Here is a 72089-nt window from a genome sequence, read left to right as displayed (position 1 = left end):
GACCAGCAGCGGTTGATTTTTGCTGGAAAGCAGCTGGAAGATGGAAGGACCTTGGCGGACTATAACATTCAGAAGGAGTCCACCCTTCACCTTGTTCTTCGTCTCCGTGGTGGTGTGTTCTAGTCTTTTGAGCCCTGCTTTCATTTCTGAGTTCAGTTCGGATTAAGTTGAACATTTTTATGTGCTTGTGTGTGTCGGAAAACAATGAATTGTCTGTTCTGGTGACTACTTATATATTTCCTTAAGCTTTTTTATGTAGAATGACCTAAAGTTGTTGATTGCTAATGGCAAAGACAATAGTATCACATACTATCACTGCCTGTTTCTGGTGTACTGCTTAATACATTTAAGTGTTTATCTATAAATATAAATATGAATCAAAAATGTGATTTTGATACAAAATTTTGGAAAATGCTTGGTGTACACAATTTGATACAAAATTTTGTACAAAATAACACGTATTAAGTTTTAATTGGAATGACCCCTGTATTCACATCAAAACCCACAATTAAAACATCATAAATCAATTGTCATATCATTTTGTACAAATTTTTTGAACATAATTCTGTACAACCAGAACTACTCCTACAACATATTTCAAATGTTTTGTTTTTGGGACCATTCTTTGAAGGATGTGGTCGGTGGATTATTTTGCAATTTGAATTTTGTTTTGTATCATCGACAACGGGTATCGTAAAGTAAAATAATTTCGTGTTCAAGAAAAAAATGCATTTAAATTTCGGTAAGTTCTATGTGAATAACGCCATAGGGACTGAGGGAGTATATATTTTTATCCAGTAAGGAAACAAAAACCAAGGTTTTGATGAATAACAGGCTTTTTAGTGAATTGACCAGGATTCAAGTTAGTATATTCAGCTGCGAAAAACCTATATTTGTATACGGTACAATTACACAAGGTAGCTGAACTCTTAAATTTATTAGTAATGGACTAATAGTCAACCAACAAGCATAAGCAAACATGTGAATGCGAAACACGTAAATATGACCTGAAGCCATCATCTTTAGCTAGAAACAACCATACACAAAAGGGTCACAAAGGAAGCCTATTTATTCTAACAATTCCTACAAAAGATGATCCTGCAGCTTATACATTATTCCACACAGCACAGTCCATCGCAGCTTCCGTAAACTGAAGATCAAGGTTAACACCGTAAAATGAATAATCATTCATTCCCTGATTGACGACCCTCATCAACTCATTGAAGTTATCATTCCACTCCCCCTCGAAATCTTTTTCTGGCTCTGTTTGTTCCTGTTTCTGGACATGCATTAGTTCTCCTTGTAGCGTACTTGGTTTGGAATTTTTAGTACTACTACTCGGGCAATTTTCTCCCAAAGCTCCAAAGCTGGACTGATTGAAGTAGAAAGATGAAACGGGGATGTTTTCGAATGTGGATTTGATTGTAAAGTCTGTTAAGGATTCAGCACTTTGATGAGTACTCCAAAGAGGGTGGTGGCTTTTGTATTCAATGTCTGTTTTTTCTACAAACTCACTCGTTTTTTTAGCATCTTCATTTTGTGAAGAAGTATCTAAAGAGAAATCAGTGATGGCCTTACATGCATTATTAATGTTTTTACCATTACAATGATCTTGATCACCACGAGATAGAAGCTTGTGAGTTTTGGGGTCTAGACCATGAGCAATGAGCTTCTTCTTGATGCATGAGTTCCAAAAGTTCTTTATTTCATTATCTGTTCTACCTGGCAAGTACTTAGCTATCTGAGCCCATTTGTTTCCTAGTATTCTATGAGCTTCGATGATCGTCCATTCCTCGTGTACAGCGAAACTCCCCCTTTTAAGATCAGGCCTCAAGTAATTTAGCCATCTTAATCTGCAACTCTTTCCACACCTCTGCAATCCTGCAGATTAATTAAATAATTCCCATATCACACGAGGAAACAAAATTAATAACATTCGACAAAAACAAAAAAATGCATGTCATACCTGCTAGTTTCGGGACAGAACTCCAGCAGTCATGGCCTTTGGCAGTGATGTGTTTGATAAGTTTTTCATCTTCTTCAGGAGACCAAAGTCCTCTCTTCACTTTCTGTTTGCTGCAACAGTGATGCACCATCTTCAATCTCTATATTTTCAGCTGTTCTGTTAATATTCATATGACATCTCTCAATCTCGATATCTAGCTATATATACACAGGGAGTGGCTTCTTCACCAGCTGCTCCATGCTAATCATTCATAATATGGACCAACTATAATATGTCTTGTACATAAACAGTTATAGTTTTCTCTGCCGTATATGCCATTTTTGGAGTGTACGTTTCTGTATCTTATATCTGGCATAATTGGCTAACACGTGTGTATATTTTATATGAGAGACAGGAAGAGTGATAAAGATAATAGTTCTTCACTACAACAAAGATAGGCTTTTGTGACCGAATACTTACTACTAACTAACGTAAATGGAGCATTCACGACAGGACTAGTGTAAGAATTCTGTCAGTAAAAGGTCATATGTGTTGTAGTATTCGCATGTTTTGTAAAATATTTGTTGGTTGTTTTTTCGCTAAGAACTTAGCAAAAAAACAATATTGCACTACGAGTTGAACCGAGTGAAACGAGTAACTTAGTTGCCTCCTAGATACGAATTTTAATTGATTTTATTCATGAAAGTTTGTACTAGTGGACTAAGTTTTTAACGCTTAATAGCCGTAATCAGTAGAATTCATAATTAGTAACATAGTAATATGTTCACCAGCTTTTACGGAAATATTTGTTTCATGGATTTCCCAGACCAAAGAGAATAAAAAGATAATTTCTTCTCAGAACAACAAGAGAAGATGATGATTAAAGGTGATGTCGGTGTTAATCATACTTAATCCTTTTCACCGTCCTCCATTTACCACTTGCTTATTTACTGTCAGCTGTCACATGGAAACTTCCTAAATTTTGCTCTGTTGTCTGAGAACCAATCAACTAACTCCATGGATAACACATATACAGAATAGTCTAACAACTATGCCCTGTATATGTAGGGTCCCGAGCCCTGACAAACGATGGTTGTAATCATATGTCCGCTCAAGGTTTAACACGAGAAACTGATCCAGGAGCTTAATTTTTTGGTGTTAAGTTTCACAGTTATTCGGTTCTGATTTGAGCGATCCATATTACAAATTTGTGATCGAAAAACAATGTTCCAACATTGTCCTGTTAATCGACACATATTAGTTTTACTGTCAAATTAAGTTATCATTTACCATCACTGCGTATGATTATAAAACTTAAACTTTAATGAAACTTTCAACAACCATCAATTGACTTGTTTACAAGCTTCATTGCTTTCTCCTACAGGAATTAAACTTGTTTTTTTCACCACCATTTAAGACATCTGAATCATGAACAATTTACTATCTTTGCTTAATTGCAGGACCCCCGCCACAGATTTTCTACATTCTATCATGAGACTGCAGCCATCGTTTGGTGCAGTCTATGAGCTTATCATAACAAATTAAAAATCATGCTTATCTGTTGTTCTTTTGATATCGTAAGTTTGTAGTTGAGACTTATTTTTCTTCTGCACTTGTAAGGTATTTAACATGTTTAGTATTAGTTTGTCACAGGTACAGAACTCAAACGTTGAATACATATCATAACTCTGTAGCGAAAATAATTGCTCATCATCTGCAGGAACTCGTTCATGCATCAGAAATATAAGGGGTGCTTAGAATCTTTTAGGATCTCTTGCATTGTGCAAATAATAGCATCACAAATCTCCATATCTTTTGTCGTGTGTAATCACTGAATGAATCAATCAGGATTTAGGATTTCAAAAAAGTCGGGGCTTTTAAGAATGTAATACTAAGGATACTAGGAGATTTTCATATAATTTGTTTGAATTCTTTTTTTTGTCAAGATATTTTTTCGAATTCTATTATGTTATGTTTGGTTGGGAAGAATAAAATAAAATGAATAAAATTAATGAGAAATACTAGAGGTTGGGGAGATAATTTGAGGAAAAAATGACCAGAATGCAAGTTTGCTATGATCTAAAAGGTCCGGGTACATGTCATTTGATAATTCGATAAATTTTCACTCTATCCACACTTTATTTTCTCTATTCTTGTTTAATATATCCGCTAAAATTGCCAACCATCGCATAATATGAATCAGCTTCCCGATAAAAACTGTAAAAAAAAGGTGATAAAGTATGGAGAACAACCATCATGTTGTGATAAATTGAATGTTTGAATCTAAATAGCGTCAAGAATGGAATGAACTTGGGAACGAAAAACGTGAACAACCATCATGTTGTAGTTCTACCGATCTTCCGAGATCAACTAGAACCAGAAAATACTCCCGGACCCTCCTAGTTCCTCCACTGCACATGTTGTGTAAAAGCTTGATTGTTCACAAAATACATGTTCTGCAACACTTAACACCGCGGAGCAAAAATTCGCGTCTGAGATTCTTTCTTTTACTTGCATGTGCAAAATGTGTAAAACTGGAGCAAACTCGTTCTTTCAAGGGAAGATCAGATTCGAAAATGACTTATTTATTACTTAACTTTAGAAACCGGAAAGATTTAGTAAGGGGCATCGGGTACACTTTCCACTTAACACAAAATTTAATAATTTCTTTAATGTTAAAATTTCTGACTTTTTAAAAATATATAAAAATATAGCTGACAATTCAAAAATATAAGAATTTATTGCTAAAATATAGACGATGTTCCCATAAATTTTAATTCTTGGATCCGTCCCCGTCTAGAAATAATCCATAACATATATTTGGTTGGCGACAAAAACAGTATATGCCATCATAAATAGATTGCTGTTAGTTGACCATTTTTCTTTTCATAATTGCATTATTACATCATTTTTATGCTAGAATATCGATTATATGTACCGAATTCAAATCATAAAGCTGAGAACCTGGTGATTCCCCTACAATATAAAATCAATAATAATACAGTGCTTGAAAGTTGTTCAACTAAATTAAAATTTTTGCTTAATTTTTTCTGTCATCATTCCCAAACTTGAAATATTCTCCTCTCTTCCATTTATGCACTGCATTGAAGCATTCTTAATTTTTTGACTGCAATTTTATAATGAAGAACTTTAGACTGCGAGTCAAAGTATTAGATACTCCCTCCGTCCCACCAGGATGTTTACATCTCTGCTGGGCACGGAGACCAATATATATATAAAAATAGGTAAAGTAATGAAAAATGATGAAAAGTGGTTAAAGTAGTGGGATATATTAATATTTAATAATAGATTTGAGAAAGTGGAGGAAGTTAGTGGATATAATAGTATTTTATATTATTAAAAGTTTACTATTTTTGGAATGTAAAGAAATGGATGGGACGGCCCAAAATAGTAACTGTAAAGAAATGGATGGAACAGACGGAGTATGTAAGTAAAGATAACTTTGAGTCTTTGACAATATAGTACCAACTTTGCCGACGAAATTTCATAATTATATTGGTTAATATCATTTCAGGTTAACGCTAATTATAGTCGGACACATTAACACGGAAGCCCCGTGGCCACTGCACTAGTTGCATCATTTACATATTGTGTCCCGTTTTATAAAAAAACTAAACTAGCATAATAACCTGTGCGAGACATGTGTCATTTTCTAGAATTTTTTTATATATCATGTAATTATAATATTTGTACAGCGATTCCAACAATATTCTTATATAGGCTCTTGAGTCAAAAATAGAGATAAAATTTATCTCCAACAAGCTCCATATCCTCCTCTATAATATTAGGAGTTTCGAATGTTTCCTCACTTTTAGGAGTGAATATCCCGTTAACTATTACTCCCTCTGTTTTTTTCATTTTTTACGCTTTCCTTTTTTGATGTCCCATCCATTTCTTTACATTTCAAAACTTACCAAAAATAGTCAATGGTTCCCTATTTCCCCCACTTTTCCTCCTTTTTCACACAACTTTTTTCTCACTATCTATCTTTTATATATTAAAAATCAATGGGTCTCACCACTTCACCCACTTTTCTTTCTCCTTTTCACTACTTTATACATATTTCTTAAATTCAGTGTCCAATCCTTTTGATAACAATTCAAAAGGACGCAGGGAGTATTATATTATATTTTTCTTACCCGTTATTTTATATTTAAAGAATGAAGTTATTTTATATTTAAAGAATGAATATAAACAAGGTAGTAAGTGTACGTTTAAAACGAAACGATTAAACTTAATATGTAGAATGCCGTTAGTATGTTTACAAATAAAAAGTTACAAATTAACATATATGTTGAATACAGAGTTGACCAAAATCTTAAATTTTATTTAAATAAACTATATGTACTGCTCTATATTATTACTGAGTTAACTACTAACTTACAATTAACTTACTCAATTTAAAAAGATAAAAAATGCATAACTGAAGTCAGAATGACTTGCAATCGTAATATACAATAATGTAAAATTTACATTATTGTTAATATTAAAGTTAATTTTAATGAAACATGTTAGTTTTTGAAATTCAACGTATGTATGTATGGGAAAATGTTAGTTTTTTATTTACACTACTATTAACAAAGTAAGATTAAGTTATATGTATGTGTGTGTGTTAGCATGTAAATTATTGTATGTTACATCTCTTAATAAATTATGATGGTTTCAATTATTTATATGCTAAATATCTGATTTATGTACATGTATAATCATTATTAATATCTAGTGAGATAATTGATTACTTAAATAACACACATTTATAATTATTCAAAAATTAAAATTATGTAATAAATAAATTGCTATAATTTATATATGGTATTCACATTATCACTGACAAACAATCCATATCTATTTTTTACGCAACCGGGTATCAATCATGGTTGTAACAGAAAAATGAATTATATATTTTTAAGACTTATTATTGATATTCATGATTTTTTTTCAAGAATTCGAAAGAAAAATTATATTTATATAGTTATTTAAACTATTTTTAAGTTTCTTTCATTACGACTCTAATATTTCTTCATATAATAATTTGATAACATTTTATACTATTCTTCTAAAATTAAAAATTTTCAGTTTGATAAAATTTTATAAATATCAGTTGAACTGGTTAATTCCTTCAAATTATTGAACAATATATGTTTTTTCATATTAAAATAATTCAAAATATTTGTACAATATTATCTTGATCAATGAATATTGTTGATCTAAAAGAATTCTTTTTAAAAAGTTAATTTTTTTAAAGTGAAAAATGAAAAATAAATCGATTTAATATATAATCGTAGTTTTAACAAATATAGTGAGATCTCATTTCAAATTTCAAATATTCTTAAAATTGGGACAAATCTCCAAAATAATAATGTGTTACCAGTGAAATTAGTAATTTTAATATAAAAAATCAATTGACTTGATCCTATAAAGACCTCAAACACATTAATTTATATTAACATAAGATATTAAAAAATTTCACATTATTGGTAAGATATTCTCACCGAACTTGTAATTTAAATTTACTAAACGTAGAATGTGATGATGTTTTTCAGCCGGGTCATTTAGTCAAATTTTGAGTATTTTTTGAACAATGGGCCAAGTTCTAAAATGCATTGACTTATTATAATTCAAACTTATCTAAATATGTAGTATCAATATAGATTGTTTATATATAAGCGATTCTATATTCAATATTTAAAAAAAAATTATATATGTACATTTTAATTACTTTTTATAATAAAAATATGTTAAAAATATATGAGATATATTTTCAAACTAAAAAATGATTAATAAATAAGATAATAATCCATTTATGTACTATGCCTAATTTTATATCTGGAATTCAATTCTTTAAAATTAACTGTACAAATATTCAACTAACTATCCTTTTTTTGCGGAATTCAAGTAAGTATCTTTAAAGTTAAATAAAATATTCATTTAACACACTTATTATGTGTATGATAAAAAACACATGTGACAATATGATGTAGTGGTAAGAGGTTGTATAGTTGAATGAAATAACTTGAGCTTGATTCCCACAAACCACATCTTTTATATAAATATTAAAAATAGGGGTAATTTAGTCTTTTCAATGAGACTTTTTAATCTCATAAATTATACCTACAGGGTAGTCAGTGTACGTTTAAAATGAAACGATTAAACTTAAGCCGTAGAATGTTGTTATTATGTTTACAAAGAAAAAGCTAAATATTAACATATATGTTGATTGTTGAATATAGAGTTGATCAAAAATTTAAAATTTTATTTATATAAACTATATGGACTGCTCTATATTATTATCGAGTTCACTACTAACTTACAATTAACTTACTCAATTTAAAAAGATTAAAAATGCATAACTGAAATCAGAATGACTTGCAATTATAATATACAATAATATAAAATTTACACTACTGTTAATATAAAAGTTGATTTTAATGAAAAATGTTAGTTTTTGAAATTCAACATATGTATGTATGGAAAAATGTTAATTTTTTATTTACACTATTGTTAACAAAGTAAGATTAAGTTGTATATGTGTGTGTCAGCATGTAAATTATCGTATGTTATATTTATTAATAAATTACGATGGTTTCAATTATCTATATGTTAAATATATGATTTATGTACATGTTTAATCATTATTAATATCTAGTGAGGCAATTGATTACTTAAATAACATATGCATCTATAATTATTTAAAAATAAAAATCATGTAATAAATAAATTGCGAAAATTTATATATGGTATTCACATTATCACTAACAAATAATTTATATCTATTTTTTACGCTGTTAGGTCACACACACCGTAGAAGGGGGTTGAATACAATATATAATACAATCAAATCGAATTAAGAACACAAGTATGTAACACAGAATAATCTTATTAATAAAACATTATTGCAATAGAACCGTTCTCTCTCAGTGATGAACAAATATCACGAGAGCTGCTAGGGTTTCAATGAATAATATTCTCAATAATGATAACACTTCTATGTAAACCCTATGTTGTATTTATATACTACACAGTTACAAGATAATCTTCTAATTGATATCGAATATAATTCTGTATCCTAAAATATATCAATTAGTTATTTTTTCCTCCAAGTCTTATATTCTTCATAGAATTCTTTTCCATGAATATCCCTTCTTGTTTTAGTCTTGATCTTCTTTCCCTTCAATCAGCCGCCTTCCTTATCTGAAAGCCTTCTTAAGTCCTGATATTATCTCCTGATGAATATCTTCTGATATCTTAAATTCTGATAACTTAAGTTCTGATATCTTAAGTTCTGACTTCAGTATAAGTACTGATTTCCAGTTAAGTCCTGATTTGTCCTGTTAGTCAAGATCTGAAAACTAAACACAAATCATTATTAGACATGACATCACAAATATATCTAATATCCCCCAACTTGTAAATTAGCATAATATACAAGTTCAATAGATATTTGATGATGTCAAAAACATTAAGTACAAATGCATATGAGAATTTGACTAGATAACTACAACTCACAGTCCTTGTAGCTTTTACCATCCTTAAAGTCTGATATCAGCTTTAGCCTGTATCTCCTTCAAAATTTAACAGTTGTAGTCCTTGACCTGGCTTCAGTGTTTGATCTCTTGAATGTCAGGAGTTGTCCTGAGATAGTTCTTCAGAAGAGTTCTCTCAACATATTGAAGTTCATTTATCATCCTCATTTTAGCATCTTTAAGTTCAACTGTATCTTCTCCTGTCTGAAAGATAGCAGCCCTGAGATAATTAATCTTTATTTTCCTTATTTCCTGATCCAGTCTGATCAGATAAGCTTTGTCAGACTCCGGATTAAATTCAACACCCTTAATACCCAGAAAAGTAGTGATCTTGGCAGTATTGGGCTTCATCTCAACTAATTCACCATTGTGAGCTCTGTACTTTGGATAGTATGGTCTGTCAGACTTTACAGAGTAAAGTTTCTTCTGCCTCTGAATATCAGATTTTAAGTAACTGGCAGCACCATCTGTTGACCTGTTCTTCACTTGAAGTAAAAATAAAATATGTTGCAGTTCTTCATAATACTTCAACCGAATTGCATTCTTTCGTAACTGGAATACTCTCCCATCTGTCATGAAATAAAGCATTATGTCTTCTTTCAGCTTGGAGTTGTAAACCATATGTACAGATTCTAATTGATTTAGTCTTTCTGGAGTTGTCCCTACTCCTGGTTCAGAAAGAGATGTAGGATCTGAGGTAGAGTTGTTTACTCTTTTCTCATCAGCATTACCCAGTCCTTTTTTATCTCTAGTTTCCTTCCCTTGGAGCAATCTACCCTTAAAAATATTTGTTGAAGTCTTCATAGGTTGAGCAGATTGTTGAGCTTTAGTAAACCCAGGTAGTAGAACTTTTGAAAGTTTAACATGAGCAATGTCAGAGGTTTCCTTTTCTTCTGATGTCAAGACAACTTGAGCTCTGTCAGAGGTTGCTTGAATATTCCTTTTATCCTTCAAATTCAGATTTGTATCTTCATCAGCATTTACTTCCAGATCCATGGTTGGCATATATATCTTTACAGGTTCATCAACTTTTGCCTTACCCTTGAATCTAGGATCAACTTTCACCTGTGATTTGGACTTGGCCTTAGATGCCTCAGTATTTGTCCTCTCTTTGATCACAATGCCCTTAGGCTTAGGTGGTTTTTTTGCTATGACTTGAGCTTTAGACTTTGATTTAGATTTGTCATTTTTAGCTTTCAGTCTGATCTCTTCTTCCTTCAGACTTTCAATATCCATGCCTGGATTGTCCTTTAGGAACAGCCTTTTGGAGATCTCTTCATCAAGTTTCAGAGTTTGTTCATCAGAACTCATCCTTTTGGTATCAGAACTTGTTCTTTGACTTGTAGTTCTGGCTTCCCTTGATAAAGAACCCCTGCCTTGACTTAGACCTCTACTCCTTTCAGAGTTTCCATGGTCTTCATTATCATCATCATTACCCTTCAGTGGTTGATCAGTTTTGCATTTGGACTTAATCACTTTCTCCCCCTTTTTGGCATCATCTGGTAGAAGCAGGGAGACAAGCAATTCCACAGAGTTTTGGATTTCATTGAGTTGGTCTTGTTGAGCAGCTTGATTCTTTAAAATATCAGATAGTTGAGCTTGCTGCTTTTCTTGAGTCTTTTCTATATATTCAATGCGGTCTAAGGCTGGATTAAAAAAACCTTTTCTTGTCCAATGTGAAATTCATGGTTTGCTTAGTCACTGTATCTTGAAGTTTGTCCACCTTGGCTTGAGTTATTGAGTGTTGACCTTGAAGGTTCCTGGTACTCAATGCAGTAACTCTGAGCTGTGCTTTGAAGTCATCATTCATCAGCATTTCATCAGCTTTAGCCAGGTGCTCAGCAAGAATATCTGCAGTAGGAACAAAATCAACTTTGTTCCACTCATTGATCCATTCTCTTCCTCTGTTAGTTTCACTCCAAGGAACTGGTGCATCCTTTCTCACAAACTTCTTAATCAAATCAGCTTTACAAACTGTTTGTGGAGGTGCATGTCCAGAAGGACCAGCTGCATTAACATTTATATTAGTAGCAGCTTCACCAGTATTTTCAGCATTTATTTCAACAGGACTTGCAGAATCTTCAGTATCAGCATCTTGTGATAGAATAATTGTATGTGAAGCAATAGAAGATTCATCTGCATGGTCATCAGCATCTAGCAATGGAGTTGCTGGTGGAGTGTGCTGAGAAAGATGTGAAGTGGATGGAGCTTCCAGATACAAGACCAAAGGCACATCCAAGTTGTTGATATCAATTTCAGCACTTGTGCCTGGGTTATCAGCATGGACTGGTGAGTTTATTGGAGACACGGGAGGTGTAGACATTGGAGTAGTCTCTGGCTCTTGGATTGGAGATTTATGAGCTTCATGAAGTTTTGGCTCAGCACTTGGAAGAGATTCAACTACAGTAGGTTCTTGTGGGATCAGAGATTCCTGACCCCCTTCCACAACTGCTGCTTCCATTCCTTCTTCAGAGGTTGATTTTTCTACAACCCTCCTTGCTCTTTGCTTTTTTAAGTCTCTTAGTTGGTGGAGAGACTCTATGAGCTTGATCATCAGAGTTTATCTTTCTAAGCCTTTTTAGGGGCCTAGAACTCCCAGTTTCTTGAGTTGTCTGAGAAAAGACCTTCTCAGCTACTTCAACAACAGGTTCTGATGATTGAACCTGTACCTTGTCATCTGACTCATCTCTTAAAATCATCTTCCTTCTTTTCTGCTGTGACTGAGGGACTGTCTTAGTCCTCTTTGCTCTAGAAGAAGAAGGCTTCACTTGATTATGTGCTGATGGTTGGTTGGCATGTTCTGATGTGAGTGTTTGTTGAGTGACAGTAGTAGGTGTTGATGGCTGTTGTGTGTTAGTGGGTTGAACATCAGGATATAGCAATGAATAGGTATCAGAATCAACATTTACCAGAGCTTGCTTTACTGATAAAGGAATTCTAAGGGGTCTCAAAACTTCCTTCTTGTTGTCAGCAGTTAAGAGATCAGTAAAAGCCCTTTTTGCTAACCTAAAAGGTTCTATGTGTTCACTACTAGTTGTGGTTCATCTGATGTACAATAACTGTAAATTAACTGATATAACCTAGCAAAGTAAACTATATTCTTGTCCTCTTTCATTCTATCTCCTATAAAACATTACAAAATCTTTGCATAATCAAAATGAGACTGGTTTAAGAATGCATACCCAATTTGTTGTGTCAGAATGGGAATGGCATCAAAATTTGAGCACTTGTTGGCAAACGTCTTCGTGATGCAATCGAAGAAGAAGATCCATTCCCTTCGAATATATGGGCGTTTGAGTTGACCCATCTTATCCAAACTCTTTCATACCCTAGATTAGCCATCATTTGTTGTAGCAAGGGCTCCTCCACAGTAGAATTGAATTGACAGTTTTCAGGTAGGTGTAGAGCTTTTCAAACTGTTGTCGGAGTAACAACATACTCAACCTCCTTTGTTGTAAACATGATGCTTGGAGTCCCATGCTTACCACCATCATCATAAAGTCCCGTTCGCCAGAATGTCAAAACTTGAGTTCTAGATAAAGTATATGGCTGCGTCAAAGCGAACCCAATTTCACTCTGAGATAAGATATCCTGAATAAAGTGAAGTTCCGAAGGAGCTTCACTCTTAGTGAGAATGGCAGCATAGTTGTTGGGGATGAACTTTGCTCCATTAAAGATTATATCCTTGGGTGCCATTGAAAAAGAAGTGAGGAATAAATATACCGGAAATGTCTTTGGTAAAATGCCTGTGTAAAAACCGTGAGTAAATATGGAGAGAATAAGAGAAGAGAGAGAGAGTGTAGAATACAAAAGTAAATAAAAGGTTAAAAATCTTTTCTCTCTTTTACTTATACATGCCACTTGACAGCAGTTAAGATGAATTTGAACAGACTTTACACCTGTCAGCCATGCAGTAGTTAAGACAATAGTTAATGGGCACGAGAAATAAGTAATTATTACTATGCACATGCAGTTTTTCAAAAAAAAAACTGTTCCCACTAAACAAGTAATTATGACTGTCTTTATCTCGCTTAAACCAATATTCTGATAAAATATAACCGTTCAAGTATTGACCCAAAAATAAATCAAGTAAATAAATAATGCCACGTAAGCATCAGAACTTGACTATTATCAAAATTTAAAGGTCATCAGAATATGACTTATTTACTCAAAAAGTGAATGTTTATTTCAGTAATTCTTCACACAAATACTGATATGGTTTCCGCAGAACTTAATCATCAGAACTTCCATCAGAACTTGTCCTCAGAATTTATGCAACTGATACTTAAACTGTTCATCTAAAACAACATTGATCACCACAGTAATTTTCATCATTCATATGGAGTATAAGTGTGTGCTTTAAGCTAAATATCAGAAAAAGAGTAAAGTCTGATTCACTTCAGTACATCTTAGAAATAAGGCATAACTAAGAACTTTGCTCAAAATCTGTCATTAGTCTGAAGTCTACTATAGAATGAGTTCATGCATGAATCTACATCAACTATTTTGTGCTCATTGTATGCATCTTTTGATATTCTTTTTCACAGGAGCTCCTCAGTGTAAGTGAGTCACAACTGCTTATCATAATTTATGCTATTATCAGAGTATTTCTCCAGTAATCAGAGAATGTGAAAAGTCACCAAGAAAATTTTATTTTGCTTTTTTAATGCATATTACTTAATACCAGCAATGCACTTGGGTCTTCCCTTCCACATAATTTTTCTCTAGATCTCAAAGGAGTACCTGATATTTATTTTTTTACCTTTTCTTTTGATAAGTGAGGCTTATCAACACTTAGTACATTCATAAGATTTACCAACATCAGAACTTAACAAATAAGAAGCACTATTCTAGTTTTTGACTTAGTAATAAGATACACAAAGTAAACCTAACCAAACTCAATATCATAATTTGCTTGTGTTAAAAGATTTCCACATAAACAATTACTTCAAATACGGGATCTTTAGTATATTAGAGACTATTAGGTCAGCATCTAGCACAGTCATCCTCATTGAAATGAATAGTCACAGAAACATTCATATCACTATCAGAGTTTAGAAATTTATATCAGACAACAATCAGCACTTAGGTAAATTTCAATTTAAGCACATATTACATAAAGATAGTAATATCTGTAAATACTGATCATAAGGTCTGATATATCAGAACATAAACTAAACAGATTTAGAGAAAGAACCTGAAACCATTCCAAGTTCATTTACCAATCTTGTAAAAGTAGTTTCACACAATGGTTTTTGAAGATATCTGCTAGTTGTTGATCTGTTGGAACAAAATATAATTCTGCTGTACCTTCCATCACATGTTCCCTTATGAAGTGGTACCTAATACTGATGTGCTTTGTCATTGAGTGCTGAACTGGATTACCTGTCATAGCAATACACTTTGATTATCATAGTAAATGGGTATTTTAGAATATGTTAACCCATAATCCAGTAACTGATTCTTCATCCAATGTACTTTGCCTCTGCAGTTGGTATGAAAATTGACTTTTGTTTCTTGCTAAACCAAGAAACTAATCTGCCTCCAAGAAATTGGCAGCTTCTACTTGTGTTTTTCCTGTCAATTTTGCACCCTGCAAAATCTGCATCTGAGTAACCTATTAGCTTAAAGTCTGATTCCCTAGGATACCACAATCCTAGATCAGTTGTACCCTTAAGGTACTTGAGAACCTCACTTAAATAGAGAAAGAAAAGAATGATAGAGATATTCATTTGATGTTGTTGTTCTAGTTCTAATACCTGCTTCAAGATTTCTAATAATCAAGTCAGGTGTATGTGCTTTAGTCCACTTTCTTGCAGATGGAAGGTGATCTCTAGAACTGGATGCTCCCCCATGATCCATGCTGTCTCCATCAACATTTTCTGATACTCCCCCTAAAATTATGCTCTTTGAGTTGGATCCTTCAGAATTTGAGTTTCCAGCCCATCAGGACTTGATATTGAGTTTCCAGAATTATCAGAACTTGGCCCATCGGAACTTGATGAATCAGAACTTGAAGAGCCTGTTCTAGGTTCTGATGCTTCTTGAGATGTGGTTGGATCTTCAATATGCTCCTCCTGCACAGGTGCATTTTCCTTTGGCGTAGTAACCACAGTTTCAATGACATCAGAGTTTAACCCATCAGAGTTTGTAGCATCAGGATTTAGACTATCAGAATTTAAAACTTCATTCTCAAATCTCAGCTGATCATGATCATTGAAATCTTCAAGTCCAGTAATCTTTTTATCATCAAAAGAGACATTGATAGATTCCATGTCAACACTTGTTCTTATATTGTAGACTCTGAAGGCTTTTGTGGAAAGTGGATATCCAACAAAAATTCCTTCATCAGCTTTTAGATTAAATTTGGATAGCTGTTCAGGATGAGTCTTAAGAACAAAATACTTGCATCCAAATACATGAAAGTACTTCATATTTGGTTTCTTTTTCTTCACCATCTCATATGGTGTCTTTCCATGCTTGTTGATAAGTGTTGCATTCTGAGTAAAATAAGCAGTCTGCACAGCTTCAGGCCAAAAGTAGGTTGGTAACTTTGCTTCATCAATCATAGTTCTTGCAGCTTCAATAAGAGTTCTATTTTTTCTTTCAACAACCCCATTTTGTTGTGGAGTTCCAGGAGCAGAGAATTCCTGCTTTATTCCATGGTCTTTGCAGAACTCTTCCATAATCATATTCTTGAACTCAGTGCCATTATCACTTCTTATGATTTTCACAGAGTCTTTGACCAATTTATCTAGTTGTTTGACATGATCAATCAAGATAGATGCAGTTTCACTTTTTGTGTGCAAGAAATACACCCATGTGTATCTGGTAAACTCATCTACTATGACCATAGCATATTTCTTCTTTGTAATAGACATGACATTCACTGGACCAAATAGATCAACATGTAGTAGGTGATAAGGCTCAAGAATTGAAGATTCAGTATTGCTCTTGAATGAAGATTTTCTTTGTTTTGCCTTTTGACATGAATCACAAAGGCCATCAGGAGCAAATACTGATTTTGGAAGTCCTCTCACAAGATCTTTTTTCACTAGTTCATTTATATTGTTAAAATTTAAATGAGAGAGTTTCTTGTGCCAATCCTAGCTTTCTTCAATTGATGCTCTACTTAACAGACAAATTGCAGAACCATCAAAACTTGTTGAAAGCTTGGCTTCATAAATGTTACCATGCCTGTATCCCTTCAGAACAACTTTGCCTGTAGATTTGCTTACAACTTCACAATGTTTTTCAAAGAAATCCACATGATAACCTCTGTCACAGATTTGACTAACACTCAGCAGATTGTGTTTAAGTCCTGAGACTGGAGCTACTTTTTCAATGATGACATTCCCAAGATTGATATTGCCATATCCCAGAGTTTTTCCCATGTTGCCATATCCATAAGAAACTCCTGGGCCAGCTTTCTCCACAAAGTCTGATAGCAGGGCTTTATTTCCAGTCATATGTCCTGAACATCCACTATCCAGAACTAGGATATTTTTCCTGTTGCCCTGCAATCACAAAAACCACTAATGATTAGTTTTAAGGACCCAGACTTGCTTGGATCCTTTGGCCTTATTAAGTTTGTTAGCAATTGCAGCGGATTTAACTTCAGAGTTTATGCTAACATTTTTCATATCAGATTTTACAGTATCAGACTTTGCATTAGAACTTACACTAGAAGGAATAATGCTAACTTTCTTTAAAGAAGGTTTTATTTGATGATAATCATAGCACAAACTATGATATTCCTTACAAGTATAAACGGAATGCCATAAACTACCACAATGAAAACAAGGATTTTGTGGTTTAAACCTAACAGTCTGACTCTTAACTCCTGATTTAGGAGGTAAAAAGTTTATATCCTTATTCTTCCTGCAAAAAGAAGCAAGATGGTTAGTGTTTCCACAATTATTGCATTTCTTTCTAGGAGCATTAGGAACAGACTTATAATTATTGCTTTTATTCACACCTTCCTTTCCATTCCTATTTTTCCTAGGTGGCTTTACCTTGTTTATATTCGTAATCTCTTTCAGCTTATACTTAAGATGCTTCTTTATCATTAAGCCTATGTTAACTTCCTTTGGTTTATCCTGTTTTAATTTATCAGAAGTTGACTCTGCCTTAACTCCTCAACTTCTGTATCAATATCTTTCATCTTTTCAGAATCAAACTTTACAGTTTTAGCTAAAAACTTAACAGGATTTACCTTTGGCTTAGTAGTCTGTTTAACAATAATTGACTTAATTTGTTCAGTTCCTATTTCACTTTTATCATCTCCATAACCTAAGCCCTCTTTCCAGTTTCCACTACTTAGCAAATTCTGAGTTGTTCTGCCAGAGTTAGTCCAAGTCCTGATAATCTCTCTTTCCTTTTCTAACTCAGTTTTTAGAGATTGATTCAATTTTAGCACTTCATCTCTAACATAAAAAGCATCATCTCTTTCTTTCTGAGTTTGATGGAACATAACTAACTCCTTTTCTAAATAGTCATTCCTTTTCTTAAAAGCCAGATTTTCAAAAGTTAACCTATCACATGTTGGAGTCTGATCTCTATAGCTAATGAATATGGTTTTAAGATAAGATCTCAACTCAGTAATATCATCAGTATGAAAATCATAAGTTGTTTGAGATACATTTAACTCAGCAAGTTCAGAACTGCTATCAGCATTTGCCATCAAGGCATAGTTCACCTCATTTTCAGAATCTGAAGTGTCTGTCCATCTTTTCTTCTTTGTGACAAGTGCCTTGCCTTTGTCACCTTTTCCTTTCTTGCAATCAGGAGATATGTGGCCTTTCTCACCACAATTGTAGCATTTAACATTTGAGTAATCTCCTCTGTCAGACTTTCCTGCTTTGCCTTCAGATTTTCTGAATCCCTTCTTATCAGAACTTCCACTTTTCCCGGAGAACTTCTTTCCCCTTCTGAATTTCCTGTAGACTATCTTTGTGATACCCTTCACCATAAGAGCACACAATCTCATCATCTCTTCATTAGCATCCATCTCAGATAGACTTTCAGTTTCTGAATACTCATCATCATCATCAGAATTTGATGAATCTGAATCAGACTTTATGATGAGAGGCTTTCATTTGCCTTTCTTTGTGGCAGCCACTTTGGGGGATTCCTCCTCGGCTTTAATAGCAACTGTTCTTGACTTTCTCCCATGGCTCTTGCTTCTTTGATCCATCTCAAGTTCATGAGTTTTGAGCATACCATAAATTTCATCAATAGTAGTTTCATCAAGAGCATAGTTATCTCTTATAGTAGTTGCCTTCAAATCCCAACTTTCAGGAAGAGCTAAAAGGAATTTAAGATTAGTATCTTCAAGATCATATTCCTTATCCACCAGTAACAGATCATTCAAGAGTTTGACAAATCTGTCATATAAACCAGTTAATGACTCATCAGGTTAAGAGTCAAAGTGCTCATACTCTTGAGTGAGAATAGTCCTCCTGTTCTTCTTAACTGCATCAGTTCCCTGGCATCTTGTCTCCAAGGCATCCCATATTTCCTTTGTAGTCTTGCAGTTAATTACCCTGTTTGACATGTCATTATCAATGGCACTATGCAGCAAATGCCTTACCTTTGCATCCTTGGCAATAGATGAGATATCTTCAGCTGTATACTCACTTTTATCCTTTGGTACAGTCTTTGCTGGCTGATCTGCAACTACAACAGAGAGCTTGGTTGGCTTATGTGGTCCTTCATTAATTCTGTCAATGTATTATGGATCTGTAGCTTATAGAAACATAGTCATCCTTACTTTCTATATGGGATACTCAGAAGGTCTCAACATGGGAACCCTAATAGTCTCATATCGACTGTGGATTTGAGTTTTGGAGTTTCTTCAGTTTTGGTGGGCTTGGTTGGAGTTTGTTCTTCTTCAGACATGATTGTTTTGGATCTTTACTGTATATGTGTTAACAGATTGGCTCTAATACCACTTGTTAGGTCACACACACTGTAGAAAGGGGTTGAATACAGTGTATAATACAATCAAATCGAATTAAGAACACAAGTATGTAACACAGAATAATCTTACTAATAAAACAGTATTGCAATGGAACCGTTCTCTCTCAGTGATGAACAAATATCACGAGAGCTGCTAGGGTTTCAATGAATAAAATTCTCAATAATGATAACACTTCTAGTGTAACCCTATGTTGTATTTATATACTACACAGTTACAAGATAATCTTCTAATTGATATCGAATATAATTCTGTATCCTAAAATATATCAATTAGTTATCTTTTCCTCCAAGTCTTCTATTCTTCAAAGAATTCTTCTCCATGCATTTCCCTTCTTGTTTAGTCTTGATCTTCTTTCCCTTCAATCAGCCGCCTTCTTTATCTGAAAGTCTTCTTAAGTCCTGATATTATCCCCTGATGAATATCTTCTGATATCTTAAGTTCTAATAACTTAAGTTCTGATATCTTAAGTTCTGACTTTAGTATAAGTACTGATTTCCAGTTAAGTCCTGATTTGTCCTGTTAGTCAAGATCTGAAAACACAAATCATTATTAGACATGACATCACAAATATATCTAACATACACAACCGATTATCAATCATGGTTGTAACATAAAAATAAATTATATATTGTAAAGACTTATTACTGATATTCATGATTTTTTTTCAAGAATTCGAAGCAAAAATTATAATTATATCGTTATTTAAACCGCTTTTAAATTTCTTTCATTACGACTCTATATTTCTTCAGATAATAATTTGATAACATTGAATACTATTCTCCTAAAATTAAATATTTTTCAATTCAATAAAGTTCTATAAATATCAGTTGAACTGGATAATTCCTTCAAATTATTAAATAATATATATTTTCTTTAAATAGTGTAAAATGCATAAAATTAAATGCTGCAATATAGTATAGATATAATTTTTATTTGAATAATTTAAAATATTTTTTTTATCGTAGATAACCCGCAGTCGCTACCCTTCGGGTGCGCACTGAGTAAACCCTACGGGCTCACGTAATAGCCTGCAAACCACGTGAACCAATGTAAACTGCATTTAAGCGACATGCTCTGGCTTAGGAGGCATAATCATAAATTCCCCTCCCGTGTGATTCGAACCTGTGGTCAAGATGATAGTTATCCCCTCTTTAACCAACTGAGAATATTGCTTATCTAAAAGAATTCTTTTTAAAAAGCTATCTTTTTTTAAAATGAAAAGTAAATCGATTTAATATATCATCGTAGTTTTTACAAATCTCGTGAGATCTCATATCAAATTTCGAATATTTTTAAAATCTAGACAAGTGCCAAAAACAATAATACGCTACCAGTAAAGTTAGTAATTTTAATACAAATAATCAATTGATTTGATCCTATAAAGACCTTAAACACATTAATTTTTATTAACATAAGACATTAAAAAAATTATATTATTGGTAAGATATTATCGCCGAGTTTTTAATTTAAATTTACTAAACGTAGAATGTGATGATGTTTTTCGAGAATTTTTTGAATAATGGGCCAAGTTCTGATTTCAAATTCGAAATAAACTAAAATGAATTGACTCATTATAATTTGAACTTATCTATATATGTAATACCAATATACATTATTTATATATAAGAGATTCTATTTTCAATATTTTCTTTAAAAATTATTTATGTACATTTTAATTATTTTTATAATAAAAAATATGTTAAAAATATATGAGATATATTTTCAAACTAAAAATTGATTAATAAATAAAATAATACTCCATTTATGTACTATGCCTAACTTTATATCTGGAATTCAGTTCTTTAAAATTTACGGTACAAATATTTAAGTAACTATCTATTTTTTTTTGCGGAATTCAAGTAACTATCTTTAAAGTTAAATAAATTTTTTATTTAGCACACTTACATATTATGTGTATGATAAAAAGCATATCTGACAATATGGTATAGTGGTATGAGGTTCTATAGGTGAATGAAATGTCTCAAAGTTCGATTCCCACAAACCACATGTTTTATATAAATATTAAAAACAGGGGTAGTTTAGTCTTTTCAATGAGACTTTTTAATCTCAAAAATTTTATCCCCTTGTTCTCCTATTATATATAGAAGAGATTGTGTACTGTATCTTTTAATACAAAAAAATTGGTAAATGTTTGATGGTAAAAATTGAGGCCTAATAGATTTAAGAACTTTTTTGAAAAATACCCCAAAAAATATTTTTGCAAAAATAGTGCTATTGTTTTTTAAAAAATTTACAATATTTTTTTTACAAAAATACTATTTTTTAATCTTTTTTGCAAACATACGATTTTCTGCAACTCAATTAAACTAGTTGTAATCTTCGACGAGTTTCTGCAAATCCATGCAACCTCGTACAATCTCAAATGCAATAAAAGAAACTCGATTTAATTAGTTTCATGTCTACTTGATTTGGTTAATTTTGATTGATTCCGTAATTTTGCAAAAAATTCAGAAAATAGTAAAATCGCAAAAAAAACTTAAAAAAATTAGTATTTTTGGTAATTGTCTTAATTTAATCATGATCAAATTGTAGAAAAAAAGGTAATTGATATATACTAAAAATAAATGAATAACAACAATTGATGACACGAAAAACTCCCGTAAAAGGTAAAAATATCGCGAGTGGGACGATATCCAGCCGAAACGATTCCTGTTGGGGTTAAACCCAATAGGTAGTATGGTCTGGTGATAGAAAACATAATTGAGTTGAGTAATAATTGTATGGGTAGACAATTATTATCATAATTGAGTTGGGTAATAATTGTATGTGTTGACAATTATTATTATAATGGGAATGGGTAATAATTGTATGGGTAGACAATTATTATTATAATCAGATTAGGTATGTCTTGTTGGCTAAGTTTGTGATGGCTATATATACATAGTCATGTTATTATTTTGATGTATGCTTGAGTATTGTTTGACTTAAGTATCGCTTGAGTGAATACCGTTTGGTTAGATTGATTGTATTATTGATAATTGTTTTGATTAATAATACAAGTTGGGACGTGGGTTTTTCCGCGTCATATATTGAGTGTATGTTTTGCATTGTTTGTTTGGTTCTATACTTGTGTGTGTTCCCCCTAACAATTGGTATAAGAGCCAAGGTTCATGATGGAGAAGGTTGGGGGATTTGAAATTGAATTGTTTAATGGAAGAAACAATTTTACCTTGTGGCAAAGTATGGTAAAAGATCTGTTAATTCAACGAGGGTTATATGCGACTCTCGGAGGGAAGAAGCCTACTGAAGTTGATGATACAAAGCGGGGAGACATGAAGTTACGTGCGGCATCAACGATCCGGTTGGCCCTTGCACCGGAAATCAAGTATGATGTTCTTGAAGAGGACAATCCCAAAAATTTGTGGGAGAAGTTAACGAAGATTTATCACTCAAAGTCTTTGGCCAACAAGCTGTTTCTCAAGAAAGATTTGTTTGGGCTCAAGATGGAAGAAAACGGAGATTTAAGAGATCATCTGAATCGTTTTAATGGCTTAATCAACCAGCTAAATAGTTTGGATGAAAAATTAAAGGATGAGGACAAAGTTGTTCTACTACTAGTGTCTCTACCGAAGAAGTATAATACTGTGATGACTTCTTTATTGGTTGGGAAAACGAAGTTAGATTTGGATGAGACTATTGTTGTTCTTCTGGAGGCCGAAAGATTGATGAAACAAGAATCGAGTGACACATCTGATGGAAGTGCATTTGTGGTACGTGCGCGTGACACGGATAAGAAGTATGCTAAGAAACATAACCCTAATATCAGGTGTTTTTATTGTGAGGAATTGGGTCATATACAATTTATGTGTCCAAAGGCAAGAGAAGACTTGAGAGAGTTGAAGAAAGATCGAGGGGGTAGTGTTTCGCTTGTAAAAGCTGATGAAGATGTTCTTTTGGTTCAAGAAGAGAAGGGATCAAAAGAAGAATGGGTGCTTGACTCGGGATGTTCTCATCACATATGTGGTAGGAGGGAGTGGTTCTCGTCCTATAAAAAGTGTGAGGGAAAGATTGTAACTTTACCGAACGGTAAAACGGTAAAGGTTGCTGGCATTGGTGAGGTAACAATGAAACGTCACAACGGTCGTGTTCAGAAGTTAACTCAAGTAAGATACATACCGGAGTTAAATCGAAATCTGATTTCGTTGGGTAAATTAGTTGATTTGGGATATACTGTTATGATGAAGAACAGTATGTTGAAAGTCACTAAAGGAGATTTAGAGATACTCAAAGGTCGAAAAGATAAGAGAAATCTTTTTGTACTAGAAGGAGGGGTTATTGTTCACGGGGAGGTATTGGGCGATCGACGTCGATGGCTTGATGGTGACCGTTAATTCAGTTGTGCATGAAATCATATTGGGTTGAAGGGGAGGATTGTTGGGGTTAAACCTAATAGGTAGTATGGTCTTGGTGATAGAAAACATAATTAAATTGAGTAATAATTGTATGGGTAGACAATTATTATCATAATTGAGTTGGGTAATAATTGTATGTGTTGACAATTATTATTATAATGGGAATGGGTAATAATTGTATGGGTAGACAATTATTATTGTAATCAGATTAGGTATGTCTTGTTGGCTAAGTTTGTGATGGCTATATATTGTTATTGTTTTGATGTATGCTTGAGTATTGTTTGACTTAAGTATCGCTTGGGTGAATACCGTTTGGTGAGATTGATTGTATTATATACCGAACCTCTAACATCCTGCATGAATCGACAGTACGGCTCAACAAACATAGGGGCAATCCTCCCAAACTCCTGCTCATACTCAGGGGGAATGCTGCTATCCATAGCTTGCAAACATGCCAACCCCTTCTGTGTCTGCAAATACATTTGTGACATATAATCAGATGCTACTATAATGCAAAGGAGGAACCGGAACTGTCTCATCACCCTATCAGAATGCTGATACTCAACAATATCATAGCATAGCACTGGAATCTTGGCAAGACCAAAGAAATGAGTCTCCTAATCCTCAGTTGATATGTCATGATCCCTATCTGAATCCTCCTCCACCTCGTGAAAGTGGGCATATGGCGTCCACGACACAATATCAGCTGCAACTCCATCAAACTTGCCTCTATAATGTGGCAAACTATGATGAGGCGCCAATCTACTATCACGCCTACCTATAGCCCGTTTCCTCTTAACAACAATCCCAGTCCCAGGAACATCCTCATCCATAGCATCATCAAGAACAACATCAGCCTGCACCTTACCCTTTCCTCCCTTTCCCCTACCATTACCCCTAACTTCCTTCACCTCCGTCAGCTTCTTCCCCTGCTTCCCTTTCACCTCCTTCACCTCCTTTCCCTTCTTCCCCTTAGGCTCCTCCTCCGCATCCTCCTCCACCTCCTTCTCTTCCTCCTACTCCTCCTCAGCAACCACCTCATCAACCGGCCTAGCCCAGAACTCAGCAACTGGATATGAATCCCTGATAGTATCAGGAAGAAGTCTCCCAATCAAGAACCGTTCATATGCCCACAACTACAACAACCACGTACAACAAGCAATCCTCTTCGCCCCTTTCTGTGCTGCATGCTCGAGCCCCCTGTATAGATATGAAAGAACCGCAGAACCCCATGACCATCTGTGCACACCCGTAAGAAAGTGGAGGTGTCCAATGTACTTCGGATGCACCACATTCCTACTACTAGTAGGAAACAGGACAGAACCAACAACCATGAGCATGTATGCATGTGTATGGATAGCAATCCTCCTCGGATCAGCCCTCCCATATCTCTGATACAACCATGTGTACTTTATGCCTGCTCTGGCCCATGCCACCTCGCCTCCTCTTCATCTTCATACAACGGCTCAGACCAATGTCTCGCAAAATACCCCAAGCCACTATCCAGACCGTCGCCAACTAACGGATGTCCAGCAACAAGTACACCCAAGATATAGCCAACATCCTACAGAGTCACTGTCATTTCCCCATGTCTCATGAAGAAGGTGTTGGTCTCGGGACGCATCATTCTGCAAAACCACACCGGGATTTGCAAACACACTAAAACCAATGTTATGCAACAAGTCCTTCTGTGCATCAGACAGAACCCACCTACGCATGTTCCTGTTTCCACTATAACACTCCAAAGCACCCCGCTCATGTCCCTTCCAAACATCCGAACTCACATGATACTCGTTATCAAAGATAATGTCATGACTAACTGGACCCGACAATATGTTATCCATCCTGAAATAATATACATACAATTTAACGTTAGATACTTCAACTAGACATTCCACATTTAAAATTGACCGTATAATCACATTCACATGTACCATAACACATTTCTTTACAAAAAAATTTACAACCAGATCAAATATAAAATATTGAACAAAGTAACCCATTCAAAATGGAACAAAATTGATAACAATAATACACCTTGTACTGCTCAAATAGCAAACATTCAAAACAGAGTTTACAACTAGTATTCAATCAATATATACCACCAAATTACCAAATAGTTAACTAGCGCAATATTTAACATGTATCATCCTGCTAATAACTTACAGAACATGCACAAAAAAGCTCTGAATCTTACATTTTAACAGTAATCAGTATTAGGCCTTGTTGAACAATAAAAAAGCCTCCGGTTTTCTAACATTATTACATCTCAACCAAGGCATATCAATCAACATGAGGGATCCTAAAGTTAATACACAGAATGAACAGAACCAAGACATTCTCACACTATGTATTCCGACTCAACCAAAGTCAACAACATTCGACAAAAACTCAACCATTATGATAAACTGATCACGATAAACTTATTACCATTAATTGGCTTAGCAACAAGAAACACAACAACCAATAATCTGATTACACAAAAATAACATACAAATCAAAGCATCAACGAAACGATCCATTACAGAGTACAAATTATAACAAAAGCAGGGTAATAAAATGAATAAAACTGGAAGTAACACGATTTTAAGATGTTAATGTAAACATACAAAATTCGCGAATTAGAATACACACAAATCGTATATGTAAATGTATATATATACACGTTATAATCGTTTTTAAGCAAATCGAACCAATTAGAGTTTGATTATACATACAAATCGTATTTATACACACAAAATGAATGAAAATATACACAAACGGAACAAAAACTGATTTTCATGAACCCTAACCCTAAAACCCGAAAATTTCCCTAATTACAATTAAATTACAAACCTACAAGGAGAAATCAACGAAAAAGGATGGAATCGGGTTGTAATCGCCTGAAAATTGCCTGAAAATCGCCACCAATCGCCCCTAATTCCAACTGAGTTTGATTATGTTTCAATAACTGTAAAACGGGTTCGTTTTTTGGGTTAAACTGATAACAGGCGGTCCGCGTATATTAACAGCGGAAGGCAATTAAAGGTATTTTTATCTTTACCCGTTCCGCGCATAATATACGCGGAAGCCACTCTGTTCCGCGGAAAAAAAGCGCTGGCCCTGAAAATATTTTTTTTTCAAATTCTGGCCGTTGGATTGTTCATCTAACGGCCAGGAAGTGATGTGTTGGTTAACAGTTCCCTGACACATGATTGTCAGGGAACATGACCCAAAAATATAATATAAGATGTTAATCCTAGTAGTTTCGAATTTCATGGCGTGTTTTCAAAAACTAGAGAACTGTTTTTCATTTATACGAAAAATTATAGAAAACAACTCTAATGAGTTTTTAGAATTTTTCTGAATTCTAGTTATATTTTAGAAAACAAGGTTTTCTAATATTTTGTTTGTTTAATTTGAAAAAAATACTATTTTGAACCCGTTTTCTATTTTTTAAGTTTTTCTAAAAAAAAAACTAGAAAACAGACTAAGTAAACACAACCCAAATTTCTCTCAAATCACTATTAAGCTAACAATAATTTTCATAACAACAGTTTTCAAAAAATTTCACGAACTGTTGTCACCGACTCACCGTTGATGTATGTGGTGTGTAAATCTTAAAATTAATCCCCGCGGGAAATTATTTTATAATTTTTTTCAAAAAAAATATGTGATTAAATTTATAACATTGAAGACAAAAATTTGTTAAAAAATATTTTTTTGTTATACAGTGAAATGATAATGGGTGTTAAAAAATCAAACTACTATTAAAAAGATTAAAAATAATGGAGGATGCATAATTTATTGGACTTTTTTGAAAAATACGCAAATTCAAAAATATTTTTAAAAATTCTGTCATTTTTTAAAAAAATTATAAAAATACCTTTTTATTTGGAAAATTATTGCTTTTAATTTTTTTAAATACGATTTTCTGTAACTCTTGGTTGTTTCGTTAATTTTTATAATTATATAGGAACTTGAACTTCCCAGTAACTAAGTTACAACTACAAGTTCCAAGTTAATTAAAATATATGTGTTTGATTTATTAATATGTAAGTAGAGATTACGTAATAAATTTTGGTAAGTAATTAATGTTTTTATATTTAATAACTACATAACTTGTGGTGACCATGGTTGAGCTTGGTAACTAATTTCTCCTGTATTGTGGTAACTATTAAAACCGTGGAACTTAAGTTCCTTTACCCAATTTAAAATAAATCAAATTAAACACCGTAACTCATTTCTAATCCAGGAAGTCTAAGTTATGTAGTCATATTACATCGAAACAAACGAGGCCTTAGTTTCTGCAACTTCGTACAATTTCAAATATAACCAAAAAAGAACATGATCGCTAAATGCAGTAAACTTTTACTCCGTGCAGTAATCAGCAATTACAAATTTCACATTCACCTGTATTTTGTGCAAATAAATGTCTTCATCCCTATTCCGTGCAAATGAATTCATTTAACACGCATATCAAGTGATTCTTTAAATGCAATAAATAACTAATTTAATAGTCAAACTCTCTTCTTCACTTTTTCAAATAAAATGATTGAAGAAATTATTTTCCTCATAAACGAATATACTTAATAAATTAAGAGGTATTATCTTAAATTGTTTTGTATGTCCTTCGTGTATGTATTATTTTTTAAGAGTCCTTAATTTTTTTCCCATTCAGAAAGACTTCAAATTTTGCCAATACTTTTTAATATTTCATGGTTAATCATGGTTTGTAGGCTATTGCGTGAACCCGTAGGGTTTACCCAGTGCGCACCCGAAGGGTAGCGGCTGCGGGCTACCTACGATTAAAAAAAATAGATTAAAACAATCCTAACAAAATTTCAATTGATCCAAAAATAATTTTGCAATTACAATTTTTTTAGTTGATCATTAAATGAATAATACAATTTTTGTTATAAAATAATATGACATATGTACATAATTTATTGATAATTAGACAATTTCAAAATTATACTTTTACTGAAATGATCTATAAAAGAATTTGTCTACGTAAAACTTAATCTGAATATATTCGAGTTGAATTTAACAATAATGTAAATTTTATATTATTGAGGCGTTAAAGTGTGATGAATTAGAAATTATCTTTGTTTTGAGTTCTCATTTAATAGTAAAAATAAACACAATTAAATGTTTACTATGAAATAAATATTTTATAATTGAACCAAATTAAAAATATATATCATTGGAAAGTATATTTAATATACTTCAATAAATAATTTTTGGTTTTTGTAAATAATATAAGAGTAGTGGTTAATCATTGGTAAAAAATAGTTAATTTTACCACTAAAAAGAAATATGATAATGAAAAGGGATAAAAAAGGACAAAGGAAGTATACTTCAAAAAAGTACGAGAAAAGCAGATAAATCGAAATACATAAAAGAAGTACTCTCTCCATCCCTTTTTAGTTTTGATATTTCTATTTTTATCAGTAAATTTTGATTTACAAAAAAAATACAAATAATATTTCTAATTATTCAATCAAAATATATTAAATATGTGCAAAAATCAATGCGTCATATAAAAAACAAAAATGTTCAGTTGGAATTAAAGAATTTTATCTATCCAGGGTAGTTCAATCTTTTTACACACTTTCTCTTTTTTGTAAGTATATATTTTTACTTTCTATAAATAATTTCTTCTATAATTTTATTCTGATTACAAACATAGTTTACTAAGTTTTGTGACCTTACTTTTACATGTTCACTTTTTATTTAACAATAATAATTATTATTTGAATTAACTATAATTTTTTTTAATTCAAAAATAGTATTTCCATATTTTTTCAAGTAATTGTATTACATTAAATTACATGTTAACAATTATTTTATCAAAAATAAGACAATTTTGATTAATAAATCGATGCAATTTGATTAGTTTTGGTGGACACAGGGTTATAAGATTTGTTTTAATGATTAGTGGGTTATTTAATGCTTGTAAGATTACAAGACTGTTATTTAATGTTTGAAGGGTTAGAGATGAGGGATACATAGTAATTGCTGATTCCCGATGAAGCAAATTTTCACTGCATTTAGCACCATCCAAAAAAAATTGCATATCTGGTTACTTTTGGTTATACCGTTTTTCTACAAATATTTTCAGAAAACAGTGATATCATAAAATTAGTATGTTTGGTAATTTTTCTAATTTATTCCGCTTGTTTACTATGTAAATATTTTTAAATAAACTCAAAACTGAAAATCAAAAATATAAATAAAACCGTTTACTACACCTACACAAACACGCCCTTACCTTTTTCCCCAAACCCTAAAACCCTATTTCTCAAAACAGAGGCCAAAAAGAAGCAGCAAAATGGCAAAATCAATGAGATCAAAGAGAATCAAGAGATTAAGAGCTATTAGAAGAGAGATTGTTGCTCCTCTTAACGAAGGCAAAGAGGCTGCCAAGCTCGCAGCCCAAGAAGCCGCTCTCGCCGCCCCTAAGCTCCCTGTTCGGGTATCTAAGTCAGCCGCCGCTGCTGAAGCTGCAGCCATGGAGCTTATTGCAAGCACTTCTGCTGCAAATAATGATATGGGTATGTTTCTTTTTGTGTTTCTTGATGGCCCTTTTGATTCTTTTGTGGAAAAGCTGTGTCTTAACTTGTGTTTATGATGGTGATTGTGTTTGTATGTGTGTGCTTGATTGTTGATGTTTAGTGTGTAGGAAGATAAATGTTGATGTGGATGTGTTTCTTTTTGTGTTTCTTGATGGCCCTTTTGAGTGGTTTGTGGAAAAGTTGTGTCTTAACTGGTGTTTATGATGGTGATTGTGTTTGTATGTGTGTGCTTGATTGTTGATGTTTAGTGTGAAGGAAAATAAATGTTGATGTGGGTGTGTTTATTTTTGTGTTTCTTGATGGCTCTTTTGAGTGGTTTCTGCAATAGTGAAGCTTGTTGTGCTGTTGAATATGTTGAGATGTGTATGTATGTATATGCTTAATTGTTGGGGTTTAAGAGGTTTAGTATATGTATGAAGACAAATGTTGATGTGGGTATGTTTCTTTCTGTGTTTATTGATGGCCCATTTGAGTGTTTTGTGCAATAGTGAAATTGTTGCGCTGTTGACTATATGGAGATGTGTATGCATGTATATGCTTAATTGTTCGGTTTTAGATGGTTAGTATGTAGGAAGGTAAGTACTTGTGTGGGTGTGTTTCATTTTGTGTTTCTTGATGGCACATTTGAGTGTTTTGTACAGTAGTCAAATGTGTTGTTTTGCTTGACTATGTTGAGGTGTGAATGTATGTATATGCTTGATTGTTGTGGTTTTAGATATTTGGAGTGTATGATGACAAATGTTGATTTGGGTGTGTTTCATTTTGTGTTTTTTGATGGCCTATATAAGTGGTTTGTGCAGTAGTTACGCGTGTTCTGCTGTTTACTATGTTGAGATGTATATGTGTATGCTTGATTGTTGGGGTTTTAGATGGTTAGTATGTGGTATGTTTGAAGACGAGTTGGCGTACATAGCATTGTTGATTTTAATGTGCTGTTGATGTGTGAATTTGCTAGGGAGTTGGTCTATGTTTGTTTGCCATGATTTTAGTCCCTTCCATTCCATAGTTCAATGATTATAATATAAGCCCATTTTATTTTACTTTATTCGTCAGACAATCAGATGATTACTTATTTGTTAGATTATCGGTTGCGTAAACTTTGTGAAACTCATATTTAATATGCCAAGAATTACAATTAAATGGACATTAACTTAAAAAATCATTGAAATTAGTTGGACAAATTATAAATTAAATGTTATGGAATATTTGAGTAGGCATGCTAATAAAATCTTAAGGAACAAATGTGGCTGCGGAATATTAGTTAAATGTATTGAATTCAGTTAGATATACAGTTAGGAAAGGGAAAAAATGTTTAATATTAGGGGAGAACTATTTCTCTTACTTTTATCATTGATAGCTTATCATTAGTATATCCTCATTTTTAGTTGCGCGAGATAAAGTGTCCTCATGTTTAGCGTTTGAGTAATGTATATTTCTTGTGCATTTTGTTGAACAGATGTGGAGATGGCTGATGGTGGTCAAACCTCAAAATCCTTGAAACCAGTTGGCGGGGTAGGGAAAAAGATGAAAAAGAAAGTAAGGATCGGTAAAAGGTCAGGGGGCAAGGGAAAAATCAGGAAGAAGCGCAATATTTAAACACTTTGGATTGATGAATCTATTGATATTTCACTATTGGAAGCCATCGTGCATGTTTTTGCACTATGTTTTTGTAGTGATACCTGAACTTAAAAGAAACAGTTAATGTTATTGTTGGATGAATTTATGACAAAGTCTATCTTAAATCAATATAATGAGTATTTCTTACATGTTTGTGCATAGTGTGTTTTATTGGCTTCATCGGATTATGTTATCACTTATCAAGAAATCATTTAGTTTAGCATTTGCCCAAATTTTATCACATGAAAATATACATGAAAAAGTGCTTAAATCTATTTCAGAGGTCAGGGACTAAATATTTTTGGGACCTCGACAAATCCTAGTGGTGTTCGGGCGAATGCAAATATCTTGCTTTTTAGTGTATGCCCATGTAATTGCAAAAGGGCAAATGCACGGATACAGGCTAATGTACATAAACTAACAGAGGAAATAGTTCGTCAAGAATTTTGCTAATTCATTGAGAAAAAATGTGGTTTGTTACCCTCTTGGCATGGATACTGAGTAATATGAACTGTCTTATATAATGACTGATTTTCTAAGTTGAAGACTTGAATAGAGAAACTCTTTTATGTACTCAGATGATACTGAACATACTGATCCTTGTGTTTTTGACCTCTCCTTCCCTGTAGTTGAGCAAACACAAATTAACCAATGACAATATCAGCATGGCAAAGCAATCCAAATAAAGGACATAGATTAGGTGTACAAATTGGCACATATATATGTTTAAAGCTGTTTAACACAGATTAAACTAGGACTGCTACTCTAGGATTGCAGTGGAAGTAGCCAAAGCAAGTCAACTTAACCATTCCTAAGATGAATTATCTGAAAAAGAAAGATCAATTCCAAATGAGTTAGTTATACATAACCAAATATTGATTTAAGAATTCTTTGATATCATCAACCAGCAAATCAACGTAAAGCAAATTTACCAGTTCCCAAACTCTCAAAAAGATGACTGAAGCTAAATAAAAGTTTCAGGCATCAAAATTCAGTAAATTAGTTTATGACAAATCTTATCTTTTCCTACCGCCACGTTCCCTTAAAGAAAGGTAAAGTGTTTCCCCTCCCGCGACATTGTAATAGGCAAGTGAATGATTATCCTTAAGAAAGCCAGCCTTTGCACTCAGTTTCTGTTTGTTAGAAGGAAGCTGAATTTCTCCCGCGATTCTCTCTTTCAATGTGCTAATAGTTTCGGATAATGACTGCACTGTAATCTTCAGAACCTGCCCTCTAAGGTTTGCTCCGTCAACAGTTGGCACAGACACGTTAATATGGGCTGGTCCCTGATGTTGAGCAAGGAATCGATCTTCAGGGATAAGCAAAGAGTCATCAAGCCTTTGCTTCTTTGGCTCAGGTTCTTTTGGAAGAGGAGGAAGATCTTCTTCAGGTGGAGGTGGTGGTGGAACCATATGCATATGCATGTTAGAAAATTAGGATTTTAGAGCTTAATTTAATTATGTTCTTGATGTTAATCCTAAAATCTAATGATTGGAAATTGTTCAATGATATTTGAACTTAAATTTTCATGTATGGTTGTAAGAATTTTCTTAATGAAATCCATATGAAATGAGAGTTGAAAGTAGCTTGGAAAAGTTTGGAAAATTTGAGAATGTTTGTCCCACATTGAAATAAATAAAGGGCGTTGTGTGCTTTATATGGTATTACCCACATGAGTAGTATACAACTACTAAGGTGTGTGATGGTCCATTGTGTTGTTATGTGATGTGAAAAACTGTTACAAATAATTTAAATTCAAAATCTGATCAGTTTTGATTTTTTCATTAATGAATTCAAAATCTGATCAGTTTTGATTTTTTCATTAATGAAACAGTTTAATTCAGACATTAAGTGTGTGGACAGTTTCATTTTTCCTCTCCTATAAATAGAGGCTAAACTGAATGAATAAAAAACTACACACTACATTCTCTTCTCTTCTCTTCAACCTCTCTGCATTTCTCTCCCACAAGTCCTGAAGTGCTAATATTTTCCGGCAACTGAGGTGCTGGTCGAAGTGGAGCTTCTGTTGCTGCTGTTAACATAAACTCCGAGCTGTTTTATCCTGGTGGAGATATTGTGCGCATCCCAAACGCAGCAGGTAGGGGCAATATTCTCTTCAAGAGCAGCCAGGACTTCGAGCAAGGCCTGATGACTCAGCTGTGATCATTTTCTTGGCATTTTGTATCTGTGAACCTTTATTTCAGTCACTGTTAAAAGCTATGGTTTCGGGTACATCTTTCTTTCTCTCTTCGTTATTTCAGTTACTGATTTTGTTTACCTGCATGTTTCGTTTTGTTAACTGTGGTCTTGGCCTAAACTTGCTAAATTCTTTATACACTTGCTTGTATGTTGCTATATTTGTTAGTAAGATTTACAACATTCTTGAAGAGAATATTGGTTATATAGAATTTAGCATAATGGTTAACGAAAGTGAGGTTATCGTTGGTGGTGGTAGCAGTTCGGGTGCAACTGCTGGGGCCATTGATTGGATCACCTATAGTTTCCCACAGGCTGTTGAACTAACCGGTTTACCGGAGAAATTCAACGGTGGCATTGGCTTTTCTCGCTGACAGAAAAGGATGAAGTTGTGGTTGACTATAAAGGGTCTGTGGCCGGTTGTGGAATATGAGAAACCAGAAGTGGATCAAGAGAAGGCTGACACAGTTAAGGCTTTTGCGAAGTGGGCTGAGAAGGATGGAGTGGCTAGGGCGGCCATTCTGGCGGCACTAACAAACATTTTGTTTGATGTCTATTCTTCTGATGCCTACTCTGCAAAACTCTTATGGGAGAAGCTGGACCAGACACATAATACTGACTCACAAGGTCTAGAAAAGTATTCTGTGGCAAGGTTCCTCGAGTTCAAGCTGGTGGACAATAAGTCCATGACTGAGCAGGTGCATGAATTCGAGATGATAGTGCATGCTTTGAAGGAGTCTGGAATGAATCTCCCGGAGAAGTTTAAGGTGATGAGTGTGATTGAAAAACTCCCGAAATCTTGGGAAGAGTTCTCTCTCTCCCTGAAAAGACAGAAATGAGAGATCACCTGGACCAACCTTATGCTGGACATCTCGGTGCAAGAACAACACAAGTCCAAACAAGGACATGTGATGCCAACTGAACACGGTACCTCAAAGGTAAACATAGCAACTGTAGGACAAAAGAGGAAGGCTTTTGCTAAGAAAGCTAATAGTAATAAACCTAAGAGTGACAAGGACAAGGCCAAGAAACCCAAGGCAAACAAACCATGCTGGTCTTGTGGGCAGGTTGGGCACTGAAGTAAGGACTGCCCTACGAACAAAGCGAAGAAAACCGAGGTAGCGCAAGCAAATGTTGTGCTTGGAACCGCAAGTGGGCCTGTAGTGAACATGGTTGTTGGTGAGGCTACGGCTTCTGAAACCGACGTTGACCGGTACGTATCCTACAACCCTGTGATATTTTCTACCTATCTGTCAAGTGAATGGTTGATAGATACTGGAGCTAATGTACATATTTATGCTGATATTAGTTTATTTGTATCTTATCAACAGAGTCATAGCCTGACTGTGAAGATGGGGAATGCTAGTGTTGCTCAAGTACATGGAGTTGGAAACGTGGATCTGAAGTTCCCTTCAGGACGTATTCTATCTCTGACGAGAGTGCATCATGTTCCCAACATGCGTAGAAATATAACAAGTGGAAGCTGTTTAGTTTCTAGTGGTTTTGAAATTTCGTTCAAGTGTAATAAAGTAGTTCTTATTCACACTGGTACATTCTTTGGCAAGGGTTACTTGTCAAATGGTTTATTTGTTATTAATGCGGATCCCGTTTTGGGAAATTTGAATAATAATGTTATTCCTACTGTTAACTGTATTGAATCCTCAAATATATGGCATGCTAGACTAGGTCATTTAAACTTTGGTGCTCTTAAGAACATGATGAACTTAGAGTTGATTCCAAAATATACCATAGAAAAGAATTCTAAATGTCAAGTATGTGTGTCTGCTAAACAAATAAGGAAACCTTTTCATAACGTTGTTAGGGATTCAGACTTGTTAGATTTAGTACACACTGATATTTATGAATTTGGTGGTGTGTTGACCAAGGACCAGTTTAGATACTTCATTACTTTTATAGATGATAGTAGTAGATACTGTTATGTTTATTTACTTAGACATAAGGATGAAGCACTTAGTAAATTCATTATATATAAAACTGAAGTAGAAAAATAAACTAGTAAGCTACTTAAAAGATTGAGATCTGATAGAGGTGGTGAGTATACGAGTAATGCTTTTAATGAATTTTGTGCAAACAATGGTATAGTTCATGAAGTTACTCCACCATACACACCTGAGTCTAATGGGGTTGCTGAGCGAAAGAACAGAACATTTAAAGATATGATTAATAGTATGCTTATTAACTCTGGGTTGCCTAAATACATGTGGGGGGAGGCTCTAAATACGGCTTTCCATATTTTGAATAGAGTCCCTCTGAAACACATGGATAAAACACCCTTGGAGTTATGGAAAGGCAGGATGACTAGTCTTAAGTATCTTCGTGTGTGGGGGTGTCTTGCTAAGGTGCTTGTTCCTGAACACAATAGAAAGAAACTAGGTCCAAAGACTGTTGACTGTATCTTTCTGGGCTATCTTGAAACCACTACAGCTATGAGATTTTTAGTGTTAAAATCTGACATAGATGATATAGTGGCAAACACGATAGTTGAATTTCGAGATGCGACATTCTTTGAGGATGTCTACCCTATGAAGACTGGAATACCTGAAACGACTTCTGAGGAAGATCCTACTCACACATCAAGTTATATTCCTGATCATGTGGAAAAGATGACAAATGTAGGGGCGGAACCTAGTAGTAGCTCTATTCCTAAGGAACTAGAGGAACCAAGAAGAAGTAAGCGTGCAAAGGTAGTCAAGGATTTTGGAGGTGATTTCATCACTTACAATATCGAGGACGAACCTTTAACTTTCCGGCAAGCTATGGATTCTTCTGAGTCAAGGCACTGGAAGGGCGCTGTCAAGAGTGAAATTGACTCTATTGTTTCTAATGGAACATGGGAGTTGGTTGATCTCCCTCCTGGGTGTTCTACTATTGGGTGTAAATGGGTCTTTAAAAGGAAGTTGAACCCTGACGGCTCAATAGATAAGTACAAAGCTAGACTGGTAGCTAAGGGTTTTAAGCAAAAGGAAGGAATTGATTATTTTGATACATACTCTCCGGTTGCAAGAATGGTAACAATCCGAATGCTTATAGCATTGGCTTAAGTCCATGGTCTTATCATCCATCAGATGGATGTAAAGACGGCTTTTCTTCATGGTGAACTTGAGGAAGAGATTTATATGGATCAGCCTGATGGATTTGTTGCATCAGGCAATGAAAGGAAAGTATGTAAGTTGATCAAGTCCATCTATGGCTTGAAACAAGCTCCCAGAGATTGACATAAAAAGTTTGATGAAACTATATTGCCTTTCAGTTATAAGATTAATGAAAGTGATAAGTGTGTCTACACTAAAGTTAAAGGTAATGAGTGTGTTATTTTGTGCCTATATGTGGATGACATTTTACTGTTTGGAACCAATATTGAGATTATTAACGAGACTAAAGAGTTCTTGAAAAGGCATTTTGAAATGAAGGATATGGGTGAGGCAAGTGTGATTCTTGGAATCAAACTGATTCATTCCACTGAAGGAATAACCTTGACTCAATCTCATTATATAGAGAAATCTATACTTGAGAAATATGGTTATTCACAGTGTAGAATCGCTAGTACACCCTATGATTCAAAAGTTGCCCTTGTCAAGAATACTTCAGGAGTGCCTGTGTCTCAGTTAAGGTATTCTCAGATTATTGGGAGCTTGCAGTATCTTGCTAACTGTACTAGACCAGATATTTCATATTCTGTGTCTAAATTGGCTAGATATACAAGCTGTCCAAACAGAACTTATTGGGATGCTCTTGATAGAGTACTTAGATATCTAAAAGGCACAATGTACCTTAGTTTACACTACAGGAGATTTCCTGGTGTGCTTGAAGGGTACAGTGATGCAAGTTGGATAGCTAAGAATTCTGGTTCCAATGGAGTGACTGGATACGTGTTCACCTTGGCTGGTGGAGCAATATCCTGGAAGTCAAGCAGACAGACTATTGTTACTCGGTCTACTTTTGAGGCTGAGTTGTGTGCACTTGATGCCACAGGGACGGAGGCTGAATGGTTACACGGACTTATGTCTGCAATACCTGTAGTAAGCAGACCGCTTCCTGCTATTGCTATTCACTGTGATAGTCGAACAACTATCGACAAGATTAGCAGTAAAAAGCATAATGCTAAAACTAAGAGACACATCCAAGTTAGACTCAAGTCTATAAGGGGTTTAGTGACTGATAGGATCATAGCTATAGAGTTCATAGGAACTCAGAATAATATAGCTGATCCTCTTACTAAAGGACTGGAACCTGCAGTGGTCCTTAAGTCAAGGTTGGGGATGAGACTGTCAACCCATCATAATTCATCAACAGTGGGAACCCAATACACATGAGAGGAGATCCCTCGAAGTGTATTCAATGGGTAATAACAAGCTGTAAGGATGAGTTGGTAGTACCTTTGCTACATAGATGATATTATAGTATCTGAGTCTATCCCCTGTAAACCTAGAAGGTACTGACACTGCCAGAAAAGCAAGAGTGTTAAAACTCTGAATGGGATCAAGTCATTTGACGAGATAGAGGCAGTATATCTCTGGAGATGCCCAGCTAAGCGAATGTAATTGTGTGGTCGCAATTAGAGGATAGGGTTAATCCTTGAAGCATTCGACGAACAGGATCGAGACATGACCATTAATGTCTCAAAGCCGTAGATTGGCACCATAACCTTTGACTTGTCGTCGTCTATGGAATATGGTTATACTAAACGGATTAAGATTCAAGGTGAAACATTCCATCTGAGTCCGATAGCCATTGAAGTAGAGGAATTAGGAGGGTTCAAACCCGGAAGGGTACCGACTCTGAAAAACAAGTCATGATGGGAAATTGATCGCATTTCTGTATGGATTTGTGGGGTATTGTTAGAAAATTAGGATTTTAGAGCTTAATTTAATTATGTTCTTGATGTTAATCCTAAAATCTAATGATTGGAAATTGTTCAATGATATTTGAACTTAAATTTTCATGTATGGTTGTAAGAATTTTCTTAATGAAATCCATATGAAATGAGAGTTGAAAGTAGCTTGAAAAAGCTTGGAAAATTTGAGAATGTTTGTCCCACATTGAAATAAATAAAGGGGGTTGTGTGTTTTATATGGTATTACCCACATGAGTAGTATACAACTACTAAGGTGTGTGATGGTCCATTGTGTTGTTATGTGCTTCACGCGCGCACACACACGCGCGCCCCGCCCCGCCCCTCCCCGCCACGCACCGGGTCGAAGGGCGATTTGGGCGAATGTCTCGGCGTCTCGCGTACGCGAGGCGACCTGGGCGATGATTTTATTTATTTGAGAATTATTTTAATTCGAATTTATTTATCGGTGACTGGATTATTGGGCTGGGTACTGAAATAGGCTAAGTCACTTTGTTAGTGGGCTTAGTCTAAATATATTGAACCTGCAAATAATATGATCTGTAACAAGTTTTGATATCAGAATCAGAACTTAAGAACTGATGAATAAAATCAGAACTTAACAAGTTCTGATATCAGAATCAGAACTTAAGTACTGATGAATCAAATCAGAACTTAACTTAAGTTCTGATAATAATGTGGGTGTTAATGTGAAAAGCTGTTACAAATAATTTAAATTCAAAATCTGATCAGTTTTGATTTTTTCATTAATGAATTCAAAATCTGATCAGTTTTGATTTTTTCATTAATGAAGCAGTTTAATTCAGACATTAAGTGTGTGGATAGTTTCATTTTTCCTCTCCTATAAATAGAGGCTAAACTGAATGAATAAAAAACTACACACTACATTCTCTTCTCTTCTCTTCAACCTCTCTGCATTTCTCTCCCACAAGTCCTGAAGTGCTGATATTTTCCGGCGACTGAGGTGCTGGTCGAAGTGGAGCTTCTGTTGCTGCTGTTAACATAAACTCCGAGCTGTTTTATCCTGGTGGAGATATTGTGCGCATGCCAAACGCAGCAGGTAGGGGCAATATTCTCTTCAAGAGCAGCCAGGACTTCGAGCAAGGCCTGGTGACTCAGCTGTGATCATTTTCTTGGCATTTTGTATCTGTGAACCTTTATTTCAGTCACTGTTAAAAGCTATGGTTTCGGGTACATCTTTCTTTCTCTCTTCGTTATTTCAGTTACTGATTTTGTTTACCTGCATGTTTTGTTTTGTTAACTGTGGTCTTGGCTCGATAGCTTCTTCCTTTAAAGTTGACATCTTGCTCCGCCTTGTAACTTCCTGGAGAGTCATTGGAGGTGGTAATTTATCATCTTCATTGTCAACAAAGTCTATATCCACAACATCAGAGAAATCATGCCAATCAATCATAGCCATCTGCAACCTCTCCTGCTCCATCTCATCCTCAACTTTCTGTTTTGTTACCTCTTGAGAATTCTCCCACTCTAATCTACAAAGGCAACGCTCAAGTACAGTCGTCATGCTATCAACACCGTTCTTTAGTTTATTACTCAAACCCTTGGGAGGAATCAACACTTTAGAATATGCAGCTACTAGCTTTGTAAAAAACATGAACATACTATTTGTAGGCCTCATAAATTGGAACTGCAGGTTATCCCCTTCCCTACTCTTAAGTTCAGACAAAAACGATTCCCCATTCCGAGCCACAAACTGTGCTGTGAGCTTAATTATATCCATCTCCTCATATGTAATCCCTGCAGGAATTCCAATAGTGTACTCCTCTGCCTCCGGAGGCACAAGGGGTTCACGGATGCTCCTAAATTGTCCAGAAGGATCAGGCTTAACCTCTGCATTATTGTTATGATCAGCCGTAGCATTGCAAGTATTAAAATCTTGAGTAGGTTGCACAGAAGCCTGATCACGATACTCGAACAGACGCTGCTGATAATATGCATGGTACGGGTCCGAAGCTTTCAAGAAACTAACCTTCGAGTTTTGAGCATACTTGTTCATGATATGAGTTAATTGCACTTTACAACCCCACCTTTCGTTTAAAATCAAAACAGTATACCTACTTTGCAGAATACAGTTTGCAACCCTTAACTTTCAGTATCAACTACAACATGCATCCCTTGCGGTTGTAAAATTGAAATTGAGATGTTAATATTAATAACTAAAATTTTAAATTAATTAAAATATTTATTTTAATGCATCTTTTACATGAAAAAAATTATAGCTATTTTTTATTAGTAATACTCTAAATTAATCATAATGCAAAATACTTAAAATATATTTATTAAGCAAAATATATGTTTATATATATAATCATAAAGTTTCTAAATATATCTATATTTTAAAATTTTAAAAATTATATTGAGTAATAAAATAATTGACATTAATATTATTTTTATAATTTGAAATTCTAAATTTTAGTCTAATTTAAAATAAAATAAAATTATTATTTAAATATTTTGCTGAATTTCAATTTTACCCTCCACAATATAAATATTTTTAACAAAATAATTAAAGGAATGCATATTATATTTAATGTCTAAAGTTAGGGGTTACAAACTGTATTTTTGAAAATAAGTATATAATTTTGTTATTCAATGAAAGGTAGGGGTTACAAACTGCAATTAACTCTCATGATATTAATCTGAAAGTCCTGTCCATTCTTTGCGACATAAGAAGCTGTTGTATCAACAATTTTTCGAATATCTTGAGGAGGATGAATAACACCAATGGTTTTTGTGTGTGTGGCAACTGATGCAGGAGGAGCCATTACAGTAAAATTTATGAATCAATAATTCAACAAAGGTTCGCAAGGACAAAGCAGGAGAAAAGCAGGAGAATTGTAAGTCGTGACCAACAAATAAGTGAAAACACAAAGCTTGGGAACCCTATATTTATAATCTTGATCACATTTGGAATCCTATGGTAAATAAGATTACTATTATCATAATCACAATCGGAGAATCTTGAACTTTGATTATCATAAATTCCAATTTAGAACTTGAATTAGAATTAAAAACAAAATTCTTCATATGTATTAATTCATTCGGCTGTATTAGAGAAGTTAATCATATAAAATATATTAGATTTATAGGTGCATACCCTTGTTAATATTAACACCAACATACCCTTTGTTCATATTTAACTCAAGTCTATTTTTATATTCAATAACTCAAATCTATTTTTATTTTCAATGAGAATAATTTGGTCCTAATATTAATAAATGGGTATGCACCTATTAATCAGCGTGTGCATGTATCAGCTCTCTATAAAATATTATGTACTTGTATAATACATGATATTTTGGTTTTTCTAAATTGCATAATATTTTTTTAAAAAAAATTCTGCATAATGTAGTCAATTTTAACTCGTATAAAAATTATGCAAAAAATATTTGATTAATTTAGCAAAACTACCTAACTCCAACTATAAAATAGGCTAATGATACAAAACTAGATGAATGGTACAAAATTGGGCCCAATGCATGTACATGGCTTGCATTACATCTAAGAATGTAAGTATACAGATAATGATCAATCAGTATAAAGAATAACCCTAGAAGATAACTAAACTCTGAATTCAGATGAACAGGTCAGTCCAACACTTGTCGATGGCAGCTCGAATCCTTCTTGTTTTACAAACTTCTTTTACAACCTTTTCCCACGTAGAAGCTTTTGGAGGAAGAAACTTTTGAAGCATCACTTTAATAATTTTGGATGCTCCCGTTGTTCTCTGTCGCTTGCAAAGTCGTACTACAAGCTCATCCAGAAACTCCCTCCCATCTTGTGGTGGATTTACATTCTCTTGCAGGCATTTAAGAAAAATATTGCATGTAACCAAATCAGGATCGCAGCCTCGATCCAACATTGTGTTTAAAAGATCAATAGCGTGGGAAATGCTACTCTGCTTGCATAATGCGCTGAAAATTATGTTATAAGTGACAACATCTGGTTGAGAATTTGGCTCCTTGCATATCATCTCGTTAAAAAGTTTTAAACCCTGTTCTACTAACCCAGAATTACAGAAGCCATGAATCATTGAACTATAAGTGACAACATCCGGTGAATATCCTTTGCTTAACATCTGCTTCCAAATTAATGTAGCCTCTTTGAGCTTTCCGTCCCCACAGAGTCCATGAATGAGAACGCTGTAACAAACCTCATTCTGCATACAACATTCTTCCTCCATCTCTTTCCACATGAGTAGTGCTTTCTGGCCATTGCCTGTCTGAAAATATCCCCTCATTAAAGAGCTATAAGTAAAAGCATTGGGGATGCAACCCTTTGCCTTCATCTCAGAGAATATTTCTTTAGCTTCGTCCACTTTACCATCTCTACACAACCCGTCTATAAGAGTACTATAAAGAACTGTATTAGGCTTGCATCCCTTCTCAGTCATCTCCTTCCACATTCTTAATGCCTCTTCAGATTTTCCCTCCTTAAATAATCCACTGATAAGTGACGAATAGACATACTGGTTTGCCCTGTGTCCTCTTTCCTCCATGGATACCAACAGATGGGCACCATCAACAGCTCGCCGTTGCTTAACAAGGCCATTAATGATGGTTCCAAATGTGATATCATTAGGAACACATTTATTTGAAACCATTCTATTTAAAAGACTAATCGCCTTATCCAATTTTCCAGCAAGACAAAGACCATGTAAAAGGGTGTTATACGTTACTTCATTAGGAACGCACCCTTTAAGGAACATATTTTCGACAAGTTTAGCTGCTCGAGACAAATCACCTTTCTTGCACAGCCCATTAATTAACACATTAAAAGTTGCAGAATTCGGAAAACACCCTTCAATCTGCATCTCATCCAACAAAGAAACTGCCTCATCAAGTCTATTTTCCTTACACAACCCATCCATCAGAGTACAATACGTAAAAACATCAGGCACACACTTCCTCACCGGCATTTCTCTAAACGCCTCTACCGCTCTATCAACCAAACCTACCTTACACATTGCCTTAATAATCAAATTAAAACTCAACACATTAGGCACTATATTCATACTCTTCCTCCCAATCACATCCGAATAAAACTCCAGCGCGCGATAAAACAAACCCTCCTGAATCACAACATTAAGCACCGAGTTAAACGATCGAACACTTGGTCTGCAATTATAATCCCCCACCATTCTCTCAAACAACTCAACTGCTTTTTCAGGTAAATGTGATTTCCCATAAGCCTTAAACACCAAGATAAAAACTTTCTCTAAAAAGACTCTTTTTTCGCGCTTCATTCGATCAAAAACCATCCCAATTGCCCTAAAATCCCCAATACTAGCATGGTTTGCAACAAGATTATAAAATGTGGAATCACCCACTTTAAAAGATCCCATTTTGGGGCTAAATTTGAACATTTCATCAGCAATTGGAGGTGGGTTTGTCTCAATTCTATCATTTTTAAGATGGGGTTTTTCTGGGGTTTTAGCTAATTGAATATTTTGATCAGAGGAATATAAAAGAGCTTGAAAAGTGAAAAGCTTACATGGGATTAGATAAATCTTGATTTTGAGCTTCTTTGTAGTGGAGATGGTGAGGACCATGCCTTGATTAACACAGTTTGCTTAGACACACCTCCATGAACTAATTTGTTTAGCTTTCTTGATGGATGATAACATTTGAAAATCCTTAGACCCCTATATAAAATATTTATCTATTTTTTGTTAAATTTATTTTAAAAATACATACTACATGTTATTGCATCGTTGATTTCACGGAATTTAGCAAAAATACCATTTTTTATGAAAATATTGTAAAAATACGGACGCGGGTTGCATACGAGATTGATCCGTATTTTTATTTTCTACAATTGGGGTATTTATGCAAAAATTCCTTAGTATTACAATGTTATATGTAATTTTAATTAAAATATAAATGTACCAATAATGAGTCTTATTATAAGTTAAAATACATGAAATTAATGAAAAATAAGGTTAATTTTAAATTATTAACAAGTTATAATTTTATCCATCCTTTTTAAATGACTGATTTGACTTATCATAATGAATTTTTTATTGTAAGTTTGAATGTGTAATTAATGAAAAAATAAGGTTAATTTTTAAATTGCTGACACGTTATACTTTCACCCTCTCTTTTTTTTTGTCAAATTTATAGCAGATTTCATTAATAACATTAAAAAAACTCAATCGGTACAAACCCTCCATTGATCATACAACCAGGTTAAAAAACAAATAGAAAAACTAAATAATTAGCCTCTTTGTTTCCGGATTACTTAACTGACTGAATAAAAATATTCTGAAAATTAAAAATGAAGATAATAGTTTCTCGAGCGATCCAGTCTGCATCTCTACCGAACATAGTAGTTTCACAATTGACCCTCACATTAATTTCATGGACAGTACAGTGTTTAGAGGACTCAGTTGCAAAATTTGAGAGAGCACTCGTGTTATGAACAAAAATATTTTGTGAGAGGTGAGCACATGCGATTTTCACTACAGTTCCAAAAGCACCCCAGCTATCTATCTGCCGTACAGTAGCTATAAACCTGCCGAAAATGTTGTTGATGCGAGATATCCAGATCTCCCAATATACTGTAAAATCTATTTTCAACACATCGCATAAAGCGAGACACATCGCACAAAGCGAGACAATCAAACACATAAATAACAACTCAATTAAACGAAACGAAAAAGAACCGAATTTTTGAACAAAATCTGATATTTATTGAAAGAAAGTTAAAAACAAATGATAAAATGTTATATGGATGAAGAGAGAGGATGGAGATAGAGATGAAGATGGATAGAAAGGGTGAAGAAGGAGGTATGATAATTAGGGTTAAAGAAAGATGGGGCGGCCGACTTTCATCGAGAGAGAGAATTAGGGTTTTGGAGTCAGTTACTTCACCCTCTCTTTTTAATAACTGATTAGTCAATGTTTAAATTAGTCAAAACTTAACCATATCCTATAACTGAAATAAGTTATAGTGTATTTATCACTGAATATATATAATTTTTTATCTGAACAAATATTACAAATTAACAAAATGGGCCCTTAACTATCACACATTTTACGTGAGCCTCACCCACATGTCCAAATGGCCTAAATTAAAGGGTTTTGTACGGGAAACCTAGACTATTAAGCTGCTAAACACATTTTTGATGTAAGCAGCCTTAATTTATTTCCAGTAATTCTGAAACACTAAAATATCTACCATCTCAGTCACCTCTCAATGCTTAATGCTTATGATCACAAATAGAAGTAATTTTCTTTTAACAATGGTGATCTTCTACTTAGGATCACACTTACGTGCATGTGATTACGAGTAGTGGGGAGAGATTTTCATGAATCAGTGAATTATACATGTAGAGATTTTACCGATGTATAATTAAAGTAGCGTCTGAACATGTCTAAGACTTTTACTATAAGTACTAATTTACGGGTGCACGGGTATTTAATACAGCTTACGACCGATGATCCTAAATCTATAAGAACAGTTTAAATATTAATATAATATTATTTTATTATAAAATTCAACGGTTCCCATTTATCTGAATTTAAATTTAACGGTTGTTATTTGTTGTACCAGACAACTGTACCAAATAAAACAACTAAATAGAGAGTGTTTTGCTTATAACAGTATTTAATATAGATTTATATATTTTTAATTATTTTTTTTATAATTTTATTAAAATTCTATATAATTAATTAAATATTAATAATGATTATATATTTATAATTTCAAATTAGTTTTAAATAGTATAAATAGTAAATAGTATATGATTGATGAAATCTTATTAAAAATAATAATGTAAATGTTTGTTGTTGATGATTGAGATTCGAACCTGAAAACTTATACGTATCTTTATAGATAATATATATGTTTGTTGTTAAGGGTATTCAACCTGAGAAGGGGCTACTCTAATAGAAACCACTTTTAGAATATAAACTAGAAACCAAATAATATTTTTAAATTACTTCAAAATATAACACATATGATATGGAAATCGATCGTTGAAAGATGAAGAAAAATACAATGTCGGATTTTAAAAAAAAAATTACGGTTTGACGGGAAAAATCAAATTAAAAACAGAGGAGAAAAGTTGAAATGGTGTGTGAGAGGGTGCATATTAGTTGAGTGTGGTACCTTTAGGGGATCATTAAATTATATTGATTTAATGACTTATATTGCTTTCTAGTTTTTATTTTAAATTTGGTTTATATTTGATAATCTCTCTATGTATATTTATAAATTATAATATATATGTTTATTATTGATGAGATTTACTTGAGAATTTATGGAGTATATTTTTTTCGTATTTGGATCTAACGACTCTAGTTATTGGATGAAAAAAATCTGACGGTCGTGATAGAAAGTGATAAACAAAATAAGGGTTTATCCAAATATACAAATTATATTTATTCCGGTTATTATATTATAATATAGATAAGTGACTGAACATGTTGAAGACTTGAATTTTAATTTTCTAACTAAACATATTAATAAATATGAATTAATTTTTAAATATATAAAATTGACTACTAAAAGTTTATAGTGTTTAACTATAATTTATACTAGCCTAAAACCCGTGCGATGTACAGATCGCACCGATTTTTTTTAATATTATATAATTTTTTTTTAAAAAATGAATTCAATTTTTAATTTAGTTCATTTAAAATTTTAAATGGTATGATTTCATGATAATTATATTAGTAAACGTATATGTTCATAACTGTTTAGAACATTTAAATTTATTTAAAGTGATAGCATTGATAATGAGGGACATGTTATTATAACGAAATTATTATTTTATTGAGGGTCAAAATATAATGTCTTCATTATGTTGGGACCTTAAAAAATATTATTTAGCATGTTGATTACTTAATCGATTAACAGTAATTCTATAAAAGATATTTGAAAAAGACAATATTAGTGATTGAACGATATAGTTTTATTGATAATTTTATGTGTATTTTAAAAAAAAAATATTTATGTTTTAATTAAAATTTGATTTTTAGTTCATATCAATAGGATACGAATTATACTTCGTCTAATATAAATTTGATTTATCTCGGATCAGTGATTTATATTATTTTATTTTAGCCCGATGCCCAATACACCAACCAAATCAACTAATTATTTTTAGTTTAATTTTAATTTTTTTTAAGTGTGGATTAATAACATAATTTTGTTTTCAACTGAATAATTATTATATATTATTTTATTTTTGTTGGTCGAATTGTATTTTTATTTTAGTTTTTTGTTAGTATAAATCAATTATATAATGCATTTTTTTATCGTGGATAAATAAAATATATTATTTTGTTTATCTAAGTTCCATTTGTATAATTTTTTTAGGAGAACTGATAATATTATTATTTTATCTTAGCCTAATTCACATGACATATCAACTAAATCTTAATAGTTATATTTAGTTTGCTTATTAATTTAGGCCGAAGAAACAAATTAGAATAATATAGAACTCGATATGAATTAAAATATAAATTGGTAGAAGAAGTTGAATTTAATATAAATTATAATTATTAGAGTTCGATATAAAATAGAATTGAAATTGGTTAAACAATAGAGGAAGTTGACTTCAATATCAATTAGAATTAGAATTGATCAACCCAATAATTAGAATTGAAATAATTAAATAAGGGTAATTAGGTAATTTTACCAAGTACCGACCAACCGACCACCAAATTTTTAATGTTTAGTCTATTATAATATAACATAGATAGATATTTAAAAAGTTAAAATACGAGTCCCACTGAATGCTTGGGGTTGGAGAGGACTTCATGTTTTAGGTGGGATGACGGTTGATATTTTAGTTGGGACTACTGTCGAATGTCGATCAATAAAGATTTGTCTTTATCTGAATATATAAATTATTATCTATGTCTAGTTTTCCAATATTAATTTGAAATTCGTTTTTTCCCGATCTAATTTTTTTAATTTTATCCACTATCTTATAAGCAAGAAATAAACAATAACATTTTTTTTCTCCTAAAATGAAATTTATTTCTATCCGTAGTAATTGGTACTCATATTGATTTAAAAACCAAATTCATAATAATGGAAATCATCATATAATTATTGTACAGATGAACTCATAAACTTAAAATGACATAATGGGTTGATTGATAAAGTCACACAAAGTGATTTTTAGAAGAAATTTAACATCGCACGCACATGCATTCATATATTCAACATTATTACCTTCATTATCATTAGATTAAAAATACTTGATGGAATTTTTATGTAGTTATCAAGTGGAATTTTAAGTTTTTTAACTGTAATTGGGAGTCTATAAAAGACTCCAAGAAAAGTGTTTTAGAGGTTATTTCTTGAATCTTTACATAAAGACACAGACCATAAACCCTTTTTTATCCCCGCTCCAGAGGTACCGCGAGAACACCATCTACTCTGAAAACAGAAGCTATCTTAGAGTATCTCCAACGGGATGTATCTGTTAGTTATAAAATCTAATTTGAAAATATACCTAATATGTAAAGAAGACAACTCTCCAACGCAACCACCTGTTAGCAAAACTTTTAGATAACGAGAAATCAACAGACTGCATATATTGAATGAGAATCCATTATCTATATCAAATCCACGTCATTTTCCTCCAAAATAAGTGTATTCTCCTGCTATAACCCTAGTTATGTGTTTAGGTATTTCTGTATATACATTCATAATTTAATAATTTTTTTTGATAATAATAATTTAATAGTTATAATATATATGTATTAATTTTAAATTTAATTTTTTTAAAATTTAATTTTATTTAATGTTAAGTGTAAAATTATTTTATTATAAAATTATAAAAAAAATCATTGTTTGTTTTAAAAAAATCACTGTTAACTAAATTTATTAATTACTTTTATAACTATTTTAATGTAAATTATGTATTTATAAAAATTACTTATAAACGATAATAAATAAAATTAGTAAATATTTTATAACATATATGTAATGTTTGTTAACTAGTTTTTCAAATGGTTAGATTGTAACAATTATATCAAAAAAAAATTTATTGATTGTATATTTTATTTTTACTTGTATTTAATAAAAATATAAAAAAATATTGATAATTTATTTACAACCTCTTTTTTTTCAAAAGATAGATATAAAATATGAATAAAACCATTAAAATTTAAAAATAACAATCAATAATGTTTTTTAAATATGGCTAACCATTATAGCTAATACCATTAAAGGAAATTTTTTTACAGGTTCAACAAATTTTAGATAATATCTATTTTACCATGTTTTAGCTAATGAAAATAACTAATTCCCTTGCGGATGTTCTTACCACCTTACAACTCGTACACCCTCATTTCTGTCCAAACGAAAGCTTTGTCGGGATAAGAAGGGGAGAAAAAAAGTAAAGAAGTGGAGTTATCAACATATATTTTATTTGAACAAATATATTTTTTATTACGGAAAATTACAAGTTAACAAAATGGGCCCTTAACTATCACACTTTTTACGTGGGCCTCACCAAGACACAACAGGTCCAAATGGTCTAAATTAAAGGGTTTTGTGCTATGACATATTAAATAAATATGAATTATTTTATATTTAATTTATTAATATATTAAGTTGACTACTAAAAATTTATACTCCCTACATCCCGTTGATTAGTATACATTGGGGTAGTGGCACGGAAGTTAAAAAAATGTTATTTAGTGAAGAGAAGTAAGAAAAACGTGTAATATGACGGGACTGATAAATATTTAATATATAAAATGAGTATAGTGAAAGAAAGTAGTAAATATAAGTGAGTATAGTTGTATTTTATATTATAAAACTTTACTACTTTTAGAATGTATATAATTGAAAGGAACGTCCAAAAAACAAACTCATGTATAAAATTAAACAAAGGGAAAAAGTTAAATACCGAGTCCTCCTGAAGAGGACTTGATCTTTTAGTTGGGATGGTTATTGATAATTTAGTTGGGATAAGTGTTGACCAAGACTTGTCTCTATTTGAATATAAATTTTTTTATCTACATCTATTTTCCTAATTTTAATTTGAAATTCATTTCTTACCAGTCTAATACCAATCTAATCTTTTTAATTTTGTCCACTATCTTATAAGCAAGAAATAAACAATAATATTTTCTTCTTCTAAAATGAAATTTATTTCTATCCGCGCAATAATATTTGGTACTCGTATTGATTTAAAAACCAAATTCATAATAATGGAAACCATCATATATGTTATAAACCTTGACTGAAAATATTAGTTATGTTTAATGTAGAGAAATTATAGGAGAATAGAAGATGCAGAGAAAGTTGTGTTGTATTTCATTAGCTAAATGAGCTATTTATAGTAGTTGGTTTACAAGGCTTACTAAGTAAGCTATTCAAATCTTCTTCATTAAGTATTACAAAACTTCCTCGATAAGCTTTACAAGTCTTCCTCGATAAGCTTTACAAGTCTTCCTTGGTAAGATTTGAGAGATTTCCTCGATACGCTTTGACAATCACTTTATTTTTTATTCAAATATTTTAACACTCCCCCTTGATTGTCAAATGCGAGTTATTGCAAAGATTGACTGCCTCGTTAAAACCTTGTAAGGAAAAACCCAGTGGGATAAAAACCTTGACGAAGGAAAAAGAGTACAGCCTCCCCCTGAATAAAATATCTCACATTTTGACATTTTGATGTAGCAAACTTTTTAACCTCCGCATACCCATATTATTTCTTAGATTCTCAAATGTTGATGTAGGTAGTGACTTTGTAAGTATATCCGCCAGATTATCGCATGAGCGAACTTGTTGAATATCAATTTTACCATTTTCTTGAAGTTCATGAGTGTAGAAGAATTTTGGCAATATGTGTTTTGTTCGATCCCCTTTAATATATCCTTCCTTAAGTTGTTTGATGCAGGCCGAGTTATCCTCGAATAAAACTGTAGGACTGTCTGAAATACTTGATAATCCACATGATTCTCGAATATGTTGAATGACCGACCTTAGCCAAATACATTCTCTGCTTGCTTCATGAATTGCTAGTAACTCTGCGTGGTTTGATGAAGTTGCGGCCATAGTCTGTTTTGTAGACTTCCAAGAGATAGCAGTATCACAATATGTAAATAGGTAACCTGTTTGTGATCGCCCAAAATGAGGATCTGACATGTATCCAGCATCTGCATATCCAACTAGCCGTGATCTTGAATTGTTTGGGAAGAATAGTCCAAGATCGATTGTCCCTCGAAGTTATCTGAATATATGTTTTATTCCATCCCAATGCCTTTTAGTAGGGTCAGAACTAAATCTTGCCAACAAGTTCACTGCAAATGCAATATCAGGCCGTGTGTTGTTTGCAAGATACATGAGAGCGCCAATTGCACTGAGATATGGAACTTCAGGTCCAAGAGTCTCTTCATCTTATTTTCTAGGACGGAAATGATCTTTTTCAACCTCGAGTGATCGAACAACCATTGGTGTGGTTAGTGGATGAGCTTTGTCCATGTAGAACCGATCAAGAATCTTTTCAGTGTAGTTTGATTGATGAACAAATATTCCTGAAGATAAGTGCTCCACCTGTATACTTAAACAAAATCTTGTCCTTCCAAGATCTTTCATTTCAAACTCATTTTTCAAATAGTTAGCAGCATTAGTAATATCTTCAGTAGTACCGATAATATTCAAATCATCCACATATACAGCAATAATAACAAAACCAGTTGATGATTGTTTAATAAAAATGCAAGGAGACACTTGATTATTAACATATCCATCATTCAATAAGTACTCACTAAGCCTGTTGTACCACATATGACCAGATTGTTTCAAACCATACAATGATCGTTGTAATTTAACAGAATATAAATGTCGAGGCTTAGTGTCCTCAATATTTAACCCTTCAGGAATTTTCATATAAATATCACTATCAAGTGATCCATATAGGTATGTTGTCACAACGTCCATCAAACGTGTTTCCAGTTTTTCCATACAAGCCATACCCATTAGAAAACGAAAAGTAACTCCATCCATCACAGGAGAGTATGTTTCCTGGTAATCAAAACCATGTCTTTGAGAGAATCCCTGGGCTACTAGCCGGGCCTTATATCTCACAATTTCATTCCTTTCATTTCGTTTTCGTATAAACACCCATCTATTCCCGACAGGGACTACACCAGCTGGTGTTTGGACTGCAGGTCCAAATAAATTTCTCTTGCGTAATGATTGCAATTCTTCTTGAATCGCAATTTTCCATTTTGGCCAATCATCTCGGTGTCGACACTCTTCCACACTTTGTGGTTCAGGATCAGAGTTCATAATAATATCAGATGCCACAGAAAAAGCATATACATCATCAACCTCAATACTTCCACGATCCAGTAATTTCGCGTTATGGACATAATTCATTGAGATCTCATAATTTTCAGGTAACTTTGCTTCCGTGGAAGCATTTGCCACTTCTGGGGCATGTGCCACTTCTGGGGTAACATTCCCTTCTGGAGGCAATCCCACGTCTGGGAGTTTTGTTACAGCCATTTCAGGGGCTTGAACCTCTTCAGGAGGAAATACCACTTCTGGGGTATTTTCTGAAACTTTTGCCACTTCTGGGGCAATTCCAATCAATTTTCGTTTTTGTGGTACAATATCTTTTGCACCAATAGGTCTACCACGCTTCTGGCGTGGCTTTGAATCACTAATCAATTCTCCAGGAATTGATTTCTTAGTAGGGATTTCAACTCGTGCCGGCGCATTAACAGCAAGTATATGTGACCTTATAATATGTCTAGAGTCACTAAAGGCATCCGGCATTTGATTAGCAATATTTTGTATATGAATAATTCTTTGAACTTCAGATTCACATTGATTAGTACGTGAATCAATAGAATTTAATCCTGATGCATTCCATGATATTTCAGAATTTAATTTATGCAAATCATTATCTCCCCCTAATTTAGGGAATATGGTTTCATCAAAATGACAATCAGCATAGCGAGCAGTAAAAACATCACCAGTTAATGGTTCCAGATATCTTATAATAGATGGAGAATCAAAACCAACATATATACCAATTCTTCTTTGAGGTCCCATTTTATTTCTTTGTGGTGGTGATATAGGAACATACACAGCACAACCAAATACTTTTAAATGAGATATATTAGGTACTTGACCAAGAACTAATTCTTGAGGGGATTGTTTGTGGTAAGAAGAAGGTCTTATTCTAATTATATTTGCAGCATGAAGTATTGCATGACCCCAAACAGATATAGGTAACTTTGCCCTTAGGAGTAAGGGACGGGCAATAAGTTGAAGTCTTTTAATTAAGGATTCTGCTAAACCATTTTGTGTATGTACGTGAGCCACCGGGTGTTCGACTGAGATTCCTAATGACATACAATATTCATTAAAAGTTGCAGATGTAAATTCAACAGCATTATCAGGTCGGATTGATTTAATGGGATGGTCAGGAAATTGAGCTCGGAGTTTAATTATTTGGGCAAGTAATTTGGCAAAGGCTGTATTTCGGGTTGTAAGTAGACATACATGAGACCATCGAGTTGACGCATCAATTAAAACCATAAAGTACCTAAATGGGCCAGAAGATGGATGTATAGGACCACAAATGTCACCTTGAATTCTTTCTAAGAATTTCAGGGACTCGGTTTGAAGCTTAACTGGGGATGGTCGGACAATAAGTTTTCCTAAGGAACATGCTGAACAATGAAGTTCATCTTGGGATATTATCTTTTGAGTTTTAAGAGGATGTCCCACAGAATTTTCAATGATACGACGCATCATAGATACTCCTGGATGACCGAGTCTTTCGTGCCAAAGGGAAAATAGTTTTGGGTCTATGACTTTGGGGATGTTGACACTATGAGATTCAAGAACTCGTATACTTGTAACATATAATCCTGAAGAAACCGAGTGGAATTTTTCTAGGACCCTTTTATTGTCAACGGTGTTTGAGGTGATGAGAAGGTATTCTTTTTCATTCTCATTAATAGTTTCAACGTGAAACCCGTTAAGACGTATATCTTTAAAACTCAGTAGGTTTCTAGTTGACTTGCTAGAGTATAGAGCCTCTTGTATGTGTATGTGTGTCTTATTTGGTAGAAGAAAACTAGCTTTCCCAAAACCTTCTATTATATTTGATGTACCCGATACCGTCCAGACATGTGAGTTGGTTTTAGTCAACTGTGAGAAGTATTTCTGACTCTGTAAAATAGTGTGTGTGGTTGCGCAGTCAACAATGCATATATCTTCCATCTCTATACATATATGAATGAAAAACATCTTTATTAAAAACAAACCGAGTACATAGAACAACAACATGAAACAAGTACATAAAATGAGTACATAAGTAAAACACAAAGAAAATAAGTAAAGCATGACAATACATATGAAGTCTAGTCGTCTAAACCATAATAAAGATTAGCACCAGTGTCTATTTCATTTGAGGCCTTATTGACTGGTTCATTAACTAGATTATAATTAGCGAAGTTGGTTTCTACTCTCTTTCCATTATTCCTTTTGGATGACTCGTAGAGATCAACAAGATGTTTGGGTGTGCGACAAGTACGTTGCCAGTGCCCCTCAGATCCGCACCTATGACAGATGCCTCGGTTCTCTCCTTCTTGGGGCGCCTTTCTTTTCTTTGGCAATTCACGTTGCCATTTCTGGTGGCCAGAGTTGTAACCATCACGTTGCCACTTCAGGTGGCCAGAATGATATTGATTGTGAAACCGGCCACGAAAATTTCGGCGTCCACGGTTTCGTCCATAACCCCGTCCTCCTCTATGCCCTTTTCCACGTTCATTCTTCAGGAATGACGTGTTATGTACTTCAGGTAAATGGGCAGAGCCTTTGGGACGTATCTGATGATTTTTCAGTAGCAACTCATTATTCTTTTCAGCCACAAGAAGGAGAGATATCAGCTCGCCATATTTCTGAAAATTACGCTCCCTATATTGTTGAGCCAGGATCATAGTGTTGGGGTAAAAGGTTGAGAGGGTCTTTTCAATCATTTCAGTATCAGTAATATTTTCACCACATAAATTAATTTTGAGCTTATCTTGAAAAGAGCAGAATTATATTCAGCTACAGATTTGAAATCTTGTAACCTCAAATTAATCCAGTCATATCGGGCAGATGGCAAGGGAACAAGTTTTTGGTGATCAAATCTATCCTTGAGATTATTCCAAAGGGTGAGTGGATTTTTGATAGTGAGGTATTCAGATTTTAGATCTTCGTGGATGTGATGCCTAAGAAAGATAATCGCTTTTGCATTTTGTTCAACAGTTGGGATCTTTTCCGGGTCAATAGTATCTTTTAGGCCATTAGCACTAAGGTGTAATTCCGCATCAAGGACCCATGACAAATAATTATTTCCGGAAACATCCAAGGCAACAAACTCTAATTTTGCAAGATTCGCCATTCTGAATAGATTTTAAATAAGATATAATATGTCACATAATATTTAAACAGGCAAGTTGAAATAATAACTTTATACAAAAGTTACGACGGCATAGCCGGCCAGAAAACTTTTGATTATTACTTGACGGCAGCGCCATCTTTATAGTAGTATTACTTAACGGCATAGCCATCTTTATAATTTTCAATCAGTAACATAAATATGTAATAATATTTAGAAGAAAATGAGGAAAATAAAACGTACCTCTTTTATGAAATAGTTTTAGTTGATAGGGACTCGTGGGTCAGAATAAGTCGTAGCTCTTTCGAGAATAAAACTTCAGTTGGCAGAGACTCGTGCTGATAACGTGTTATAAACCTTGACTGAAAATATTAGTATTGTTTAATGTAGAGGAATTATAGGAGAATAGAAGATGGAGAGAAAGTTGTGTTGTATTTCATTAGCTAAATGAGCTATTTATAGTAGTTGGTTTACAAGGCTTACTAAGTAAGCTATTCAAATCTTCTTCATTAAGTATTACAAAACTTCCTCGATAAGCTTTACAAGTCTTCCTCGATAAGCTTTACAAGTCTTCCTTGGTAAGATTTGAGAGACTTCCTCGATACGCTTTGACAATCACTTTATTTTTTATTCAAATATTTTAACAATATAATTATTGTACAGACGAACTCATAAACTTAAAATGACATAATGGGTTGATTGATAAAGTCACACAAAGTGATTTTTAGAAGAAATTTAACATCACATGCATATGCATTCATATATTCAACATTATTACATTCATTATCATTAGAGTAAAAAATTCCTAATGGGGGTTTTTATGTAGTTATCAAGTGGAAATTTTAAATTTTTTAGCCTGTAATTTTGTGCTGTGGATTGTCAGTTTCGTACTAGTTTGAAAGTTGTCACGCCCGGTTGAGATCCAATTGTACTGGAAAACTTAATTTTACCTTTTATCTAGTTTTTGACGGTTTGTTAACTTCTTCCTCGTCTCAGTTTCGTACTAGTTTCTATAAAGGCAAATGGCAAGTGTCAGTTCTATTATATATGCAGGTGATCATAAAGTTTGTAAAAATTAATCTAGAATATACATATATATGTAAACAACAGAAACATGCGTATGTTGTAGAAGATAAACAACATCCTGTATATTTATTAAAATGAGGCAATTATATACATAATATAAAGCCAACGTATATCAAGTGGTGGTTACAACTAGCAACAACTTCGTGGACGTATTCAAACAGCTGACAATAATCCACTAAACTCATAATTGTTGGAAATTAATCTTAAAATTTATTATTTAGATTTTGTTTTAATTTTAAATAAATGTGTTGTTATTTTAATCTAAACTTATTCTTTGTTTTAAGTAAAATGCAGTACCCAGTTTGTAGTCGTGGAATTTGTCAGCTAGAAGAAGTCATAGTAAGCTCTGTTTAAGTATTTGTAGGGCAAGTCAGAGTCATGGAGTATTTTTAGGAGTGTTATTTCTAGATGTACGTAGTATGTGATAAGTTATATATCACTTTATGTAATCAGTTTTATTTTGAGAGAAATATTATTAGTACTTGTTTTTATGTTCGCTTCATCTTAAACATACAAATGTATGTTTGAATATTATTAATTCTACACTTGACATCAGAGTTTCATGATCTAGGGCTTGTGATACATACATTTATATATATATATATGTTAAGTATTTATCTGTGATTTAAAATGGCATAAAAAAAAATCTCCATTTATATTGAATGAGGTATCAAGATGAAAGTATTCTTGACTTGATAGAGAAGCATGGGAAAAAGAAAGAGAAGTAAGAACAAAAATCAAGGAGGAACATGAGCGGTGAAAATAATGAGAAAGATATCATGGCACAAGTGGCCGTGAAAGAAATTTTATTTTAGAAGTATGAGTGATTATGTGCACCTGGAGAGAAGTACTCCAAAATTGTTTTTGATGAGAAGTGCATCAAACTTGATAGTGGTGAGAAGTACATCACAAAATAAAGAGATGGTGATGAGAAGTGCATCACAAAGATGACGAGAAGTGCTTCATAAGTTTAAGATTAAGGGGTGATTGTTGGAAATTAATCTTAAAATTTATTATTTAGATTTTGTTTTAATTTTAAATAAACGTGTTGTTATTTTAATCTAAGCTTATTCTTTGTTTTAAGTAAAATGCAGCACCTATGTTCTCTTCATCTTAAACATACAAATGTATGTTTGAGTGTTATTAATTCTACACTAATAACACTCTATATCTGCACATGACCTGGTCATCTATACAACCAACTACATATTTATTTAAACACAAATACACGTAAATAAATACTTAAATGATAAATTAAGATTAAATTCCAACAAAGTTGAACTATAACATCTTGATAAACAGATCCAGATAGTTAGTTAATAATTATTATTATATATCTTCACTTGTTACTTGTTTAATTTGTGTAATTGCTAAAATGTGGTATTAGCTGTGTGTAATCCAGGTGAATATATTTTGGGCCAAATATAAAGTAAAAGCAGGTGGAATGGATGTGCCTGGCAAAATCTTTAGAAGATAATGGCCTGGACTTGGAGCCACGATGAGCCTTATAATTTTCACATCATCTCACAAGAGTATACTGCATATAAGCATGAAGAATGGTGACGTCAAATTTATGTTTGCAGTGGCTCATTTACTCGTCAGAATAAGATACAGGGAATTGCTCATAAAAATGGGATCTCGGGGCAGTAGTGTAGGCATAATGAATGGCTGTGGTAGTGTGGTGTTATTAAGCCAGCTCGTATCCTAATTGCACCATCTTAATAATAATAATTATTATATAATATATACATATATATTTGTTGGACCAAGCCGATACAGCCCAAAAGACCTATAATTAGGATAATTGTAGGACACATTAGAAAGCCCAAGAAAGCCCATTTTGTAAGATATAGCCCAAGAAGGCCCATTTTGTAATATAAAACCCATTTGAGACTTGGTATAAATTGAAGACAACAACCTCATTTTAAGAGGTTGGAAAATTAAGCAAAGAAATTACCTCCTAAAATAATAGTGTTAATAATATAATAATATAATAGGCTTATCATTTGGCGCTAGAAAGAGCCTTGCTTTATATATTCAACCGGAATATGATTGTGGAGGAGCTTGATACGGGAACGGCCGAACCAACTCAGGTGAAAGAGTTGACGGCAGAAATTACCGCCGACCCCTCGATCCACGGTGGTCATGAACTGCCCAACCAACCGGCATTAAAGCCGAAATGTTTATTTACTCCACCTGAAGGCCCCTCAGATGACCACCCCGTGAGCTTAAAAGATACACGTCAAAGAGACAAGAAGAGAAAGTCCGTTTCAAATCAGCGTTTCAGAGTACAGACATCCAAAGGTAAGAAGGTTCTCTCAAGTGACATACGACTCCATTTAGAAAAGAAAGAAAGCCTAAAGGCTCAAAACCAAGAAGATCAAGAAGAACCAGCAGAATCACTTGATTCAGATGAAGAACTTGAGCTACTAGAACGTGAGACTCGGAGGCTGCAGGCCAAACTCGAGCGAAAACGTGAGTTATCAATATTTATCTATTTTGACCGTTAAAGTCTATTTTCAAGAAAATAAGGAAGGAACATGTTATGTACGTGTCAGACGAAAAAGTACTTAGCCTCGAATAAACATATTGAAAATATTTTGAAGGGAGGCAAAAAAAAAGAGTTAGACCACGTAGAATGAATGCGGCAAAATCAACTGAGTTTAAATTTTACATAATGGCCCATTTGGGAAACTGGATTTCATTTGAAATTCTGGATTTGATCAAATAAGCTGTTTGGGAATTTGGATCTGGATTTCATTTGAAATCCATGACATTCAAATATTAGTATAAATATGAGAATTTGAAATGACAACTCAAATACTGTCATTCGAAATCCCTTCTTTGAAATGAAATTTAAGTTTCCAAACGCCATCTTATGTCATTTTAATTTTAAGCTAGAGTTCATCTGTACAATAATTATATGATGATTTCAGAGTACGGATTAACAAATGGAAATGAATTTCATTTTTAGAAAAAAGAACATCGATTTAGCGCACACTAAATAAATATTATGCAATAATTATAACAATGATATAATATATGAGCCAATGCTATTATTCACATTAACTTATACACAGTGTTACAGATTTTGGAAATCAGAACTATTCGGTTGAGGTACAGATTTACGATTTGTTGGACGATTTTTAAAAAATCGGATAATTTATCGGCGATTTATTGGAAATCGGTCAAATCGGACAAATATTTTTGACCAATTTTTGAGCGATTTATCGGAGATTTTTGAAAAATCAGGCGATTTTTGAAAAATCGGGCGATTTTTATAACAGAGCTTATACATAAACCAACATAGGAAAAATATAGAACCTGCTGACGACCACGAGACTACGAGACCTAGTCTCAACTATTCTTATAGGCAGTCTTCAATCAACCTTAGAAGGCGTTTGAAAACTTAAATTTCATTTCAAAGAAGGGATTTCAAATGACAATATTTGAGTTGTCATTTCAAATTCTCATGTTTATACTAATATTTGAATGTCCTGGATTTCAAATGAAATCCAAATCCAAATTCCCAAACAGCTTATTTGATCAAATCCAGAATGTCAAATGAAATCCAGTTTCCCAAACGGGCCATAACGGAATTCAGATAATTGTCACGCCTAAGTGATTTATAGAAGAAATTTAACAACGTTGCTAATTATATAATTTAGTTTACTGTCTAGATTTAATAATGGCATGCACAATTTAACATTTTTATACTAAGAATCATGAGTCAGCTAATCATTATCATTAGATAATTTAAAATACTAAATGGGTTTTTATATAGCTTATGATGTGAAAATTTAAGTTTTTATGCCTGAAATTGGGTTCAATTAATTTTACCTCCACATTTTATCTGGGTTTTGAAAGTTTGAGGACTACTTCCTCGTCTCAGTTTCAAAAACTATTGATTGTTACTATCCTACAAAGCCAAATGACAAGTGTTGGTTGTTTTGATTATTGTTGTCCCATAAAACTAAGTCTTCTAGTCAACTAAAACAAGTGATCCTCTGTTTTTTTTATATGTCGTTTGACTTTTGTGCACACATTTCTAAGTTCATTGATCACATAGTTAAAAGTATAATTTTTAAAAATTTCTTTTTATGAATTAAAGTTTTAGTTATATATTTTTATTCACAAAAAGAAAATTTTAAAAATTATTATTTTAACTATGTGGTCAAAATACTTAGAAATGTGTGCACAAAAGTCAAACGTCATATAAAAGAAAACAGAGGGAGTATTTAAAATGACTTAGTTCCAAGTTAATGTAATCGAGGACTTACAACTGGACCCGACGAAATGAGTCAAAATTCGAAAAATCGAATCGAAATTCATGAAATCGAGATCTGATTCGAGATCCGAGTCATACAATCCGATAATTATCCGAAAACCGATTTAAACCAATCCGAAAAATATTCGAACTGAAAATTTAACCGAAAATGATCTGAAATACAAAATCCGATTATAATGTGTAATCGATTAAAACCGAATAATATATTACCCGAATCGAATATGACCCGAAAAAAGCAAAATTTATATTTTAAACAATTTTATGTGTATGATAAGTGATAACATACTTATTTAATCTTATTCTTTTGTAAAAGTACATTATATTATATTAAAAATACTAAATTAAATAAAGAAAATGTTTTTTAAATCTCAAAAATTGAAAAAATAAATAAGTTATGATCCGAAAATATCCGAATCGAATTTAATCCGAACATAATTTTGTCCGATCTTAATCCAAATTTTATCCAATTTTAACCGAATTAGACCGGAACTGAATCACATATGATCCGAATGGTATTCAAATATATCATAATCTGAAAGTAGATCCGATCCAAAATTGATCCGATCCGAAATCGAACCGGTTATCCGAATTGGCAGGTCTACTTACAAGTAGACCTGACAAAATGGGTCTCGATCCGAAGAACCGAAGAACCGAACCGAAATTCATGAAACCGAGATCCGAATCATACAATCCGATAATTATCCGAAAACCGATTTAAACCGATCCGAAAAATACCCGAACCGAAAATGACCTGAAATACAAGATCCGATTATAACTTGTAACCGATTAAAACCAAATCATATAATACTCGTATACAGTGTTCCAGAAATCGTCCGCATAGCCGATATATCGGCCGAGAAATCGCAATATCTTGCAGCTACGATCTTATTGGGCTGGATCGGCTTAATAACCGGTTTGGATAAAAACGGGTCAAAACTCGTGTTTGACCCGAAAAATCGGGTTTGCGGGTTAACTAAAGCAAAAAACAGACGGTACAAAATTCAGTAACAATAATTGAGCTCACAACTTTGAAGGAGAGAAAAGTGATCAGTTCGTAACAATAATTGAGCTCACAACTTTGAAGGAGAGAAAAATGATCAGTTCTAAACTCATAAACCGCTTGCTGAGTTTCATCGAAGCTCAGGCAGTTACATGTATGTATAGTGTGTGTATTTGTAGAAAGAGAAAGTGGTGTGGAAAATGTTTTGAACTAGCTATAATTGTGATTAGGAGTGCTATGCTGTTTTTAAAGGGAGAGAAAAAGAAAGGCGGTCTAGAAAGCGTGATGAGAGAGAGAGATTATGTGGATAGGATTATGTAAATGTATAAAATGTGTAATTGGACTAATCAGTAGTATTAAGAAAGTTAATCCATTGAATGGATTTTTATTTCTCTATTTTGTTTTCGTGTTTTTTCATTGTATATATAATTATATATTAATATTTAATTGATCCGATTTCTCTACCGATTAATCCTCCGATTAATCCCCGATTCGCCGATTAATCCTAAATCGTAGCTCAACCGATCTTCCCCGATTTCCGATTTTTACAACACTGCCCGAATATGACCCGAAATAAGCAAAATTTATATTTTAAACAATTTTATGTGTTTGATAACATACTTATTTAATCATATTCTTTTATAAAAGTACATTATATTATATTAAAAATACTAAATTGAATAAAGAATATATTTTTTAAATCTCAACAATTGAAAAAATAAATAAGTTATGATTCGAAAATATCCGAACCGAATTTAATTCGAACAAAATTTTGTCCGATCCTAATCCAAATTTTATCCGATTTTAAATCGAATTAGACCCGAACTGAATCACATTCGATCCGAATGGTCTTCAAATATATCATAATTTAAAAATAGATACGATCCGAAATCGAAATGGTTATCTGAATTGGCAGGTCTGCTTACAAGCTTTCAGGCTCTCAGCGTGTGCAATCTGTGAATACAAATGCAGCAAAAAACTGGGGTAGATTCATTTTCTATTACGAATTATCTGATTCTCGAATTAAATTTAGCGGTGGACACGATTCTCCAAGTATATACATATCTGTTACTCCCTCTGTCCATTCATTTTTATACACTTCACTTTTTTGGATTTGCCATTCAATTCTATACATTTCAAACTTACCAAAAACAGTAATAATTTAATAATATAAAAATCAACCACATCCACTACTTTCTCCCACTACACTCATTTTATTCATTAAATATTCACTGGTCCCACCACTTTATCCAACTTTATACTTTTCTAACTAAATTACAATTTTTTTTTCTCTCTCATCCTACTATCTTACCAAAACTAATATTATTTTAATGAATTTATTGTCCTCGGTATCCCAACCAATTGTACATGTTTTTAGCATTTCATCATCTAAAGTATCAGCCGTCCATAAACACAAATCTAAACCTTCTCTCATCTTTCGGGTGATAATTAATTTCTTGCCTATTCATGCTCATCGATGGTACATTGGTACTCAACGCTTTTTCATATTATCCCGGAAAACTATTGATTCACGTACACAGTAACAGTTAAAATAAATCTAAAGAGATAGTTCTTCAACCGGATAAATTTTTTATCTGTTTATATCCTTTTCTTGTTAACTCTTTTGTTTATTCATAATTATTTAACGCATTGATTATTTGTATATATTGATAGCATATTTTACAACATAAGAAAAGTTAATTAACATTATAAGCTATTTTAGGTTATATATTAACATTAATTCACTTTTTTAACTTATCAAATAAAATTTAATCACATGCAAGTTTAAATTTTGTCACAAGCCAATTATGATTTAGTCACAATAATCAAACATTCTGTTAAAACGTTTTAAGACTTTGAATGTGTGATGTGTAATTTAAACATTTTCGGCAAGAATTAACATCACACATGCATAAATTTAAACATAATTAACATCATACAACTTGTAGATTTGTGCATCTTTGTTAGAATGTATATAAGATACGCATCTTTATTATATTTAAAATTTTAGATAAACTAAGTATTCAACATATTTATCATATTATAGCTGGGAGGCTTCATGTTTCAACTCATCTGAGATCAAACTTTTATGGTAACGAGTGGAAGGATCGAAAAAATCGATTTTTCAGAGTCACATTTTTTTTTATATACATGAATGAAAAAATTAACTAAATAAAAATATAGTTAAAAAATAAATTTTAGGGCACATAGTTTTCATTTTTATTCTAAAAGACGGTAAAAAGAAGATATCATTCTCGCCTATTTGGACTTTCATGAACATTATCAATATCTAATTTATTATATTTCTTTCAATTTATTATTGAACATAAAAAAAATCGTTTGGAACTTTAGAACTTTATATATTTCAGGACCGGCCCCGACTACTCCCAGCATATAGAGAATTCTTGGTACATATGAACTTGGAGGTTTGGGGCTTATAATCTTAGATAATTATTTAAAGTTAAGTGATTTTCTTAAAACAAAATTAAGGTTATTTTTATAAATACAGGGGTAAAATTTATTATTACAATAATGCCCTTCAATTTTTTATATACAAAATCCAAGTCACTTTACACAATTTTCTTAAAATTAATTTTAGAAACATTTTTCTCTTGTAAATATCGATTTTCCAATTCATTTTACATACAAAAATTTGCGATCTCTTGACACATTCTAATAACAAGCTAGAATTTAATATTTTAAATGAATTTGTTACTTAGACAATAATAATTAAATTATCAGCTTACTAATTAGTAAAAGGGTCCGATTAACTGATCAAGCAGACCAGTAATACTCCCTCTGTTTTGTGCACCATATAGTTAAAATAATAATTTTTAAAATTTTCTTTTTGTGAATAAAAATATATAACTAAAATTTTAATTCAGAAAAAGAAATTTTTAAAAATTATTATTTTAACTATGTGGTCAATGCACTTAGAAATATGTGCACAAAAGTCAAACGACATATAAAAAAATAGAGGAAGTAGTTAATGAAGATCGTATTTATGATGAAATTAATTGTCAGTAACTTATATCTCTTGCCCAAGTTATCTAATCTATAAATAGATTAAATATTTGTAGCAAACTTGAAATGTAAGTTAAGTGTTTGTGTTTCACATCCGTTTGTTTCTGGGGAAATTAGTGACGGTTGGTTTTTCAAAATTTTACAAGAATTCAGTTTTTTTACTAAATTTTGCTGCATTGATCAAATAATTGAGCTTCTGCATATGATTTTTTCTTAAAAAATCTGAAAAAACTGATAAAACCAAATTCACTCCTGACATGTTGGTGATTAGTTTGTTATATGTATAACATTATGGTATCCGAAATCCTATCAGATGGAAAGATCAATTCAGCTTTCAACAAGCTGGATGTGCTTATAAACACGAGCAATGTTGGATTACTCAAATATTTTCTCCAAATTTTTCCTAAATAATCACTATAAGAAAATAAGGTTAAATACAACTGCATAAATATAACCGGGATCAAATACAACCATATCTGGTTGAATTTAATAGACGCTGCTAAATACAACCGCGGGTAGTTATATTTAAAAACAGTTATATTTAGACGGTCGAACTAAGAAACAATTACAACCGCCTAAATACAACCGAAATCAATTACAACCGTACGCGGTTGTATTTAGCCGCTCAAATTAATTTAAGGCTCATATTTACACAAACTTGGTATCATATTATTATTACAAAAGAGTACCATTTATACATTACACATTCGGGATATCTAATATTTTTCTATAAATATTGATAAAAATAAATATTAAAAATTAATTTTCTCTCATATCTCTCCGATTATCAAAATTAAATTATATTTATAATAACTAATTATTTTTTTGTCAACTACTACATATCAATGACAAATTATATATGTTAGAATAATATAAACTCCTGAAAAGGGCCATTCTCTAACACCTTAAGGTTTTAGATGAGCTGGTTACTTGACATGATATCAGAGCTCAGGCTAGCAGATGACTCAGGTTCGATCCCCGCCACCCCCAATATTTCTCACAATTTATGAGGGACACGAAAGGCAAATTTATGCCCCAAAGATGGGCGCCCGTGATCCACTTTTCCACCCATAAATGGGCTTTCGAGTGAGGGGGAGTGTTAGAATAATATAAGATCATGGAAAAAGCCATTCTCTAATACCTTGAGGTTTTAGAGTAACCGGTTCCTTGACAATATATACTACCATCTAATGGGTAACATCGTATGTTTATTATTGTGCCCCCATATAATCATATGTCAGCTAACTAAATTATGCATTAATAATTGCACCGTTAACTAGTTAACTAGTTTATCAAAAGGCGCAACAAATTTATAACTTGCACTACAAGAAAAAAGTCCATAGACATCGGTTTTTGGCCGATGTCTATACTGTTTAGCAACTGATATTGATGTCGGTGATGTCTATTCTAGACATCGGCCACAACCCGATGTCTTTACTGGCTTAGACATCGTTTTTGGCAAAAAAACTGATATCCATGCATTGTTTTTTTACAAAAAATGTTAGAAATAAATAATTTAATAAATAAATTACACCTATTACAACAGATTAAACATATAATGAGCTATATTTTTTTCCACGTAGACATCGAATATTTTCATTTGGATGATGTAAAATCAGATATTAAACATCGATTTCTTTAGTGAAAGGTGATGTCTATATTGGCATATAGACATCAGTTTTATCCCAAACAAAGTGATGTCTATGTTCAATTTAGACTTGAACATGCCAGTCTTTGACATCAGTTGTTTATCTAAAATCGATGTACATTAAATTTTTTGACATCAATTTTTCTTCTTTAAAAATGATATCTATATTTTCACATAGATATCAGTTTTATCTCACAAAATCTGATTTGCATTTTATTGGTTGACATCAATTTTTTCACAATAAAAGTGATGTATATTTAGTTATTACACTACTTACACAATACAAAAATCAAATTATTTTTAGACCAAAATAACAACCAAAAATGAATTCAATATTAACAAAAAATATTCCAATATTATCATTCTCACATTAGTGAGTAAAACAAATATAACTTGCATATTCCTATTCTATTAAAACCAAGTTGTTAATACATTGATCTGTAAAAATATTTCGAGTATGAATTATAGTTTTTAAATGTTGCTAGAGGCAGGACATGACCCGACTTTCTTCTCTAATTGAACGAATCTACCTCGCGATCATCAACTGCACAAACATATGAAACATTCAGTTTATCATATCAAATGACACAAAAAATTGTAAAGTTTGAACACTAGCTGAAGATTTAAGAGTGGAAAAGGTAGAACATACTTCCTCGGGAGGTTTTGAGCGGTCAAAGGTCGACATATACACTTCAGCAGCTAAATCATATGCCCTCTGACATTCTGTTTCCTCTACACTTTGCGGAACTTAAATAGTTCAAACACAGATTTTAGACAACATTAAAATATTCTGCAGTGTGAAGTCATAGATACAGATAAACCTACAACGTTCTGCAGGAAAAAAACATTAAAATGTCAGACACTTTCTATCAGGCACTGATAACTCACTTTAAAAGCACAGGCATTATCATAATGCAAAACTAATTAGTTGCTCCAGTGTTGGTGCATGTCAAAATATTGAAAATATTTAAATTAGGGTCGCACTGAGTTTCTAGTAATCACTATTATAAAACTTTTGACTTTGGAGTTAAATTAATATGTAGAGTTTCATACACTTGAATGAGTTGTATTGCAGGTTCAAACTATTGTTAATTTGTGTGCATGTGTATGTCCAAAAGGTAAGCTTTTGCAAGAGTAACTATGGTACCCCGACAATTCTGCCAATCTACAAGCAGACTGTTACATGCACGAATCCACACCACACCTACAAGCTATATAAATTTTCTGTACTGAGAGTTGCCGAGAATGTGGTCATTGGATCGGATGCTAAAACTATTGGGTATGACCGTGACACGATCATCAAGGCAACAATTATTAAATATTTCTACTACTTTATAATTAAATTATTATTATATTAACTGTTTGTCTGTGACGTGATCATGTATACACACAAAACACTAAATTTTATATATTTAATTATATTTATATATTTGATTATATTTGATTTGCTCTTGTTTTTTAATAATGATGACATCGCTCATATATAAAATTTTCACCAATCAAAACTAATTTTATAATTTTTTGTAATTAGCATATGCACATGTCGGAGTACATTAGAAACATCTGTATATTAAATAAAGAAAGGAGACTAAAATTTTACGGAGTCTTTATTGTTGCTTTATAGATCCAGGTTCCAGAAATGTTCTTGAATTGCAAAAGATTGTGGATGGAACCAAAAATTTTTTAGAGGGGCAAAATGTAAAATAAAAAAAGTGTTTAACAAAATGAGGTTTAGTGGCTAGGAAAAAAAAGATAGACTGAAATATAACTTGTAGTTTGCAATTCATGGTTTCCTGAGGTTCATAGCAGACACACATTTGACACACCGTCTAAAAATAAATGTTAATGATGCATCTGTTCGTCTTCAATGACATGCAAATAAACAGCACGCTGACTAATTATGTTCTAGAAAAGAGACGCCTCATATTAGTTCTAGAACAAATTATCGCTATTACCTGAAGACCATGCTAGAAAGCCTGTTGACTATTGAATAAAGGCCAGACAAGAGTAGCAGAATTCATGTTTACCTCTACAAACCTACAAACATATTTTACTATAGTCCTTCATGTTTCTGTAAGTATATATACTTCAAGTTGAAAATCTTGGTTCTCTGTAGTGAGTTGGATTACTACGTCCTTTATCAATTAATGTCCAAAAATGTGAACTACAGAGTTTGGTCAATCATGATAAACAAAAGTACAAAAACGTAGTTGCTTCATTAAAAGGCCTCGTAAGATCTGATTTATACTTAACTAGTAGCTCTGAATAAGTTACCAGATAAGAATTTTGAAACACAACAAACATTAGCTGCTTTCAAATTAATCGTAAACATAGTTAAGAAATGTAGAGATAGAGAGAAACCATGAACTCATCGAGCTCAGGATCGTCGCCTATGTAAGTTGAAGATACCGATCTTTCCGAGTAGACCTTCTTTCTTTCGATTTCCTCTAACAGATCAGTTATATCTGAAGATGCGCCTACCTAATAAAAGGTAGTACATATATATAATCAGTTTGCAAAAATTTGAAAAAATTAAACCAAACATACACAATAGTGCTCCTCCTCCGAGAATACCAACAAGTTCCACTGCCCATATCAACAAACCAGTTGTACCTACATTCACCACAAAGTTCTGTTAGTTTCTTTTTCCAACTTAATCAATATCCTCGTAATTTCTATGCAACCATACAAATACTATACTACTAGCTAGCAATTTCCCCTCTCGCTATCAGACCATATGTTCGCAAAGTAATGTGTGAACAAGTGTCTTGCATACCGTTGTTTCTAATCTTTTAAATAAATTGGAGGGTCAAACTAGACAATTTAACCATGAATTTAACAATTCTTCTGGAAAATTGAACAAAAATCACCATCTTAAACAAGTAATTCAATTAGGGCTATGTATCGGAGACCTCAATTAATAACCAAAAAATAATGACACACTAAAATACTGACATAATCAAACCACAATGAATTAAACGAAAGCTAGCAACACGATACTAAACCATTAAATGACCTGCTTTGACAATTCAACATAGTCTGAAGCTTCAACAGCCAAATTAGCTTCCAATTTACAAGATATGCCCAAATTCTAACCTCATTATAACTAATCAGGATTCAAATTTACTAATAAAGTTAACACAATATCAAACAAACAAAGAACAACATATCATTGAGAAAATGAGAGAGCGAAAGAGGGAGAGTGAGGGGGAGAGAGATGGAGGAGGGGGAGAGAGATGGAGGAGGGGGAGAGAGATGGAGGAGGGGGAGAGTAAATACCAGCTCTGCAAGAGGTGGGATGATCTTTCTAGAGATCCTTGAGCTCCTTCACGATCCTTTTGGAGGCCATCGGTATGTATCTCCTACAACACAAAATCCTAGATCAGCCAATTCGCAACATCCAAAATAACCGGTCGAACAAATCCTCCAAATCAAACAAATCCCCGACTAAAAGTAAGAAAAAAGAAATTGAAAAAAATAGGGTTTTGAGTTTAAAAATCCCCAATTTAAAACTTAATCAAACTAATAATTCGAGTTAATAGATGAAGTTTTCTAGCTTACCCACATACCACTTCAAGCTTTACAGCTTCAAACAAATCGAATTAACAAGTCGAAAAAATCAAATGTAAATCGGACAGGGGAGTGAGAAAATGTTGAGAGAAGAGTGAATCGAGTGTGTATTTTATGCCAGTTTTGTTATGTGCAAGAGAATTTGAGAGTGAAGAGATTAGGGTTCCTGAGGAGAGGGAGAGAGATAGAGAATTTAGTCCAGAGAGAGTTGAAAGAAAGTGAGATTAGTTTTTAGTTTATTATTTTTTTTTGACTTGGTTGAAAGAGGGGGAAGCAAATAATGGACCGTGGAGGGAGAATATTTTATTGTAAGTGGAAAATTTTTTGACTAAGGGGGGAAATATTGGAGCCGCGCGAATTCAATTATTAAGTGAATTTTAGACATCGGTTTTAACAAAAGTGATGTCTTAAAAATAGAAAGACATCATATTTACGCGGGATGATATTTAATAAAACTTTTAACATCGGTGGCATGAGTGACCGATGTCAAATATTTGATTTCTATTAACATTTTTCTTGTAGTGTTGTTGGATTATTTTGAATAATTTGTTTTATTGGATTGATTTCGTAACTTATAAAATTAATTTGTAACTCCTTAATAATGACACGATATTATTATTAATTATTGTAGCTCATTATTTCATAAGTTATAATTTGATTTTATTTATAAGTTAAATAATCTTATTCTTGTTTAGAGGGGACTTAACCTTCTTGGTTTTGGTAAAAATGAAATATCTCTAGAGTATTTTTATATCTTTATCCCATTACTCTTAGAGCTCCGCGTTCTATTTTTGTGAGATAGAAAGTCGTGTTCGTTCAGAGTTCATAGAAGGTGGATCTTTTTGTGCTTAAAGTTGCCTTTGTTCGCTGTATCCTGGGAGACAGAAGTCACAACACCTTAAAGCACCACGAGGAAGGGGCTTATTTGTTTTAAGGAAAGCGTGGTTTTCACATGACTCGAACATTTTCGGTAATTTCATTCTTG

At 33.0% G+C, this 72089-nt stretch overlaps 8 protein-coding genes across 8 annotated transcripts in view; 2 read left to right on the top strand and 6 right to left on the bottom strand.

Annotated features, from left to right (window-relative positions):
* Nucleotides 1-320, top strand: part of LOC141683291 (polyubiquitin-like) — a 2348-nt gene extending 2028 nt beyond the window's left edge. Inside the window, exon 2 of the mRNA XM_074487982.1 lies at nt 1-320. This exon is cut by the window's left edge and continues 798 nt beyond it. Coding sequence (XP_074344083.1) covers nt 1-123 — 123 coding nt within the window. The 3' untranslated portion in view covers nt 124-320.
* Nucleotides 321-1105: 785 nt separating this feature from the next.
* Nucleotides 1106-2096, bottom strand: LOC141686426 (uncharacterized). Its single transcript, XM_074491463.1, has 2 exons — nt 1967-2096; nt 1106-1881 (listed from the first exon to the last, which is right to left on the bottom strand). The coding sequence occupies exons 1-2, from the start codon at nt 2094-2096 to the stop codon at nt 1106-1108; spliced, it is 906 nt and encodes a 301-aa protein (XP_074347564.1).
* Nucleotides 2097-30077: 27981 nt separating this feature from the next.
* On the top strand, nt 30078-32167 carry LOC141682556 (uncharacterized). The gene is made up of 2 exons (XM_074487248.1): nt 30078-30380; nt 31858-32167. The coding sequence occupies exons 1-2, from the start codon at nt 30158-30160 to the stop codon at nt 31995-31997; spliced, it is 363 nt and encodes a 120-aa protein (XP_074343349.1). The 5' UTR covers nt 30078-30157; the 3' UTR covers nt 31998-32167.
* Nucleotides 32168-33034: 867 nt separating this feature from the next.
* LOC141686425 (putative splicing factor 3A subunit 1) lies at nt 33035-33430 on the bottom strand. Its single transcript, XM_074491462.1, has one exon. It carries the CDS (start codon nt 33428-33430, stop codon nt 33035-33037), a length of 396 nt encoding a protein of 131 aa, XP_074347563.1.
* Nucleotides 33431-40306: 6876 nt separating this feature from the next.
* Nucleotides 40307-41873, bottom strand: LOC141686424 (putative splicing factor 3A subunit 1). Its single transcript, XM_074491461.1, has 2 exons — nt 41733-41873; nt 40307-41095 (listed from the first exon to the last, which is right to left on the bottom strand). The coding sequence occupies exons 1-2, from the start codon at nt 41871-41873 to the stop codon at nt 40307-40309; spliced, it is 930 nt and encodes a 309-aa protein (XP_074347562.1).
* A 630-nt stretch (nt 41874-42503) lies between these two features.
* On the bottom strand, nt 42504-44726 carry LOC141683046 (pentatricopeptide repeat-containing protein At4g20090). The gene has a single exon (XM_074487732.1). The coding sequence runs from the start codon at nt 44657-44659 to the stop codon at nt 42683-42685; it is 1977 nt and encodes a 658-aa protein (XP_074343833.1). The 5' UTR covers nt 44660-44726; the 3' UTR covers nt 42504-42682.
* A 10737-nt stretch (nt 44727-55463) lies between these two features.
* LOC141686423 (uncharacterized) lies at nt 55464-56081 on the bottom strand. Its single transcript, XM_074491460.1, has one exon. The coding sequence runs from the start codon at nt 56079-56081 to the stop codon at nt 55464-55466; it is 618 nt and encodes a 205-aa protein (XP_074347561.1).
* On the bottom strand, nt 56078-56491 carry LOC141686422 (uncharacterized). The gene has a single exon (XM_074491458.1). It carries the CDS (start codon nt 56489-56491, stop codon nt 56078-56080), a length of 414 nt encoding a protein of 137 aa, XP_074347559.1.
* Nucleotides 56492-72089: the final 15598 nt, after the last annotated feature.

The sequence above is a fragment of the Apium graveolens genome, chromosome 9, assembly GCF_009905375.1.
Source record: "Apium graveolens cultivar Ventura chromosome 9, ASM990537v1, whole genome shotgun sequence".
NCBI lineage: Eukaryota > Viridiplantae > Streptophyta > Magnoliopsida > Apiales > Apiaceae > Apium > Apium graveolens.
The sequence above is the reverse complement of the archived record's forward strand: the minus strand, read 5'-3'. Positions and strand labels throughout refer to the sequence as shown.

What these genes read in the sequence shown, in the direction of transcription:
- LOC141686425 (XM_074491462.1), bottom strand. Translation starts at nt 33,430, where the DNA reads ATGGTTCCACCACCACCTCCACCTGAAGAAGATCTTCCTCCTCTTCCA.
- LOC141682556 (XM_074487248.1), top strand. Translation starts at nt 30,158, where the DNA reads ATGGCAAAATCAATGAGATCAAAGAGAATCAAGAGATTAAGAGCTATT. An exon ending in TGCTGCAAATAATGATATGG is followed by an intron (nt 30,381 to 31,857) that starts GTATGTTTCTTT and finishes TTTGTTGAACAG; the next exon opens with ATGTGGAGATGGCTGATGGT.
- LOC141683046 (XM_074487732.1), bottom strand. Translation starts at nt 44,659, where the DNA reads ATGGTCCTCACCATCTCCACTACAAAGAAGCTCAAAATCAAGATTTAT.
- LOC141686423 (XM_074491460.1), bottom strand. Translation starts at nt 56,081, where the DNA reads ATGATTGAAAAGACCCTCTCAACCTTTTACCCCAACACTATGATCCTG.
- LOC141686422 (XM_074491458.1), bottom strand. Translation starts at nt 56,491, where the DNA reads ATGGCGAATCTTGCAAAATTAGAGTTTGTTGCCTTGGATGTTTCCGGA.
- LOC141686426 (XM_074491463.1), bottom strand. Translation starts at nt 2,096, where the DNA reads ATGGTGCATCACTGTTGCAGCAAACAGAAAGTGAAGAGAGGACTTTGG. An exon ending in TTCTGTCCCGAAACTAGCAG is followed by an intron (nt 1,882 to 1,966) that starts GTATGACATGCA and finishes ATTAATCTGCAG; the next exon opens with GATTGCAGAGGTGTGGAAAG.
- LOC141686424 (XM_074491461.1), bottom strand. Translation starts at nt 41,873, where the DNA reads ATGGCTCCTCCTGCATCAGTTGCCACACACACAAAAACCATTGGTGTT. An exon ending in TTCAGATTAATATCATGAGA is followed by an intron (nt 41,096 to 41,732) that starts GTTAATTGCAGT and finishes ATCATGAACAAG; the next exon opens with TATGCTCAAAACTCGAAGGT.